Raw genomic sequence first — 72,089 nt, forward strand, 5'->3', positions numbered from 1 at the left:
CTAAAAGCACGCCTAGCAGTTCATCAGTTGAGAGGGGATGCCTCCAACTGGTGGCATTAGGAGGAGATTATTGGTGGAGTGAGAATGGACACCCTCACATGGGAATCTTTCCTAGAAAGATTCTGAGAGAGATACTTGTCAGAGCATTTTCGGCAGAAGCAGATAGAGGAGTTCCATTCTCTTTATCAGAGAGGCCTTACAGTGGCTCAGTATGAGAGTAGGTTTCTCGAGCTCCTTCCCTATGTGGAATACATGAAGGACGAGAAACTACGGGTGCATCGCTTTATCATGGGTCTGAATTTCTCTCTTCAGGGCCCAGTTAGGATGGCCTTCCCTACCACTTTCAGACAGGCAGTGGAGATAACACTAGTTGCTGAGGATACTCGAGGGAGGTAGGAGTCACGGGATCGGCCTCAGAACCGAAACTCCTTCCAGCAGAAACCCCCTTGGAAAGGGAATCAGAATTATACAACAGGGTCCTCTAGGGGCCAACAGTCTCAGCAGCCAAAACCCTAGCAGCAACAACAACAGAAACCTTCTCATGGTTATTAGGGCTCTAAGCCCAAGCAGTGGTAGTCATAGGGTCCTAGGCAGGAGCAGAAAGTATAGGTTCCACAGTCTTAGTCAGTGAAGACTCAGCAGTCTTCTAAGGGAGGATTCAACAGATCTAGCAGATCAGGAGGCCCACAGCAGTCTGGGTCACAGGGTGCACGATCTTATACTCGCGGACCATGCTACACTTGTGGTGGCATGGGTCATATAGCTAGGGAGTGTCCGCAGGGACAGGCATCCAGTGGTCAGAGCAGGGCTTTTTTAGAGCCGACAGTTGGTGACATGGGCAGATCCCATAGAGTTTTTGCAGTGGTTGACAACCGCCAGGCTGAGCATCAGGCCACAGTTATCGAGGCTACAGGTATTATACAGGGCCATATGGTTGCAGTTTTATTTGATTCCGGGGCTACTGACTCTTTTATATCTCCATTTGTAGTGGAGCATTGCGGGCTAGTGGCAGTTAGACAGGATGTTAGTTGGGAGGTAGAGTTAGCCTCAAGAGCCAGAGTGTCAGTTAGTTCCATGGTGCGGAGTTGTTAGATGCAGATTGGAGACATGTCCACTAGGATTGACCTACGCATTACCCCTCTAGGTTCTTATGATGTCGTCCTTGGCATGGATTAGCTTTGTGCCCACAGCGCCAAGGTGGATTGTCAACAGAAGAGGGTGGAATGTGTGGATGATGATGGTATCTCTAGGGAGATCTTCGGAGTGAAGAGGCCAGTGTCCCTTCGGATGATTTCCGCTATGTAGCTTAGGTGGTGCATGCAAAAGGGTTGTCAGTTGTTTGCTATCACTATCAGTGACTGAGAGGAAGATTCAGAAAGGGAGCCATCCCTTGATGATTTTCCAATCCTTCAGGAGTTCGCAGATGTGTTTCCTTCAGAGCTTCCTGGTATGCCTCCACCGCGAGCAGTGGATTTCCACATAGACCTAGTACCAGGAGCTGAGCCAGTTTCGAGAGCACCATATAGGATGACTACTCATGAGCTTAGTGAGCTAAAGGCTCAGTTGGAAGAACTCTTGGAGAAGGGGCATATACGACCTAGTGTGTCACCTTGGGGTGCACCGGTGATTTTTGTCAAGAAGAAGGATGGATCACTTAGGTTGTGTATCGATTATCGACAATTGAAAAAGGTGACCATCAAGAACCGATATCCTCTTCCCAAGATCGATGATCTCTTTGACCAGTTGCAGGGTGCCCAAGTATTTTCAAAGATTGACCTAAAGTCGGGTTACCATCAGTTGAGAATTGTGGATAGTGACATCCCCAAAACAACTTTTCGTACTAGGTATGGCTACTACGAGTTCACCGTGGTACCTTTTGGTCTTACAAATGCTCCAACTGTGTTCATGAGCCTCATGAATGGAGTATTTCGTACCTTTTTGGATAAGTTTGTGGTTGTGTTTCTTGATGACATTCTTATTTATTCTCATGATGAGAGAGAGCATGAAGAGCACCTGAGACAGGTATTGCAGAGGCTGAGAGAGAATCAGTTGTTTGGCAGCTTGTCGAAGTGTGCATTCTTCAGACCCGAGATACATTATTTGGGTCATGTCATATCAGGTGATGGTGTCTTAGTAGACCCATCAAAGATCAGGGCTATCATGGATTGGCCAGCACCCACCAGTGTTACCGAAGTGAGGAGCTTTATGGGGCTAGCAGGTTATTACCGACACTTCATTTCAGGATTCTCTAGATTGGCACACCCCATCACTTCTCTTCAGAGGAAGGGGAAGAAGTATGAATGGACGGAGAAGTGTGGTAGAGCTTTTGAAGAGCTCAAGAGAGCCCTCACGAGTGCACCGATTCTCGCAGTACCAGATCCTGTTGCAGATTTTGTAGTGTGCACTAATGCATCTTTAGATGGTTTAGGAGCAGTCCTTATGCAGGAAGGATGACCTATTTCCTTTGAGTCTAGGAAGTTGAAGACTCATGAACTCAATTATCCTACTCATGACCTAGAACTAGCGGCAGTGGTTCATGCCTTGGTGAGATGGCGACATTTCCTTCTGGGTCATAGATTCGAGCTTCATTCCGATCATCAGAGCTTGTAGTACATATTTTCCCAGCCAAACCTTAATGCTAGGCAAAGAAGGTGGATGGAATTCCTGTGTGAGTATGATTTTGATGTTCATTACATCAAGGGAAAGGAGAATGTGGTTGCAGATGCCTTAAGCCGAAGGCGCCATGAACTTTCATCTATGACTACTTGCACTGACTTGAGAGAGCGGATCTTGCAGCACTTACCAGCTGATGAACTTTATGCAGAAGTAAGTCAGTTAGTACATTCTCAGAGACCCTTGGAAGGGAAGTTTGTAGAATATTCTTTGGAGTCCGATGGACTTTTGTGTCATAGGGGACGTATGTATGTACCTTCCATTGGGGGTTTGCGCGAGCTCATTGTACTTGAGGCTCACAGGGCACCTTATGCAACGCACCCCGGTGTTAAGAAGTTACATGCAGATTTGAGGCAGTTGTCTCATTGGCCAGGCATGATAGTGCAAATTGATAGCATAGTTGCGAGATGCCTCGAGTGCCAGAGGGTGAAGGCAGAGCACCGTCATCCTGGCGGGCTTCTCCAGCCGCATGAGATTGTAGTATGGAAATGGGACACTATATCTATGGATTTTATTGTTGGTCTTCCTATGTCATCTCGTCGCCATGATGCCATTTTGGTGATAGTCGACACATTGACCAAAGTTTCCCATTTCTCACTTGTGTGTACTACATTTACAGCACGAGACATAGCTCAGGTGTTCTTGCGGGACATTGTCAGACTTCATGGTGTTCCCCGTAAGATCATATCTGACAGGGACTCTTTGTTCACTTCTTCATTTTGGAGAGAGTTACAGTCAGCTTTGGGCACTAGGCTCAATTTTAGTACAACATACCATCCTCAGACCGATGGCCAGACCGAGCGAGTGAATCAGGTTTTGGAGGACATGCTGCGTATGTACGTGATGGACCATCAGGTCAAATGGGAGGAATACCTTCATCTTGTCGAGTTTGCCTATAACAATGGGCATCATTCTTCCATAGGCATGCCGCCATATGAGGCTTTGTACGGGAGACCATGCAGGACACCCTTGAGTTGGGATAGGATCGAGGATCGAGTATCTATTGGTCCCCAGTTAGTAAAGGAGATGGAGCAACAAGTGACCCTGATTAGACAACGCCTGAAAGAGGCACAAGATAGGCAGAAGAAGTATGCAGATGCGAAGAGGGCAGATCGAGAGTACCAGGTTGGTGATAGAGTGTTCTTGAGGGTACGACCACACAAGAGTCTGATTCATTTCGGAAAGGGCTCTAAGTTGGCACCCCGGTTTGTTGGGCCGTTCGAGATCCTTGAGAGGATAGGACCTGTTGCTTACCGTTTAGCTTTGCCACCTAGCCTGTCATGTATCCACGATGTGTTTCATATTTCTGTACTTAGAGGATAGATTTATGATGAGTCTCATATTATAGATTGGGATGCTTTACAGGTGGAGTCAGACGGACAGCTAGCACTGGAGCCTATCCGCATTATTGCCCGACAGACCCTAGCACTTCGAGGCCGAGAGCTGGACCAGGTTAGGGTCCAATGGGATTGTTACGATGAGGTCACAGCTTCATGGGAGGAGGCAACACATATGCAATCTCAGTACCCGTACCTTTTTGATGAACTCTAGGAGGAATTTCATGCCTAGTGGGGGAGGATATGAGGCCTCGCCCCGACCCATCATAGCATAGTGATACATTACTCTTATTTTGTTATCCGCGACTCGAGATGTCGAGACATTATCTGATGCTTAGAACATATTTTATTATTTCATGTTGTGTGATGTTATTTCCAGATATATTTGATGATTGTCATTTAATGTTCATGTATATGTATGTTGATGAAATCAGTAAAATTGAGATTTGATTTAAGATATTTCAAATGGTTAAGAATTATGTAGGATGAAGAAACTCTTATTGATGTATGTTTTAATTTATGAGAATTTCTGATACATATACGTTTATATACATGTGATTTTTCGAGACTACTGATGTGTGCAATGAGTGTGCAGATATTTAGCCGAGAAACCCTACGGAGGAACAAAACTGATCTCCATGTGCTAAAATTTGAAAACCCTATTGTTCGTAATTATGCTTTTTCAGTGTCACTTGACACTCGTAAAATGTTTATGTGCTTAATTTGCTAGTTAGAGTTGTTAGAGGGACCTATTTTATTCCTAGATTTTATTTTGTCTCTAAACCTCTTTCCTAAGGCTTTTAACATGTTATTTTTCTAACCAATGGGTATGGGTATGGGTTAGGGGTCTTTTCCAACCCCTAAGCCCCTTTATTTGACTTTTGAGGTCACTCAAAAGTCCCCTTTTTGCCTTTGTGCGAAAATTGCAAGTGGTTGTCATGAGTTGTCTTACCCCACCTTCTTTTAGGGTTTAACCTTGGTGTAGGTAGAGTTAGGAGTTTCTAGTGTGGCTAGTGAGTGGAGATAGTTATTGCTCCTTTTTGGGTGGTTGAGTTGGAGGCTTATTTAGAGGCCTTCCTTGGTCTTGTGGGGGGGTTTCCCAATCTCTACATTTAGAGAAGTTTTCTTGAAGCTTGAAGGAAGGAGGGATACTCTACTCAAACTGGTTCATTGCCATTACCTCTTGTGAAGGTAGGAGACTCCCATCTCCCTTATTTCAGTTTTTATGTTTTGTTTCATGTTCTTGTTACCTTGTTGTTGTTTTACTGTTGTATGGTTGTGGGTATGTGGGGAAGATTTGTAAACCATGTCTTTTTGGTTGTTTCCTTTCTTGTTTATGTTTGAAATTTTGAGTTTTCCTTGCATGGGTGTTTTGGTATTACTCACCCTAGGAGAGGGCAGAAGTGACCAATTTTGGGAGAGGTCTGTTTAGTTGGACTCCAACCTGTGTAGAGTCTCTTCTCAGGATGAGAAGAGGGATAGAGGGTAGGGTGTTATGGGCCCCTACCCATCAGCACAAACCTGGTATGAGTATGGCAAGTTTAAATGGAAGAACGGAAGTTCTTGGTTATTGGCCCCGATTGGGCATTTGATTTGGTGTTGTGTTTGACTTCTCCAGTTGGAAGAATCCACCTCTCCCTAGTCTTGATTCATTGTGAATCTTATTGTGTAAACCATGTGTGATTATGCATGCTTGATGTTCTTTGATGTTGCTTGGTTGTCACCCGATCAGTCACTGGTATCCTCCATGGTTTATGAAATGAGATTTAGAAAATATTACAAACTCCTTGTTTTGATCATGAAGAAAATTTGATAAAATTGTTGAAAATAGGGATTGAGATCCTATTGTAAATTGTATTTTTAAACCTTATTGTATATGGCAACGAAGCCGAGTTTTCTTCCTGATTCTTTCCCGGCTGAGCCTTGAATCATGTTTGCCAATAAAATTGGTGTTTTGAGCATAATTGTTGGGTATGTGATTAAATTTTGTAACACATTATTTTGGATGGATGCACATCAAAAAGATTAGGAGGAAATGGTGATAGTTTAGTAAGCAAAATTTTTTTTCAGTTCTTTGATGGTCAAAATGAGAATAATGATTGAGGAAAGAAAACAATGGCTATGGTTGATTTATTGCAATTCAAGTTATTTAGGAGATCAAATTTACCATGCATTATTGTGACCACCACCTTTGTGTAGTATAAGAACATCAAGGAAGAGAAGTCCTTTGCCAAAAAAAAAAAAATTTGGTTGTCTCATTGTCTTGGATAGAAACATCTCTCAAGAAATTAGAATGCTTGATATTTGAGTGATAAACAAAGTATTTCTCCAAACTAAGTTTGATAGCATATCAGAGACAGTATTCATAGAAATGATTATCCTTGTTGATTATTTCTAGCATTTTGGTTCTAGTGTATAGTAGCTGTAAATGTTCATTAAAATTTAATTTGCATGAGAATACAATGTCAATATTTGAGAAAGTGGTGTTTAAACTTCATAATGCATAGACAGGAAAAGAAAATTCAGATAGTTTCATATCAAGCCTTATCATGGAATGTATGTCCATTGTATTAAGTTTAATGTTGAATGTTAAGTGAATCACCATTTTAAAGACTATACTTAATTTATAAATACCTCAAAAATATACTTGCACTAACTTATCTTGAATATCCTAGATTATAAAAGAAGAAATCAAGTGAATAACATAAAATGAATAAGAGCAAGAAATAACTTGCTGTAGGTGTTCATTTATCTCTCTGGAAAATGTATGGAAGTTAAGACTTAATGTTTTTGGAGCAACAGAGAATATTCCAAAAATGATTCCTGTTATTTAAAACTTAGAATTAAATAAAATGGAATATATATATATTGCATTTGAATAAATTAATGAGGGAAATATAACTAATACCCTAAAGAAATCTATAACCTTACCTATAAAACTTTCCATGATTAATGCTTTTTTTCCCCCCTTGCACGTCAATGTTGGAAGTGCAATTTAAAAAGGTTTTATTTTGTTTATAGTCAATGTCACCACATTGGATGACGTCATCCCTGACCTCGTGCATGAGTAGTGTCTTAGGAAGCGATGGTTTGGGGAGGGAGTAGATTGCATTGAGTTTGTTTAAAAAAAAAAAAAAACACAAAACTTTTAAACCTTACTTGCCGTCCTTGCCGTCCTCCCCCTGCGCACGTTTCCCCTCACTCGGGCTACGCGCCGTCCCAAGGGTAGCGCTTGGGAGGCGCAGCCTGGGACGTGACAGTTTGAGAGGGTATAGGGAGTAGGGTAGGGAGTAGGGTGAAAGGGGGGGGGTTAGGTTAGTAATTAGGTTAGAAATTAGGTTAGTATTAATATTATGTTATGTTAGTTAGTTTAAATTTTTTTTAGATTAATTTTTTTTTTATATTGTTAATAGTTTTAGTATTTATGATTAGTTAGTTACTAATTAATTTGAGTTGTGTTTTAGTGAAATGATTAAATAAGTTAGTAGTTAACGAAAATACTTGTAGTTAGATTTTATTAATTTAGTTAGTTTTTAGATTTGGCATTGAATTAGTATGTTAGTTAATTTTGTTGTTTAATTGTTAACAAAATTAGTAGAAGATCATGATAGAATAGTGGTAACATTTTAAAGTATTTGGTTTAAAGTTAGTTTAATAGTAAATGTAATATAGTTAATATCTTAAATTAAGTTAGCATTTTATGTATATTTATATCAATATAATTTAATTGCAACTTTAGTTTGAAATTACTATAAATTGAATGAGGTACTCGATTTGTGATTAGTCTAGAACTTAAAAATGATATGTTTAGTTTCGTTATGAATTAAGTATGATGTTAAAATTAATATTAAATTATAAGTTCTATCGTCAATTAAATTAGTATAACTTTAGCTCTATGCTATAATGAATTTTAACTAGTCTAAATGTATCATTAATTTATATCTAGTTAGTTTTATTTCATTAAATTTAAATTTAGTAAGATTTTGATGGTTTATTAATATGTTAGAATAGTTGATTTTGGATTATATATTTCCAATAAATCTAACTTGTATACATTTCGTTGCCTTATAAATAATTTTCATATATTGTTGTAAGTTAATGAAATGACGTAATTTTTGTCAGTATTAATCTTGGAACTAAAGTTTTTTTTCTTTTTTTAATATCTTAACGATATAATCGTCTTCATGTTATAATCTTAAGACATCATGTAGAGAACCTTTACTTAAACTCTTATCACAATCATTTCAAACTTAGAACTTTCTTATTAATAGTTATTATTATAAAAACAAAAAAAAAATATTTGTGTGTGTATTTTGCCCTCGTAGTTTGGGCATGACAGTAGGTTTTATCACAAACATCTACACTCAAGTAGTTTCCACACATCATAATCATTCTTCTTTTCTATTGAGGAGAGAGAAGCTTGTGGGTTAGAGAGAGGCTTTGATTTTCTTTATGAACTCCAGGATCTTGGGCTCGCCCTTGGATACATGTTCAGATCTCACTTTTTTGCTTCATCATTGGCAAGGAGCTATAGATAAGCATGGCCATTGATTTAATGACCTTATCATACTTTGACATACATAAGAATTTTTTTTAGGCCAAAGTTAAAAGCATAAGAATTAACCCACAGACCATGGGCACCATCTTAGAAAAATGTGACAAATCGACTAGGAAAATAAAAGGGGGAACCCATCAATGATAACATAACCTTTAGGTAAGTGACAAATAAAAGCTTTATTTCATGAGATCAAGAAATTAGGTGAAGTGTTTAGGAAAAAAGGGGGGAATCGACTCAATGACGTAATATCCCTCAAATTAAGTCATTAAAAATTTAATGATAAAACATGATGCCTTAAGGACTTCTTCCATGTTACTAGGGTTTTGTCCACATTTTTTTTGACAAACTTCACCTATTATACAAACCCTGGTTAGAATATAACCTAGAGGACTAGGTACAACACTTTGTTTATAGCTACTAGAAAAAGGTGCCAACAAATGCAAAAGTGAAGAACTATTTTGCTTCAAAAGTAATTTTCCAAGCTACTTTTATTCCACCTTTTAGTTGCACTATTTTAGATTGGGATGTCCATAATAGATTGTACGCATGAAGTTTGCATGCCACTTCTTGCTTTCTTGATTATTTTCTTGAATTTCTCTTGTTCCAAGTGAAGTAATCAAGTGTTCTTATAAAGGAATTCATAATAAAAAATTTCCTAATAGCAAATTGAGAAAAGAAATGATGCCTCAAATCAATCCTAACATAAGGGCCAAGATAGGACCCAAAATAGGTCCTGAGATAGGGATGCACTACATCCCAATAATAGGATAGGGATACATTACATCCCAGTCATGAGATAGGTATGCACTACATCCCAATCCCAGGGCCCAAAAAACTTTGGGACTCCCCTAAGGTCCCAAAATAGTAATTGATTTTGAGAGATTTGGTGCAGATTTTGAGGAAAGCCCTATTTTATCATGGACAAAATATTTTTATGATTGGAGATGAAAAACAAGGACACCATGTAAATAGGTCCTACCTCCAATTTTATGCCATAGAATAGTTTATTCCAAGGAGAATCCATTGGATCTTACCCTAATTCAATCTAGGAGAGATAAAAATAGATATCTAAATGCATCTTAAATGCAAATTTATCATGAAAATATATTAAATAGGTGCTAAACCATCACTAAAATTAAGTGCTTCTAACTTAGGATGATACAAATGGAAAAGGTGACAATATGCCAAACATTATACTTTTGAATTGCTCCCCCTTTAATGAAGATCATCAAAATACTTTTATTGGATTATGCCAATCTAGTACTTAAAATACGTATCAACTGCCAACAAGCACTATTATGCCAAAATCAAATCATGAGAGCTCTATGAATATCTCAGCTCATTGTGAATACTCCCCCTTAGGAGCAATACCAAGCATTACATCCAAATGAATGAATAATGCTTTGAATACACTATATTGATGAAATATTTCATCAATTACTCTTTACAAGGTGGGTACATTACCCTAATAATACCTCTATGATACATGATACTCAAAGGTTTATTTGATCAATGGTTTAGTCAATATAGATATGTTATCTTATCTTTTGTACTTACATACTCTAATCTAGTTTCCTTCTCTACAACCTTATCTCATTGAAAGTGATATTTTATTGCAATGTTTTTGGGTTTTCAATGTAAAAAAAGATTCTTGGACATATTTATTGTACTTGTATTATCACAATGTATTATACTAGGTTCTAAAAATGTAATACCAATATCCTTTAGCATATATTTCATCCATATAATATGATTACAACAATTTTTTTCTTCTATATAGTTTCCCTTTGTTGTGACTATTAAATACAATCTTGTTTCTTACTTAACCAATATACTAATGTCACTCTAACAAAAAAGGCTCCTACACTTGTGCTCTTTTTGTCACCGACATTACCTGCCCAATCAAAATTAGTATATGCATATAATGTGAACCATTAGGTTTTTCATACCATAAGCCAAATTCTATTTTTCCCTTCAACTATCTAAAAATTCTTTTTACTACTACAAAGTGTGCCTCTTTAGGATCTACTTGATACCTTGATACAATCTCACATTATCAATATTTGGTCTTATATGAGTCAAGTATTATAAGCCATCAATCATTGATAGCCTATTCTCACATGTTTAAGGGTATCCCAACATGAAACCTCATACTCCTTGCATACTCAATTATTGTTCTATTACTGTGTTCAACCACTTCATTTTATTAAAGAGTCCTTGGAATAGTCTTACACCTAGGAATAACATTAGAGGAAAAATATATTTCAAACTCTTTGTTGCAATAGTCACTACTACATTTTAGTCTTTTACTAGTCTCATTCTTAATAGGTAGGCCCTAGGATTTTATTTTTCTTAGATATTTACATAGAATAATCATTAGTGGAAGGGATGCTACAATCCAATTTGGACTCCTCTTATGAGATTCCCATGCTCTACAATGTCTTCTTCTTGAGCTTTGAAACAAAATCAACCAAAACCATCTTCTTAGCCAAGGTTTTCTCCTTGCATTTGATCAACACCTTCACAATTGTAGACATGAATCAATCATGAATGGATTTACTTCAAATAACTCATTTCACACTTGGTTCAAATCTAACAAAAAAATTCTCGAAATCAAAGTTCATTGAATACAAAGTTAAGAAAAACAAACTTAGTAGGAATGAGCCCCAATTAGGTCTTTGTTTTCAATTTTTAAATATTTAATAAAAACTTTATAATTATCCTTAAAAAAAACAACCATCTTAGATACCCATTTAGAAATTAGGTCATAGGGTTACAACCTTCCTACAATCCCCTAGTCTAGTTTTGGGCTTATTTTACTTGTACAAGGTAAATAACATAAAATTCTTGTGCTAAGATGGAAACTAAGATTTATTAGAATGGTTCAACCATACACATAGCTTCTCTTGACCCAAACCAATATTCTTCAAGCACTACTTAGGTCAAACCAATCTACTCCTGAAAGCTATTTTTTTCTTCTATTCCAAGAACCTAGTTAGACATGTTGTCTACTCACCTAGGGCTTGAGTGGAAAAGTCACAAACAAGAAATTTTGGAAAAATTATAACTAGAATATAGAATAAAATATCTCTACTAAAATTCCTTCAAGGTTTGTTAATTCTCCATGTTGGAGTTGAATGATAGAGGCCATTCATAAGTCTTCAAACCCTGAGTATGCTAGAGAAGGGTAGATTACAGTTTGAATTGTATATAACACACCAAACCACTAAAAATTTGATATTTTTTAAACAAAAGTTAAGGAATAATGAAAATTTAGCTATTTACTTTGAAAATAAACTCCATCAAATGCAAACAATAGTATTTTCTTGTGTTGCAATCCCACTATACAAGAAAATGACAAAACCAACAACTTTGTTCAGTATTGTAAATGATGAAAAGGGACTTCCAAACTTTCAATAATCAATCTAGGATCCTTATATATGGTTTCTAATACATTTACAAATGAAAGGAACTTCCTATAACTGATTTTTCTCTAAGATTTAAAAATGTGCAAATAGTTACCTGAGCAACATTTGAACTGTGCAAAGTTACAATGCAACTCTTACAATTACATGCAACTTTTACAATTGCATGCAACTTTTTCTCAAACTTTCAAATCTCCCTTTCATTTGATGAAAAATGGTGTAGTTAGGATCCATTAAAATTATCATACTCTAACATTGACTTTACACCACCTTTACACAAAATTACACAATTGGCCCCTTGATGATAAACTTGACAACATTTTGCAAATATTTACCCAAGTAGGACCAATTGATATCAAAATTGACCTAAACAACCTAATGGGATTCTCACTTTCCCTCACTACATCCAAGGACCCATGCAAGGACCTTCAAGCCAAAATTTGAGGAGTTAATTTTCCAAACCCTAGGTTTTCCTTCACCATTCTCCCAAGGGAAAAAGAACTCAAGTTAGAGGAGGTGATAAGAGTATCTGATCAATGCCTAACATAATGAAATTAGACTCCTAGATCCATGTAGCCTATGCACCTGGTAAATCATTCCATTTTATCAAATGTCCCATGTATACTTGGTGTCCAGTCTTCTTAGAAACTTTAGAACTTAATATACTTTCAACATGTGGTGAAATTTTACTAGGCATTTTTTATAGCTCAGAAAGAATATGGTCAATAATAGGTACCACTATGTTGTCCACTAGAATGGGACCCTTGTCAGGTGTCAAATTTTCTACATTCAAAATGGGAGAGAAAGACATGTTTGTAGGTAGATTCACCATATAGGCATTTTAATCATTTTTGTCCAAAATTTGCAAGGTCCAATCCACCTCATCTGCAACTTGTTATGTAGACCCATGGGTAGTCTCTCTTTAGTCTAAATCTATGATAACTCTAAGATCCATCACTCCCTTAGAATGAAATCCATATACTGCTTCAAATGGTCTCTTTCTTATACTCCTACTCATTTTATCATTATAGGCAAGCTCTTCTTGATGAATTCCTTGATCTCATGATTGATCATGTACTTTTCTTAGGCATCTTAGGAGGTTTCCTAGTATCTTATTAACAACCTCATTCTAGCCATCTATTTGAGGTTGGTATGAAAAGACAAAGGACATATTAGTTGCTAACATTTTCCATTAGTTTAAAAAAAAATTTCCAACAAATTTGGAGTCTTTGTTTTACACTATGCTAAGGGTTAAACCATGAATCCTTATGACCTCCTTGAAGAACATATTGGCAATATGAAAATCCTAATTTTCTACCATGCATGGAATGAAGTGAGCCATTTTATTGAACCTATCAACTACAACATACACATCTTCACATCCATTCTTAGTTTTAGGCAAGCCGACTACAAAAATAAAGATAACACATTCCCATGGCCTATTAGGAATGGGGTAGGGTTGATAAAGCCCTAAATTTGTGGATGTCTCTTTTTCTCTTTCAAAAATTGTATAATTTTCAACATGTCTCCTAATTTCACTTTTCATTCTAGGCTACTAGTAGATATATGTACTAATTCCAAGGTCTTGTTGAGATCAAAATGTCCCCCTAAACTTCCATTATGTTTTTCTTGGATCAAATTCTCTCTCATAGACCCTCTATGAACACATAGTCATCTACCCCTAAATAGTAAGTCATTCTATAGTGTATAATCAGATTAATCACTATGAGAATGATTCTCAAAAGCTTCACATACCTTGTATGCTTCAGAGAAATCTTCATCCTCCTTATAAAATTCCTTGGATCTATTAACCACAATTCTTTTCAACTAAATTTCATGGAAAATTAATACCCTTCTACTTAGGGAATCTACAACCTTATTGGTTTAATAATTTTTATTCTTAATGGTAAAAGTGCAGGCCTACTGACATTCCACCCATTTCATGTTCCCATGATTAAGCTTGTCTTGTGGATTAAGTAAGCTAATAGTTTGGTTAGTAGTGTAGACCATAAACTCTTTGGGTAATAGGTAGTGCCTATATTTCCTTAATGATTGAGAGAGAATATAATTCTAAATAATATGTGGAATACCTCCTTTTTCTTCATTGAGATTTTAACTAAACAAAGCTATTGGTCTACCTTCCTGGCTTAGGACTACTCCTACTACAACATTACTAGCATCATACTCAATGGTCAACAACATATAAAAAATTGGGAAAACCAATACTGATTGGGTAGCTACCTAATGCTTCAATGTTTCAACAGATTTGTTAGTATCTTGTGTCCACTGAAATATAGTCTTCATACCTCCTTCAATGGTGACCAAAATAGGTGAACATATCTCACTAAAGTTCCTTATGAACTTTCTATAGAATGAGCCAAGCCATAAATTTTTTTTACCTCATTTGCAAACTTAGGAGGGGCAAGTTCAAGGTTTCCTCTACCTTAGAGGGATCCATTTTCAAGTTTCCTTTTGAGACCACAAAACTAGTGTATACTAATTCCTTCTTCATAAATTCACACTTGCCCATATTTATGGTTAATTTTTCATCATGCAACTTCCTTAACACAATTTCTAGGTATTTAAGATGATCTTCCTTAGTCTTACTAAAAATCAATATATCATCTAAATACACTACCACAAATTTACTAATATAATCATTTAAGACTTCATCGTAATTCTCATAAATGTACGAGGAGAATTGGTCATCCCAAATGACATAACACGCCCACTCATAAAGTCCCTTTGTGGTTTTGAATGTTATCTTCCACTTAACTCCCTCCTTGATACTAATTTGATTAATATACAACATCTCTCTCTCTTCAATGAAAGGTTCTATTAGTTTATATTCAAAACCAAAAAGAATAATTTTTATCTTTTTATTTGAGTTTTCAATTTTGAAAAGTTATTAATTTGTTCTATTAAGCCTTGATTGATAAAATGAAAAAATCCTTGTAACCACTTTTAAGATCTATCTTGGTAAATTATTATGCACCTCCTTAGTAGTCTATAAGGTATTCAATCCTTTGCATATGGAACATATATCTAATAGTTATATTAATGATTGTTATTGAATCAGTACACAATCTCCATGTACCCCCTTTCTTAGGTGCTAAAATTATGAGCACTGTACAAGGGCTTATTTTTTCTTAATTAGACCATTGTCCAACAATTCCTGATTTTGCCTACCCACTTCATTTTCATGTGGTATCATCCTATAAGCTACTTTTTTTTGGAAAGGAAATCCCCTAGTTTGAAGTCAATTTGATTACTAATAGATCTCTATGGTGGAAAAGTAGCTGGTGTTTGCTAACTTACTATGTCATGAAATTTATCTAACAAAGTACTTTTGTAAGAATCTTTGTTTTCTTCTCCTTGTCCTTCTCTTTATTGGGATTCAAAACTAGATCAAATCCTACCTCATATCCCTCTTTGAAGGTGCTCAAAAACTCATTTTCACCTACTAGGAGCACACAATGACCAATGGGTTTCACTTCTTCCCCATTTGTTAAAGATTGAATTTTATAGGTGACCCCATTCTTTTGAAAGGAGTACACATTCTTTTTTCCATAATGGAGGGTCTTTTCTCCATCATGGAGGGAATTTATATCAAACTACATGGGTCTACCTAATTAGATGATAATCATCCATGGTTAAACATCATAAAGAACCTTGTCTTTATAACCCCCTATTATAAACTCAACCAATGCTTGTTTATTAACTAACACATGTTGATCTTTATTAAAAATGTCACCTTGTATAGGTTACTACGAGGGACTCTACTTAATTTCAAAATTCAAACTTTGTCCTTAGAGATAATATTATTAGTATAACTTGAATTGATAACTACCTTACATACCTTACCTACTATTTTAAAGTTGATTCTAAATAAGGATCTTCTTTGACTTTCTTCCACTTTAAGTGTCTCTTTGAGAAATATCCTCCTTACCATGAGGTTCTCTCCAACCTCTAAATCTAATTGAATTTTAGGATACTTGACTCTAGCAACATCTTGTTGCACATAATTGACTCTCCTGTCCCCTGCTTAGGATGTAAAACCTTTATTAGGGTATTTTCTTGTTCTTTCCCTACACCTTAAGTGCTAATTGATAAAACCTTTGGACTGTAGTAGGAATTAGTAGAATTATTTCTTCTTGAATGTTCCATCTCAACCCATTCAAATACCTAGCTACCTTTACATTTTATTCCTTAGCCACACTTGGGCTTGAACATATTTTTTGAAACTCTTCATTATTGGCACTGACATCAAGGTCTTTCTGTCTTAAATTTTGTCTCTTCTTGTGCAATTGGATTTCATAATCATGTAGCACATAGGTTTATCTAACCTTGGAAACCATTCCTTTCCATGTGCTACTTAGATTCTTTCCTTATTTATATCTCTCTTCTTGGAAAAACTTCCACCAATTTAGGGTAGACCCCCTTAATCTGGATTAGCCACCTTCACCTTTTGGACTTCACTAATTCCTTCAAACTTAAAGTGATTTTCTAATACTTCAATCCATTCCATTACCAAATAAGGTTCCATATTCCAATTAAAGAGATATTTTCCTTATAAGGATTTTCCACCCATAACTTTAATGGATTTTAGGGGTGGTTCTTTAGGTAAAACTGGATTAGGCTCATGAATCTCATCCTCTTCTGTAACTTACTTCTCTTTTTCTTCTTTTTTAGCTACCTTGTTAGTAACCTTCTTATTTTTTGTCTCCACTTCTCTAATTTTTCTTTCTAGTGAATCCAGATTAGAAACTTATTCTCTTATTCTTACTCCACTTTCTTGTAAAGCTCTAAATTAGTCACCACATAGGTCTCACCAACTTAATCTGCAACTAACATATACATTATCTTATGCCCAAATATTTAGGCTCTAATACAACTATCACAGGGAGGCCACAAGAGTTTTATTCCTTTGATATTTACCCAATAATACTACTCATTAGAGGGAGGATTCTACTATCAAATTTGGAATCCTCTTGTGAGATTCTCCATGCTCTACAAACTCTTATTCTAGAGCTTCCCAAGAAAACCAACCAAAAACACCTTCTTACCCAAGGTTTAATCCTTGTATTTTCTCAACACCTCCACAATGGAGGACATGAATCAATTGGAGTGGATCAAATTCAAACCATTCATTTCGCACTTTGTTCAACTCTAATTAGAAACTTCTTGAACTCAAAGTTCACTGAATACAAAGTCAACTATAACAAACCTAGTAGGATTGAGCACCAATTAGGTCCCTATTTTTAGTTTTTGAAGCTTTACTAAAAACTTTACCAAATTACCTTTAAACCAAACTACCATCTCTAATACCCCTTTGAAATATCTAAAGAATTTTCTAGTTCTTTGGGCTACAGCCTCCGTACAATGCCCTAGTCTAGTTATGGGCCTATTTTTCTTGTACAAGGTAAAGAGCTGAAAGTTATTGCAATAAGATGGAAAATGGATTAGTTATAAGGTTTTATATAGAAAAATATATTTTCTTGACCCCAACCAAAATATTCAAGAATTACTAAGTTCAAATAGATCCATTCGTATAATTTGTTTCCTGCTATTCCAAGAACCTAGTCGAACATGTTGTCTGCTTGCTTAAGGCTTGAGTGCAAAATTCACAAACAAGAATTTTTGGAAACTTATAATTAGAACATATAATTTAAATTGAAAAAAAAAATACAAAAGTGGATGAATAATTTAAATATATCTATTATCATTTAAAATAAACTTTTTCTAATCCAAACAATAGTACTTTCTCATGTTGTAATCCCATTGTGCAAGAAAATGCCAAAAATAGTTACTTTGTTCAATATTGCAAATGATAAAAAAATGAATTCAAAACTTTAAAAAATCAATATAGGAGCCTTATATATGCTTCCCGATTTGTTTCCAACTGAAATGAACTCACTATAGCTTATTTTTCATTGAGATGTAAATATTTGCATGATCAAGATTTACAAAGTTGCAAAGTTGCAATGCAACTTTTGCAAGTGCATGCAAGTTTTGCTCAAACTTTAAAATATCCCTTCCATTTGATGCATAATAATTTATTTTGGATCCATAACCACTATCATTATCTAAAATTGACTTTTCACCCCTATTACACCAAGTTGCACAATTGGTCCCTTAATGACAAACTTGACAACATTTTGCCAATATTTACCCAAGTAGGACCAAATGACATCAAACTTGACCTAGAAAACCTAATTGGATTCTCACTTGACCTTATTACATCCAAGGATTCATGCAAGGACCTTCAATAAAAAACTTGAGGGTTTAATTTTGAAAATCCTAGGTGCTTCTACACCAATTCTCAATCAAGCTTTTCCATTTTTTAAGAGTTTCAAATACATAAGATTTATGTTTAAGAAAATAAACTCATAATTTCCTAGTTGCATCATCAGTTAGTGTAACATAATATAAATATTTGCCAAGGGAGGATACTTGAGCTTCCCCCTATACATCTATATGCACAAGCTCTAATTTTTTATTTTTCTTTTCCTTCCAACTCTTCCAGATTTTTTTTTCTCTTTTGTTATCCATACACAGAAATTTCATAGAAACCCATTTTGATACATTTAGACCTAGTAAAACTTTCTTTGAATGAAATAATGTCACACCTTTTTCACTCATGTGCCCAAGTCTTATGTGTCATTGTGTTGCTTTAGAATCTACAACAATTGTCTGATGTTCTTCCCGCTCAATTGCAACAACTATTTTTAAACATTGAATTTTCTGTATAATAGTTAAAGTAGAAGAAACAATATGACTTCTACAAAGATATAAGGTGCCTATTTTCACACCTTTTTCTACTACTAATAATCCTTTTGAAATCTTCAATTTTTATCATGAAAAGTAATTGTGCAACACTCATCACCCGATTACCATGCTGAAATTAAATTTATACTCAGCCTTAGAATATGTCTTACCTCTTTTAGTATACAATTATTCCCATTATGCAACTTAAACTTAATTATCCCCTTTCCAATAATTTGATAGGGTTCATTATCTCCCAAATAAATTGGCCCAAAATTCCCTTGGACATAATCAAGAAAATAAATTAAATGGGATGTAGCATGAAATGAAGCCCTTAAATCTAAAACCCATGATTCTGTTGATAAAAATTATTCAAGTATGTATTTTCATTGATGTTACACTCTAACCAAGCATTGCCAGTAGTATCAGCCAAGCAGAAGTTCAAAAGAAGCCAAGTTCAGTGATCAAGTGTAAACTGAGCTAGGTTGGTCATTGAAGGATTCCTGTATAAACCGAGTTAGGTTAGTTATCAAAGGGGTTCAATGTAAACTAAGTCAGATAAGTTGCCAAGGAAATCAGTGGTAACCGAGTGACCCAGTATCAGTATCAACCAACCTGTAGTAGAATAGTTTTGTTTATACAAGCTGACTTAGTGGATGTTAATTGTTTATTTGCAAAGGTATTCAAGCTGATTTGACATTGGGTTTCATATATATGAAAGGTCAAGTTGTGGATTGAAATATGGAAGTTGTAGAAGAAGATACGATGCAAATAATGAAGGATATCTGATTAAGGACAGAACATCCAAGGAGTTACAAAGAATATTCTGATCAGGAAGGATCTAGAGGAAAAACTAGAACAATGATATGAATCTAAAAATTAGTTGCTTCATCAATTAGGTCAATCATTGTTACTTTCTAACAATTATAGCAGTGAAGAAATATCTTAACAAAGTTGACTTAATAGTCATTTTGTAAATCCTTTAATAAGGTGGCATTTCTAGATTGAAGTATCTTAAGACCTCTCACAAGGCCACTCCTAACAAGGTGATTCAAATGTTGATCTTAGATTAGTTTTGACAATTGAGTGTCGACACACTTAAGAAATTTTCTTAGTAGATAATGAGTCACGGTATGTCCTGAGCCAGAAATTCAACAAGTGCCAAGTTATTTAGATGCTGAGCAAATAAACAGTGCCGAGCAAGTTTTAGATGCTGAGTGACTAATAAATGTTGAGCTAGTTTATGTGCTGAGTAAACTATAGGTTCTGAGCAAGACCAAATTTCTATAGGTGTCGAGCAAGACAAAATTTCTATAGGTGCCGAGAAAGATAAATTTCTATATGTGCCAAGCATCAGTAATCTATAAGTGTTGAGTAACATAGAATCAACATAAGAGTTTGTGCCCTCACAAATTAAGATGTAAACCATTTTTGAGCCGACATATGATGAATATTGAAGGATTAAAAGATAAGATTGAATCTATTTGATTCCCTATGCAATCAACATGCAACCAATGAAAGATTTGAGTGGGAAAGATGGATGAATCTCAATCATAGATTAATACCTAACCCTAAGTCATGAAACCTTTTTAAGGAGGTCAAAACCCCATAATTCAAAAATGCATGAGAGAGTATGCGAGAAGTGAATGCATGCAAGGAGTGAATACTAGCAAAGTTTGAAGGAGGTAAAAGGGGTGAAAAGACTTAGAAGAAGGACAACATTGTAGTATTAGTTAACAGAATAGAGTATCAGCACTTCAAACAAAGTTATATCAGATCAAAGAGGATTTGATGTCGGGCCACACCACCCGTACCGACTCACAACCAAAAATGTAACAATATGGAGATAGAGAGATGACAAAAATGCTTCATAAAGCATCCATTAATACTTGAAATCCATTAGAAGAGATTACATTTGAAGAGCTTACAATGAAAGAACTTCTATTTCTCAAACTTCCTTACAAGAGATTACATACAAAGAGCTTCTACTTGAAGAGCTTTTATTTCTCCTACTTGATTACAAATGATAACAAGCCTTGCTTAAATAGGCACTTCTAACCCAAGACATTACAAACACAACCAATGTGGGATAAAAGGTAAATACAACTACTTTTAAATAAATATTAAATTCCCACCCAAATACAACTAAGCACCCAACAAATATTAAATACATGATTTAAGGATCTTTCCACAAACTTCTAAGATGCCACCTACACACCTCGATTAATGGAATGACAACTATTTTTATTATTTTCTATTTATGCCACCCATGCACCTTGAAAATATAAATTCCTCTTTTCTCTTTTTTTCCTATTTTATTTTTAAATTATTTTTCCTTCTATTTTCGTCACTTCCTCTCTCCTCCACAATTTTTTTTTTTTTTTTTTAAAATTTAATTTTCCCATGCAAGATGCTCCTGCATCAGACTCCCTTGGTAGATAGAAAAGTGTGTCCCACACTTTGATGTCAAAAGAGACATATAGAACCATCTTCATCTTCACCACAAGCTTCCACCTCAATAGGGACAAGAATGTAGCAATTGCAAACCTAATGGAGAAGAATAGAGCTCAAGCAAAAGAGATCATAACTCTCAAGATTGAACAATAATCACAAGCCATGATGCTTTGTGAAGTGATTGAGTAGAAGAAGAGAGTCATTGAAGATAAAGCTATGATAGAAGATGACAAGAGAAACCTTGCCAATAGATTGGAGGAAAAGTCAAGTGAGCTTGCAAGAGTTTCCAACATGCAGCTAGACACTCTAAGCCAAATGATGAATGCCCATCATGAGCTGAATGTCAAGGATATTGAGATCTCCACATTGAAGATGCATAATGAACAACTGTAAAATGACCTAAGAAGAGAGAAAGAAATTGTAGAAAACTTCAACAAACCTAATGAATCCATCAAGTACTTTGAACAACTTCTAAAATCACCAAGATCTAGTAATGACACTTTAGGACTAGGATACACCAGCATTGAAAAAGGAGAGTCATCTAAGACTGCAGAAGAAAGAAGTAGCAAAGGTAAGAACACAAAACCCACTTGTCATTTTTGTGGTAAAAAGGGACATACCTCTAATGTATGCATGAGAAAGAATGCCAATCAGCATGACAAACCTAAAAATATGGGTCACTATCACAAGTGCAACAAGAAATGTCATCAGGCACATGACTGCAGTACTAGAACTATCAGGACACCAAGATTTGAAGGTCACTGTTACAATTTCAAGAAGTATGGACACACAACTTTTGAATGTAGATCCAAACACACATGGTCATCAAACAAGGGAAGAAGCCATGAAAATTCCTATAATTGGGACTACAACACTAGGCATAGTTGTCACTACAGTCAAGAGTATGGACACATCCCTGAATGCATAAGAACACATTTTAGTGGAAATTACAACAGATGGTTGAGCCAAACTACATGCTTTAGTTGTTTGAAAACTAGTCACATCAGCAAGCACTGCCCAATAAGGACAAAGGCACCTAACTCTAAGTTTAACAAGGGAAAAGGTAAGGTAGATGTTGAGCATGTTAGAGGAGAGATGAATAAAAATTTGAAGAGGAAAGATGGAAGTAGCACATCCAATGGAGGGATCACTTCACCTAAAAGGTCAAGTGGTTGCACTTCATCCAACTAAGTAGAAGAAGGTGTATGAGACTGATATTTAATGCTTTATCATACATCAGTTCCCAGAGTAAATCAGCAATGAAAAGGAAAGATCAGCATGAATGAAGATGCAAGGATAAATCTTCAAAATTTTCACATTGTTGCCGAGTAAGGAAAGTTGCCTTCAGATACTGAATTGTCTGCCAAAGTTAGTAGAAGCTGAGTTAGCAGTGGATGCAGAGTGAAGGGAAATTCTTACTGAAGCTGAGTAGGGGAAAACTCCAGTGAATGTCAAGTTATTAAAAAATCAATGGAAGCCGAGTAAAACAAAAATGTATACAAGCTGAATGGATAGTTGTATAAGCACTGAGCATTTAATGTTAGGTACTCAAGGGTATTTGTTTGATTTTTTGACCATTATTCATCATTGTGAACATAGAGCAAGAGCAAAAGAGTGCAGAAATGGTTTCCAAGCAGAGATTGAAGCTTTTTTGAAGATTCTAGTTGAGATTCAACATTGTTTCATTGATTCAAGGTATTTACAATAGTGCCAAGCTACATAGATAAGCAATTTCTACATATTGAAACCCTACTTTTCAAATATAGCATCTAGCTCTAGGAAACCCTAGGACAAGGAGTCGTTTGAGGTCCAATTGGTCAATAATGAAGTGAAACAACTAGACTTTAGACCAATTCTCAAAGTTTCTTATAAAAATGACCCTATTGGAGCTTTATCCATAATTTCGCCCAAATTTGTGATGGTATAAGATGTAAGAAGATGCTACAATTGTAAGATAGGTGCTATTGGTGATATGGAAATTAGGGAAGCATATGATAAACTTTGTGAGAATAGGGTATTGAAGGAAGAATTTCAAATTATCGAAAGGAAGGGCTTAACGTGTGCCCTAGATTTCCCTACTATTTTCAAGATTGAATGGATCAGACTTGTTTTAAGAAGAATTCATGATGGCTACTTATGGTTAGAAGGAGGACCAATAAAGATAACCAAGAGAATCATTAATCGAGTCATAGGGTATCCAACCCTAGATTGGCTTAAAATATTAAGAAGTGATTCTAAAGAATCCATAGAGAAGAACATTGGGGCAAAGTGGAACAAAAGAGGGATGAAAATTGACACAATCAAAGATCCTCTTGTAGAATTTATTGTTAGGATAATATTCCATAAATTCTACCAGTCAAGTCGACTGAACAACGTACCTTGTATTGCAATTGACATTGGATACATAATTGTCAAGAAGGATCATACATATGATCTAGCTGAATTGTAATTACAACAGATTATGGAAATTTTGGGAGCAAGAAGGAGGTCAAAGGGTGGTCAATGAAAATTTGGAGCAATTTTGATATATTTATTTTTCTATGTTCAGAATGAATTCCCCTCTTTTGGAAAGGTAAGCTGGAAAACAAACAGGTCAATAGCAGTATAGGTCAATGAATACATAGAGCAGATAGGGGCAAATTTTGAAACTATAATGACCAGTTACTTTGAAGACTTTAAGAAGTTAATGAAATAGAGACTCAGGATACTCGTCTCTCTTGTTGAGTAGCACAAAAATGACATTTGTTTCTTAGTGGACATTGATTTCACATACATCCAAGTAGCAATACCAAGGGTGAGATGGCTGAGGCCACTTGGATATGAAATCAATATTGATGAAGCTTCTACAACAATAACAACTTTACTTGTAGAAGATATTGATAAAAGTGTCGAACCCTTTGGCATTTATGATGTTGTCAGATCCAAGGTGGACATGGAATTGAAAATTGCTTCTACCCTAAAGAAAAAGGACAGACTGGTGAAAAAGCTTAAGGCTAGATTTGGAGAATGGACAATAGAAGAAGAAGAAGATGAAGATGAAGAAGAAGAAGGATAGGGCTAGAAGCCACTTGAATTAACTCAAGGCATGGGAGAAGATGAAAAAGAGGTAGAAGGTGCCAAGGAGGAAGAGCAAGCCAAGGAAGCACCTACCAAGCCTAAGCCAAAGAAGAGTAAAGCTTAGAGACAACTTGTAGCTTAGTCCAAAGGCAAGAAGATAGCTAAGCCAAGCCCAAAAAATCCTACTACAAGGGAAAATACAAGAGGTACAACAAAGGAGGCTAAGGAGTAGGAAAAGAAGAAGGCTACTGAATAGGAAGGTCTAGCCAAGAAGAAGTTGAGAAGAAAGTATGTTGCACCTCCTGAATCAGATGAGGAAAAAATTGAATTTGATGACATTGGCCAATTTAGAGTGGTAAGTCACACCACCAAGTTTGACTTAGAAAATATATGTGATAACATTAGAGACAATGCAGACTTATCTGGCTTAAAAGGCATTGATTTTAATAAATTGACTAGAGAAGAACAAAACATAGTAGAAGAGTCAGTCTATACTATGATGGCCAATTTCAAGAACACTCCACTTGAACTAGACAATTCAATGCCTAAGAAGCTATATTCCATTGTAGAAAATAAATGGCATTATTGCCTTAATATGGAAAAAGAAATAAGAGAGTCAACATTGGCTCCAGTAATGCCTAAACTCACTAAAGGGAAAATTAGCAAGGCAAATAAGAAGCATGGAAGCAAATTTGCACCCAAGTATAGAGCATTTAGTATTCTACAGAATAAAATTGAAGATGTTGTGAAGAAGTCCACTCAAATGTGGAAGTTAATCTATGGCCTCACAAATGTGAAAGAAGGAGAGGTAGATCCCTTTGAAGGGAGAAATACTAAAAAAGAAGAGGACAATGATAAGGAAGAAGAAGGTGAAAAAGAAAAGGAAGATGATATAGTGGAGAAGGCAACACAAAAAGATGATATGGCAACTGCTAAACAACAACAATTAGAACAGAGTGTGCAAGACACACAATTGCCACCACCAAGTCCTCCACATGTAACCCCCACACCTATAGATACAGTAATTGTATGAGATGTTCCTGACACTTCTAGTCAAAACATAAATCCACTGACTACAGAGGACCTTAAAAAGATCCTTCTCCAGACTACACTACAAGCACAACTGTGTACAAACCCAATCTTGGTGAGTGTGGAAGAATTGCAAAAGGCTATACCTGAAATCATAATGGATAAGGTAAATCCACAGGAACCACCTTCTCAAATCCCAATAGCTACAAGTGGACAACCACAAGAGCAAGCTACACAAGATACATCAGCTAAGGTTGACTCCATAGTAATAGTCACTACAACTGTCGAGGAGCCAATAAAGGATCAAACAAGACAGATGGATACCTTTGTCTCTACCGCACAAGAATAAGGTGCACCCCCACATATCACAGTGATTGACAAGGAAAGATCTGAAGAGGACAAGAAAAGTCCTAAGGAGAAGGAGCAATAGGCAATACAAACATTGATAAATTTGCCTACAATATGGACTCCAACTGGAACATCTCAACAATCGAGCACTGAAGCAATACCACTCCAAATTTCAGCACCAAGCTTGAGCTCTACAAGGGTTGCAAGGGTACTTCACTATGGAGACCCTACTCTAGATGAAGAGGTAGTCATTCCTAAGTATGACTATGCAACCATGAACATAGATCAGATAAATGAAGTGCAAGAGGCACTAGAAAAGAAAAAGAAACAAGAGATACTCAGAAATGAGTATAAATAGAGGCAAGCTTTGATTGAGATAAAAGACATATTTTTAGATGCATTGAGCTTGCAGGTACCTGATGAAACCAAGCCAATCATGGAGCAACTATCCAGTATAGTGGACTAGGTATAGAATGAAGACCTTGATACTAATGCCAAATTGTTAGAATGGTCAGAAAAGAAGTTCCAAATGAAGGTGAATGAAATAATATCAAGTGAAATAGCACTATCATAGGTGGAGCTAGCAAAAAAAATTGAAAAGGTAAAGGCAGTGCTTGAGAACATATTTTCATTGTACTCAAAATTGTGTGACCCATCAATTTTCACACAAGAAACTAGCTAGCAAATAATGAGCTTGGAGAGGAATTTAAAGATATCAAGCATGAAACTACCAAATGATCCAGCTTAGAGTGAGAAGCATTTTAACACTACGCTTCACATTTAGAAGGAACTAGCTATGTTAATAGTAGATGAGGAAAATACAAAGGCCAAATTGATACAGATTCAATCTACCATAACCCCACACATGGAAATTTTGCAAAAAGAACTGGCCTATGTTGAGAATATTTTGAAGCAAGACCCCAATCTTTCTACATTGGAAGGCCTTGTTCACCTTGCAGAAGAGACAACCATGCAACTTAAATAATTGGAAATTGCACTTGAAAATTGGGATGTTGCTCTTAGGATAGTTATGGAGGTAAATAAATCCTTTTTGGCTAAGTATTCAGTTCATGTATAGAACCCTTTGACATAAGTGTCAAAAAGGGGGAGATAAAACTAAAGGGAGAGATAAGGAGATAAATTTTGAAGGAAAGAAATAGAAATGCTAAAAGGAAATTATAACTACAAGAGAAGATGTGTAAAAGGGGGAGTTAGAACAAAGCAGATAAAATAGAGTAGATAAAACATGGCATATAAGGGAAAGAATGATAAGGCAAGGTATATCAGAATCAACATGAGACAAATCCAGCATGAGAAGTTGTGGATAGTGGATAAAACAAAGGCACATCAACTCAAGGGGAGTTAACAATTTTGAGCTATAAAGTCCTTCAAAAAAATATGAACAATTTTTGAAGTTTTTATATATGTATTATACTCGAAGAGATTAGATTCATCATGTATAGTTAAGTGTTTTTGACACTCATGTCAAAGGGGGAGATTATTGATCTTAGATTAGTTTTGAAAATTGAGTGTCAACACACTTAAGAAATTTTTTTAGTAGATGCCAAGTCACAAAATGTGCCAAGCCAGAAATTCAACAAGTGCCAAGTTATTCAGATGCTGAGCAAATAGATAGTGCTGAGAAACTTTTAGATGTTGAGTGACGAATAGATGCTGAGCCAGTATATGTGCCGAGTAAACTATAGGTGCCAAGAAAGACAAAATTTCTATAGGTGCCGAGCAACACAAATTTTTTATAGGTGCCGAGCAAGACAAAATTTCTATAGAAGCTGAGCATGAAAAAATTTCTATATGTGCCAAGCATCAGTAATCTATAAGTGCTGAGTAACATAGAATCAACATAAGAGTTTGTGCCCTCACAAACTAAGATGTAAACCATTTTTGAGCTAACATATGATGAATCTTGAAGGATTAAAAGGTAAGATCGAATCTATTTGATTCCCTATGCAATCAACATGCAACCAATTAGAAAAATGGAAAGATTTGAGTGGGAAAGATGGATGAATCTCAATCATAGATTCATACCTAACCCTAAGTCATGAAACCTTTTTAAGGAGGTCAAAACCCCATAATTCAAAAATGCATGAGATAGTATGTGAGAAGTGAATGCATGCAAAGAGTGAATACTATTGAAGTTTGAAGGAAGTAAAAGGGGTGAAAAGACTTAGAAAAAGGAAAACATTGTAGTATCAGTTAACAGAACAGAGTATCAACACTTTGAACAGAGTTATATCAGATCAAAGAGGATAAGATCAAAATGGACAGAGCATTGATCTGGAATTAGCAATTCAAGATAGTAAGTGATTATATCAAAACATTCTACTATACATTCTAGCCATTGTATTAAGATAGGTTGGTTTAACAACCATATTGTAAATCCTTTAACAGGGTGACATTCCAAGTGAATGTTTTGTAAATCCTTTAAATAGGTACACTTTTAATAGGGTGTAGAAGCCTTTAATAGGGCAAGCCTCTCATAGGGTAGACCATTGCTGATGGTTAAACTTTGTAACCTTGACAAGTTACATATTGTTGTAGTGATAAGTTGTGGATGTCATCCCCACCCAAGTTTTACCTTCTCATTTTGAAGGGTTTTTGGGTGATCAAATATTGTGTTGTCTATTTTCATGCATGTCTTTATGTTCATGTTGATTAGAAATGTTACATGCATGTATTGATTTCAGTTAAAAGTTTTATAGCTTAAAATTTGATACTTCTGATTCAACTCCCCCCCCTCCTTAGAAATATTCTTCCCACTTGTGAATTCCAACATCAAATCCTTTAATAAGGTCACACCTAACAATATGTTTTGTAACCTTTAATAGGGTTAGCTCCTAACATGGCTCACTTTAGAAGAGTGAAAAGTTATAACTAGTTGCATTGGTAGTTTTTCTAAATTGGGTTTCCACATTAAATATTGGTGTCTCTTTGTTCATGTTATTTTCTTACTGCTTTATCTTTCTACAACTAAGTTACTAAAGGTTAATACACATTAATATCTTAAGATTGCTTTGTTAATCGAGTTACAGTTAATATCTAGTTCTAACTGAGTTGTGCAAGGATTTGAGTTAATAAGAAGTTTGTATTGAAATCTGTAAGAATTTGCCTAAGGGAAAAATTCACCCAAGAACTAAGAACTTAAACACAAGCACAACTGTAGACCAGAAATGGAGAGAGTATGATCAAAATAACAATGTATTCAATACTTGATGCTTTAGAGTAGACTAGGAGTGCCTGCATATAAAGGCTACAGGAGAGCTTCTAGAATGAATAGAAGTTAGCATCATGATGTGTCATACAACCAAGCACATGTCCACCAAATATGGATTATCCTCCATGGAAGTAAGTGCGATGATGAGATGATAAGCCTACAAGGGCGGGACAAGCAAAACAGTGTTGTAGACACCATGGGCTAAAATAAAGGTGCGTACTCCTGTGTTGTCAACATGACAAATCACAAGGTTGCACAAACTCCTAAGTGTCTCACAAATAAAAATAATAAAATAATGCAATATAATTAAATAATGCATTAACCTAAGTAAACTTAAGTAAGTGTAAATAGTAAAGTACTAATTTACACCAACACCCCCCCTTAAGTGCAACTTAGGGGAACGCCCTTAAGCTTACAAACTAGGATGAAGATGCATAATGGGTCCCGACTATTAGGCCATGTTAGGTACCCAAGTACATAATGAAATGCAATCTCCCATAAAGAAGGGAAAGAGGGAAAACCTCATGGAAAAACCCTCCCCCAAAAAGAGAGATAGAAGAGGATGCATCGATGGATGGAGTAATCAGGACCCCCCCATTACGACATACATCCTGTATATACATAAGAGAATGAGAGAAGGAAGAGAGACAGAATAGGCTGCCCCCCAAAAGAAGAATGCCAACAGGTGAAAGCTCCTCTGATGAAGAAGACGGTCCAAGAATGCAAAATGGTGTTCATCCCCTTAGGAAGAAACAATGCACAAGGTATAGTCCTGAAGATGTGTGCTGGCCTTAAAACCTGCTCAAGTATCCCTGTACTGATGCTAAAGTTCACCCTATCCAACTGTGCTAAAAAGAATGAATGCAAATCTGTCAAGGATGTCTATTGAACCTATTCCACTGAACCATCTTTCTCCTCGACTGACAAAGAGACCTCCACTAATTATTGTTCATAAGGATCCACAATCACGCCAACCTGTTCAGATTGATCATGTAGAGAATGGACATGAGGGTCAAAGTGAGCCCTCACAACAACTGTAGAAGTATCATCATCAATGAGAAGATGTGCGTCCTCAAGTCTGTCTCCCAAGTCAAATGAAGCTGGAGCTAGAAGACGAGATGTACCATGCTGTGATGGACCTTTCACTGTGGCAATATAAGCACATGGACTAGACTGATGTGACCTCTCACTGCAATTGTCGACAGAACCCCACATATCTGAACCTGTTGAAGCACTATCACTGGTGTTACTATCAGTTTCCACTGTGTATGAAGTGCATAGAGCAGTAGAGGATAAGTTTGGAGAACTTTCCTCAAAGTGAACATCCTTCTCCACAAAAATCTCATGAGTCTCTGGATCCATAAGTCTGTAAGCCTACACACTGTCTTCATAACCAATAAAGGTACAAGGCCTAGGTGTCGGTGCCTTGCAACTCCTGGAAGAAAGGTTTGCCCATGCTGGACAACCGAAGACTCTAAGGTGACTCACAACTGGTTTTCTGCTGCACCGTGCCTCAAAAGGAGTCTTGCCATCTAAGGCTGGATGAGGAGACCTGTTAAGTATGTGAGTAGCACTGCTAATGGCTTCAACTTCTAATGATGGATCGAGAGAGTTGGCATGAATCATGCTACTTTCCATAGACTTAAGAGTTCTAATCCTTAATGCTGCAACATCTATCTTGTGCGGATTGAATGCTGGAGAGTTCTAAAGATCAATCCCCTCAATTTTACAAAAGTTCTTAAGTCTTCTATCTACATATCTATTCTCATTGTCCACTCTAAGTACCTTGATGGCTTTTCTTGACTTGTGTTCAGCATGAGCCTTGAATTCTTGAAGTTTATGAACTACTTCATTCTTGTGATGAAGGAAGAAGACCCAAGTGAATCTTGAAAAGTCATCAACAAATGCGAGTATGTAGCGACCTTGGCTGACTGAAGTCACTACAAACGGTCCTGCTAATACCATGTGAACTAGCTGAAGAAAAACTGGAGCTCGAGAAGACTTCCCTTTATCATACTTCTCCTTGAGATGCATATCCATTGAACAAGACGAACACTCCCCCTTAGAAAAGTTGATGTTGGGTAGACCTTTGACCATGTGTTTTGAGCAAAGTTGCTGAAGAGAGCAGAAGTCAAGGTGACCAAACTACTCATGCCATAAGTTGATGTTTGAACTAGAGCGAGTTAACAAGGCTTGAGAAGAACTCTTAGGCACAAAGTGGGAGAAGGAATAAAGCCTCCTGTCATCATTGACTTTCCCAACTGCTACCAATGAATCATCTTTGAGACTTTGCACCATCACTGAATCGAGAAGGAACTCAACCTTATGACCATCTCCAAGGTGAGTGATTTGGTAAACTGATAGTAGATTGGAACTTAGATTTGGAACATATAGAACATCTTTGAATTCACCATCTTCCATTTCTACATGTCCTTTCCCTTCAACTTCCATTTTTGCATCATCTCCCACGAAGATGTGTGGTACCTTTGACTGCTTCAATGAAGAAAAGTCTTGTTTTGAAGAACCCATGTGGTAAGAGGCACCTGAGTCAAGTATCCATTTCAAAGAAGAACTCAAGTTTTCCATAAGTGCTTGACCTTTACCCTTTGAAGAGTTAGGAGTAGAATCCTTGGAAGTACCTGGCACTTGTATCTTATTCTTCTTGAGTAGATTTTCTAACTCATCGATTCTTTTTGTCTTGCAATGATGCTCGTCATGATTTGGCTTTTTGCAATATGCACAAAAGAGTTTGTCCTGCTTGTCATTACTTCCTTTCTTGTTTGAAGAAGAACCGCCTTGTTGAGAGGAGTCATGTTGTGTCTCAGATTGTGTTTTCTGCTTCCACTGCTTTTTCTTGTTGTTGCTTTTTCCCCCTTGACTTGATTTGGAATCATCACTAGCCACCAAGGCTTTGGTCTTAGATGACTTGAGAAGTCCAAAATCCACCAAGTGAGATTGTTCAACAATCAACATGTCTGCAAATCCATCAAAGGAAGCCTTCTGGTAAGTAGATCCCATGGTCAACTTGTGAGTATTAAAACTTGAAACAAAGTTAGCGTACTCAGAAGGTAGCTTCTTTAGGATGTGATGTATCAACCTATCATCCTTCATGAGATTTCCACAATCATTAAGAAGTGCCCTATACTCATTGACCTTGATGATATAATGCTAAATTGTGTCATAATTTTTAGGATCTAAGAGAAGTAGATCATCTTCAATCTGAAATCCCTTTTCTTCATCCACTTTACCATACAACTGTTCAAGTTTATCCCAAGCTTCCTTAGATTCTGAATAATTTTTAATGTGAAAGAGAAGATCCCCATGTACACAACTCCTAATTAAACCTAAAGCTTTTCGGTCATGAATTTTCCAATTAATGAGTTCTTTAGCATCAGTAGGTTTGGTAATAGTACCATCAACATACAAACTATATCCTTTTTCCATTAATCTACTCCATGCAATATCTTTCCAAGTAGAATAGTTGCGTGAAGTTAGAGGAGGACATTTAAAAACCATGATGCAAAAATGAAAGAGCACAATAGGGAGACACAAAAAACATAGTACACACCCCTCCTTTTCACTCAATCAAAAGACCCCCCCAAAAAAAATGCTTTGGCACTTTATAAGTAGTGCATTTACAATGAGCCACTTGTCAAAATGAACAAAGTGGACTTTCTGATTTGGCTTTTACAACTGCCTTATGAGGCTGAAATCTATCACTTAAGCACTGTACGTTACTTTTACAACAATTCTGAAAAGAATCAAAGCATTACAATGCCAAAGAAGGCCTAATTCTGAAAGTGAAAAATTTGTCCACGCAACCCTAGAATCTGACTTCAGATCTGGAAAGTAGATAAAAAAATACACACTTTCAAAAAAAATGGAACCTGAAAAGGTGACTAGATGTGCTCGTACTGAGCTTCTAAAGTTGCAAAATGTAGGATTATACAGGTACTGTCACCAAAAAACACAATTTTTGCAAAATCTGTGCACCAAAACCAGAAAACAACACCACCACTTGAAAATTCAGGAAATTCTACTTGATTTCAAAAAAATTGCACCTGAATTGGAGTTCGGATGACCAAGATATCGGCTCGCAAAGTCAAGCTGCCAAACTAAAAAGCAATCTGAAGAGGGGTCTGGAGGAGAAACTGTGAGTATAAATTTGATAGTCAAACAACCGTCACAGTAGTTCAAAAATGGCCAAGAATGATGTCTAGAAGGGCATCAATTTTAACCAACTGAAATGATGATGTCAGCAAAAAATTCGGCCACCTGAATGACATGACAGGTGTACGGCTGTCTGTACCGTATGAAATGTACGAAAAATGATAGCGCAGATTCGTGCGCTAACTGTATGCTGACTCAGCAGATACAGTGGACGCTGACTGTTGTCTGACGTGGTCGAGCGGGTATAGTCAATACTGCAGCTCTCCATGTGTCTGCGTACAGAATGGCCGCGTGTCAGATGTGGATTGGTACACATGGGTAGGGTCTGTTGTCTACAGGCAGAATGTGTCTGGGCGTTGCAGATCGTATGGGCAAGAAAAATTGTTGATAATGATGAGGAACCTCAAAAAACATGAGAATCTCTGCGTGTGGGAAGACCAAAGAACAGTGGTCGCTGATTGCTGCCGGGAACATGGGTATTAATCCCACATGCGGGGAGGAAGTGCATTAAGTGCTGTTTAAAACAAACGCCTGCCAAATGCAAAGAAAAGTGGAGTCACCGGTCGGTATTGGGCTAGTGGCCGATGGGAAGAGTTGCCCGTCGGTTGGAAATGCTTGGCATACCAAAATGTTGAAGGGTTCAACAGTGTTGTAAAGGCGGGTTCGCAGATTTAAATGTTGATGCCCTGAAACAAATAAAATATCCTTCGAAAATGTGTAGTACGGGATCTGACAGCCCATACTGCATATTTTTTTTTCCTCTGACAGAATATAATATATTTCAAAAATTTTGAAAATAAAATTGACGAAAAATACAGAGAAAAATGACAGATCCGAAAATGAATTAACAAGATCCGAAAATGACCATACCCATACCTCAAATCGGGGCCTCTGGGTTTTGATTTGCAAATTTTTTTTTGCCTCACAGTCGACTATGGGCCAAGGTAGGCATGCTTATAGTCGATTTTCACCAGTTCAACATTTCAGACGCAATGGAGAGTTCAGATCTGATGCTGGATGCTCCCAATTTTTGCAGCACTCCAGATTCAAGCTGAGGTGATGAAGCAAGCAAGAGGTCTCGAACGGCTTGTGATGAGAAAGTCTCCAAGATCTGATACCATGTAAGAATTTGCCCAAGGAAAAAATTCACCCAAGAACTAAGAACTTAAACACAAGCACAACTGTAGACTAGAAATGGAGAGAGTATGATCAGAATAACAATGTATTCAATATTTGATGCTTTAGAGTACACTAGGAGTGCTTGAATATAAAGGCTACAGGAGAGCTTCTAGAATGCGTAGAAGTTAGCATCATGATGTGTCATACAACCAAGCACATGTCCACCAAATATGGATTATCCTCCATTAAGCACGGAAGTAAGTGCGATGATGAGAGGATAAGCCTACAAGGGTGGGACACGCAAAACAGTGTTGTAGACACCATGTGCTAAAATAAAGGTGCGTACTCATGTGTTGTCAACATGCCAAATCACAAGGTTGCACAAACTCCTAAGTGTCTCACAAATAAAAATAATAAAATAATGCAATATAATTAAATAATGCATTAACCTAAGTAAACTTAAGTAAGTGTAAATAGTAAAGTACTAATTTACACCAACAAAATCTAAGGGATTTGGAATTGTTTTAGTAATAAATAATTCACCCCTCCCCCCTTACTTACTCATCTTATATTTATAACAAATGATATTAGAGCTATTGGTGCTTGCATAAAAGGTTTCAAGGACCTAAGCTAAATATCAAGATGTCTTACAGAAGAGAGATTCTGAAGTTGAACAAAGAAAAATTCAAAGTATGACATGAACTCGTGATGTTGCATTTGGGAACCATTAGAGATACAAGCCTACACTTCTTGGAGAACCAATATGCGGCACCTCCTAATCCTTGACTATGGATCAGATGGTGGATAAATAGAATCACAACATAATGATGATTGACATTGCTTCCTCTCTCAACTATTCTAAATTTGATAAGTCAAATATTTCCCTACTACCTTTGATATGTGGAACAAGTTGGAAAAGATCCATGGAGGAGATGACAATGTGAAAAGAGCCAAAGCATAAAGTCTAAGAGGAAAATTTGACCAGACGAAGATGAGAGAAGATGAAAACATTACAAAATCTAGTAAAAGAATCAAAGCAAGTGCTAGTGCAATTAGAGCTGTAGGAGGAAAAATAGATGATACTACAATATTCAACAAGGTATTAAGAACTCTTCTTCCTATTTATGCAATTAGAGTTTTAGCTATTTGAGATATGAGATGTGATCCAAAAAATGATATAACTTTAGATGCACTAGTGGGAAGGTTAACAACTTTTGAGTTGGATAATTTTGATAATTGTCTTCCTAGCTCTATGAACATAGAATCATCATTCAAATCAAAACTAACTCTTGGTAGAAAGGGAGGAAACTCAAAAGGAAAATAATCTAACATTGAAGAAGAAGAAGAATCTAATGATGATCTTGAAGCTATTTGATGAGCCTATAAAATGTCATATCTATATCCATTTGTTATAAAACTTTAACCCATAGTTTCAATATATATCCAAGCCATTTCCACATATTAACTTGGTTTATGAAGCATTAACTATGATAAATGATGTATTGATTAACAATTGCATGTATAGCTAGTTGATGCTAGAAATGATGATTTATTGTGAAAAATGGTTAACATTGAATAATAATATTCTTGAGGTGGCTAACATGTTGTATGTGAGTTATTTGGGTCATTAATGCAGCTGTAAAGAAGGAAAAGAAAGTTAACACTTGTCAATATTCAGCAAGTACAGGAAATGAAGAAAAAGTTAAAAGCCAATTCTAGAAAAATAGGCATATCTTGCTCAATTCTTAATGAAATTAAGAATGTCTTACAGTTTTGGAAAGTTGAGAAGGAGCATAAACCCTTTTGAGTGTTTGAGTTGGTTCGAAGCAGTTAATGAGCAACACAGATCAGAAGTTGGTTGAGGAAAAAGTGGCACGTTTTCAAGCAGCATAAAACCACTTTCAACAAAACAATCATAACTTCCACATTACTTAATGAAATTCAGATTTTCAAAATGATATAGAAAGATGAAAATGAGGAGCATAACATGGTAAAGGGGTTTGAACTAATTCACAATAATGAAAGAGAACCATGCATTTGAAGTGGACTGCTGAAAATGTGGAATTGAAATTCAGCACTTTGTCATTACTTTTGTAAAAAGATTTTTCCTTATTTAAAAGGATGATGAGGGAAACTTGTTAAGTGGTCAGAGGATTTTTAGAGGTAGATGTAGAGAGGTTGAGGTAGAGGTAGAGATGTAAACAGTTTAGATAATATATAGTTCCTGCAACAACTACTGTGCAGTTTCATGCAGCCATTACTGTGTATTTAGATTTATTTCTAGCATTGTTATTTTGCAATGATAGAATAACTTAGAGAGTTTCATGGTGCATATAATTTGCAGACTTGTCTCAAGTATACGTCCTCGAGTTCATAATTTAAATGAACCTCATAATGGGAGAAATAGTCCTTAGTTTGAATATATTATTCCTAAGCAAGGCCTAGTGCATGACTATGATACACCTATTGTGAGGCAGTCAACATAGTACTTTGGTAGTGAAGGATGTCCAATCCTGTAGCTAAAAAGGTATTATATTGGCCAGTAATTTTTGGTGCCGTTGCCGGGGACAAGTCAAGCTGTGAGAGTCTCTGAGTTTTTAGCAGCTCTTTGTCATTTTCTAGAATCTTAGTTTCTTTTCAAAACACTTAGGATCATAGCAGTTTTCATGTAACACAATATGGTTTTTGGATCCATGGAGGATGAGAATGAAGATCTAATATCATTTTTAGCAAGTTTGGAAATCAATGAAGACATGTTCTCTAGCATAGTAGAGGAATTTTGTTCACATATTGATAAAAAATTGTTGATTGGTGAGGAGGAAAAGGAATATAGCCTTGCTTTGAAAAATGAGGAAATCACCATGCACAAGGTTGTTGCTTAAGATGAATGTGATGTCAAATCAAAACTCCTAATTCAAGAAGAGAGTTGCAATAAAGTGAAAATCAGTCTTCTCATGCATAAAAGTAAAGAAGATATTGAAGAAGATCAGTTTTGGGATGATTTAGAGAAGTTTTGCTTAACATTAGATGTTAAACCAACATCTTTTGTAGAGAAAAACTATGAGCCCTATGAAGATGGTGCAGAAATTCCTGTACTTTTATCAAATCAACCATAGAAATTGGTTTTTAAAAGTCAAGAAGAGGAGGGAGAAGCAACTCATCTATGCCAAGCCAGCAAGGAGAGTTCAAGATTTGTGCTTTCACGAGGGTGTCCTATTAGACATCTCATTCATATGGAGGAAAAGATATTATCACAAGCTAAGGTTGCAGCAAAAGAAGAACTTACAGTTGAAGACAAAGATACACATGCATCTGCACCTAAAGAAGACACATTTCAGCTTACTTATATACTTCAGTATAGCAATATTTATTATCAACATGAAGTAATAAGTGAGTCTGCTAATGTCTTTTCAAAATTTTTGTTTCATATTAAGTTTCTATTGAAAATATTTAGGACAAGGTAGGTTACTGAGAGGGGAGGGGTGAATCAGTAACCTATAAAACTTTTAAACAATTCAACATTTTTCCCATTCATCATTCATTCATCTAATCTACTACATAACTAAAGGAACAAACATTTATTGCACATGTACACAGAGATTTGGTGACCCATAAACCTTCTAAATAGAAAGTAAAACTTGGGTGGGGATGATACCCACAAAAATTCAATACTGCAGTATAAAGTTGGCCTGTTAAGGCTTACAATGATCACTTCTGGTAATCTGCCTTGTTAGGAGCAAGTAGGACTGCTAGATCCACCTTGTTAGAGGATTTACAAACATACAGTGAAGTATGCAATCTGTTAGGAGATTTACAAAAAGACTGCTAGGTCCACCCGGTTAAAGGATTTATAAATTGATTCACCTGTTAGGATGAAGCAGTGGATCTACTTACAACTATTTGCTAATAAGATCCTTGTTGCATTGATCACCTGATGTGATAGGTATAAATTTTTTGCTCTTATGTTGACCTTGCTGTATTCCCTTTTATTTTGTTGCTGATTCGCTTTTACTTTTCTCAAAATACCTTCTTCATATGCAAAAATTACCTTTTTTTTTTTTCCCCTTTTCCATACCATGTTACAAATGATATCATGCATTACATATATACCATTTCAATATTTACAACTACAAGGTTAGCCAAAACACAAGTGAACAGAACATTAATGAGTTGGCCAGATAGTAGAAAACTCGGATTCCTCAAGCTGACTCGATGACCTTCTGATACTCGACATCCACTATATTACTCAGCATCATCATGCACTCGGTAGAAGTAGAGGCTCAGTTCATACTAGCCACACAATACTACTTGGAACTCGGTAACCATTGGTGACTCGGTAGATATAGTGTCACTCGGTAAAAGCTAACTTCTTCGTTTACCTTGCTGTGCTCGGTGAACACTAAGTCCTTTGTTTACCTTCCTTTGCTCGATGAACATTGAGTTCTTCATTTACCTTGCTTTGCTCAGCAAACACTGAGTTCTTCATTTACCTTCCTTTGCTCGGTGAACACTGAGTTCTTCATTTACCTTCCTTTGCTCAGTGAACACTGCATTCTTCATTTATCTTCCTTTGCTTGGTGAACACTGCATTCTTCATTTACCTTCCTTTGCTCGATGAACATTGCTGAACTACCCATTCACTCAGTATCCTTTGGAATTCTTGGTAAGAACTGTTTACGTGCTGAACTTATAAGGTAGCCACTGAATTCTTGGTATATACTGTAGACTAATTGATGAGCTTAGTAAGCATTCAGAATCAAATAAGTATTTGCACTAATGAAAAATATATCATAATTCCAACAGTTTCAACTGCTACTGCAACTCTTTCTCATTGTGCATAAGCATGTAAAGTATTGGAAGACTCTGAGAAGAGGAAGATATTTCAAAGAACCAGTAAATGGTTTTGTTTGAGCAAGTTATGTAATCTAGTTAGTGTAGGGTAGGATAGGTTAGGGTAGGTTTTTCATTCAATAAGTGTGCTTACATAGTGTCTTAGAGTTAGTAGTTGTCTAGTTTAGTTTGTTTCCTGGTTGTTCTTTTCTCAATGACTATTTTGGAGGAGTTCATAGTTGGTTGGTTGCTCATATTTCAAATCATTTTTCCAAGGGTGTGAGTGAGTCAAGTTTCTACTTGTGGAAGAAAGTCTTTGCATATGTTTCCAAACACTCCATTGAGTAGTTGAGTCTTCATGATGTCAGGAATGTTCTATTCAATGATGGTGTCTAGTTGGTCTTATCTGTAAGTTTCATGTTGTAAGAGTCAATCCTACAACAACTACTATTTGGTTTTAACAATTAGTCCTGTAGCTACTACTCTTTGATTCAATAGACACTCTTGCAACAACTACTATTTGGTTGTAACAATCAGTCCTATAGCCACTGCTCTTTGATTCAATAGACACTCCCATAGCAACTACGATATGATCCAAAAGACAACTTTCAGAAAGTATGAAGACAATAATCATATTATATATGCAACACTCTTGGAGGGACCTGAATATTCATCAATAAAGGGACTTGTACTTTTAGCTATTTGTATACCAATGGTACTATGATTTCTATTTATTCATAATAATTATCATTTTTAGTAATTGATTATCTATGCCTTGCATTTTGTTTTTCAATTATCATTATTATAATTATATGCTTCATAAGTGCTTTTTCTTCTACCCTCATCCATACATTCTCATTTAAGGACAAACAACCTTTTAGCTGGGGGAAGCACATGTATACCTAGTTTTATTGACATAGACCATAGGAGGATGAACTTTCATGTATACCTTTTAGACCACCTTTGAAATTCTTGATGATTGATTAAAGTTGTCACAAGATTTCATGCTTGGAGTTTTAATGACTAACTAATGCCTATCCCTTGCTTGAGGACAAGCAAGATTTCAGCTGGGGGGAAATGATGAGCCTATAAAATGTCATATCTATATCCATTTGTTATAAAAATTTAACCCATAGTTTCAATATATATCCAAGCCATTTCCACATATTAACTTTGTTTATGAAGCATTAACTATGATAAATGATGTATTGATTAACAATTGCATGTATAGCTAGTTGATGCTAGAAATGATGATTTATTGTGATAAATGGTTAACATTGAATAATAATATTATTGAGGTGGTTAACATGTTGTATGTGAGTTATTTGGGTCGTTCATGCAGCTAGAAAGAAGGCAAAGAAAGTTGACACTTGTCAATATTCAGCAAGTACAGGAAATGAAGAAAAAGTTAAAAGCCAATTCCAAAAAAAAGGCATATCTTGCTCAATTATTAATGAAATTAAGAATGGCTTATGGTTTTGAAAAGTTAAGAAGAAGGAGCATAAACCCTTTTGAGTGTTTGAGTTGGTTCGAAGCAGTTAATGAGCAACACGGATAAGAAGTTGGTTGAGAAAAAAGTGGCACGTTTTCAGGCAGCATAAAACCACTTTCAGCAAAATGACTATAACTTCCATATTACTTAATGAAATTCATATTTTCAAAATGATATAGAAAGATGAAAATGAGGAGCATAACATGGTAAAGGGGTTTGAACTAATTCACAATAATGAAAGAGAACCATGCATTTGAAGTGGACTGCTGAAAATGTGGAATTGAAATTCAGCACTTTGTCATTACTTTTGTAAAAAGATTCTTCCTTATTTAAAAGGATGATAGGGGAAACTTGTTAAGTGGTCAGAGGATTGTTAGAGGTAGATGTAGAGAGGTTGAGGTAGAGGTAGAGATGTAAACAGTTTAGATAATATACAGTTCCTGCAACAACTACTGTGTAATTTCATGCAGCCATTACTGTGTATTTAGATTTATTTTTAGTATTGTTATTTTGCAACGATAGAATAACTTAGAGAGTTTCATGGTGGATATGCTTTGCAGACTTGTTTCAAGTATACGTCCTTGGGTTGATAATTTAAATGAGCCTCATAATGGGATAAATAGTCCTTAGTTTGAATATATTATTCCTAAGCAAGGCCTAGTGCATGACTATGATACACCTATTGTGAGGTAGTCAACATAGTACTTTGGTAGTGAAGGATGTCCAATCCTGCAGCTAAAAAGGTATTATATTGGCCAGTCACTATTGAAGTCCTACTTTGCATAAGGTTACCAAAAGGCAAAGGTAAATATAAAGGAAAGATTCCTTTGATTTGTTTTTCTTGTGAAGAAGTTGGTCACATTGCTGCAAGGTGTCAAAACAAGGAAAGTAAATATGACAAAAAATTCAGCAAGTTCAAAGGAAACAAAGATTTCAAGAGCTACAAATACTACAAAGAAAAAGGTAAGAAATATTATTATATTGCTAAAGATTCTGACAGTGATGATGAAGATGAAATGGTATATATTGCTATTAAAGATGAATCAGATGAAATGGTATATATTGCTATTAAAGATGAATCAGATGATGAGGATACTGAAACGCACTTGTTTCGTATGTTAGCAATAATAACAGATGGATAATAGATAGTGGTTGTTCTCATCACATGATTGATGATAAATCTAAGTTTGAACACTTGGAGCACTATGATGGTGGAAGTGTTAAATTTGGAAAAAATGAACCATGTTATGTGAAGGGTAAAGGATGCATTGCATTAACTAATGAACTAAAATGTGACAATGCTTACTAGGTTGAAGGATAAAGATACAATCTTCTAAGTGTGGCATAACTGAACAACATTGGATACAAGGTGGAATTCATGAATGGGAAGGCCAGGCTTCTAGATTGTAAAGGAAACCTAGTTGGATCTGGCATTTAGACAAAATGTAACCTATTCTATCTAGATCTCACTAAAAGTTCATGATTCTTGGCACAAATAAAGGAAAGTTGGCTATGGCATAAAACAATGTGTCATGTAAACTTTGATAATTTGGTTACTATAAGTAAGACCAAAAGAGTAAGAGGTATTCCAAATCTGAAGAAACTTGAAATGGCCATATGCAACTAATGTTAGATTGGAAACATGGGTAAAACTAGCATCAAAAGTAAGAATTACAATACTGAAGAAGTCTTGGAACTAGTTCATACAAATCTTTTTGGACCAATAGGTATAGAAAGCTACAGTGGATGATTATTCCAAGATGATGATAGTAATATACTTAAGAGATAAATTTGAAGCTTTTCAAAAGTTCAAGTGGTATTTGGCTAGAGTTGAAAAAGAAACATGAAAGAATTAAAAATGTCTAAGGTTGGACAGAGGAGGAGAATTCATCTCTAATGAATTCAATGAATTCTGCAATGAAAGAGGAATCAAAGACAAGTATCTGCACCAGGTACACCTCAACAAAATGACATAGTAGAAATAAGAAATAGATACGTCATGGATTGTGCAAGAACACTGATGAAAGAGAAAAATGTTATAACTAAATACTGGAAGGTAGCAATCAACACATCAATTCATACCTTGAACTAAGTTCAACTAAAGAAAGGTACAAATCAAACATCTTATGAACTATGATATGGCTACAAACTTAATTTCTATTATTTCAAAGTATTTGGAAGCAAATGTTATACCTTAAAAGAGACAAGGAAAGGAAAATTTGATGTAAAAATTAATGAAGGGATATTCCTAGGATACTCCAACAAGAGAAAATCATATAAATGTTTGAATCTTGCTACTCATAAGGTTATAGAAAGTGTAAATGTAAAAATTGATGAGTTTCTAGAAAATAGTGAAGAACAAAGCAATAAGGAACCTGAAGACTACAAAAATTTTGTTTACTTTGAGTTTGATACTTTACCAAAGGTACAAGAAAATGTGATTGGGCAACAATAGGTTACACCACCTCATCATATTGTACTACCTAAGTTACCTAAGTATGTAGTTCAACCCAAGTTGTAGCCAGTGTAACTTGAGTTGTAGCTAGAACAACCCAAGTTGGAGACAGTTTGAACCCAGTCCTAGATAGAGGAACCCGAGTCAGAGACTGTGGGAACTAAGTCTCAGGTAGTGGGAATAGAGCAGAGTTCAAAATTTCATAGAACCTTTGAGCATGGTGAATCATGTCCAAAATCTAGAAGGAAGGTACTTGTACTTGCTAGATATGTCAGAAGGCATCACACACTTGAGAAAATAATTGGAGATCAGATAGGAGGCATAATGACAATGTACAAACTAAAAGCTACATGTTTTCTTACTGGATTTGAACCTAGAACTATTAAAGATGCATTGAATAATGAAATTTGGATTGAGTCAATGAATGAAGAGATTGAACAAATTGAAAGGAACAATACCTGGACTCTTGTTCCTAGACCCAAGGACACAAATGTAATTGGTACAAAGTGGGTATTCGAAAAAAATTTGAATGGAAATGGTGAAGTATCAAGAAATAAGGAAAGGCTAGTGTACAAAGGATATGCTCAAAAAGAAGGTATATACTATGGAGAAACATTTTCTCATGTTACTAGACGTAAAGAAGTTAGAACACCTCTTGGATATGTTGCATTTAAAGGATTCAAAGTGTATCAAATGGATGCAAAATTAGCTTTCCTAAATGAAATTCTAGAGGAAGAAGTTTACACTGATCAACCTGAAGGTTTCATTGATCCAAATAAAAGAGACATGTTTTTTAAGTTACACAAAGCTTTATATGGTCTGAAGCAAGCTCTTACAGAATGGTATGAGAGGCTACATGGATATCTAATAAAGATTGGTTTTAAGATAACCAATGATAATAGTAGTCTGTATATTAAAGAAGGACCACAAAATAAGATATTATTGGCAGAAATATTTGTAGATAATATACTATTCACAGGTCATGATGACTTATGCAAATTATTCTCTCAAGAAATGAGGAAAGAATTTGAAATGTCAATGTTTGGAGAAATAAAATTCTTTTTTAGTTTACAAGTTCATCAAATGAAGGATGACATTTACCTTAATTAGTCAAAATATATCAAGGAGATATTAAAGACCTTTAGAATGAAAGATTTCAAACCAATTGGAACATCTAAGTCTACTAGACATGAACTATCCAAGAATGATGATCCAAAAGAGGTAAATTAGAGCACCTACAAATCCATGATTGGGAAACTTTAGTATGTTGTTCACATAAGACCTGATATTGCATTAGTAGTTGCTATAGTTGCAAAATTTTCTACAAATCTCAGAGAAAATCATATGATGACAATCAAAAGGATCATGAGATATCTAAAAGGCACTCAAGACTATGGTCTATGGTACAAGAAAGGAGGAAACTTTGAGTTGAAATCCTTTATTGATGCTAATTGAGTTGGAAGAATTGATGATAGGAAGAGCACTGATGGACGAGAATTATTTATAGGAAATAGGTTAGTATCATGGACAAGCAAAAAGTAGAATTGCATATCTTAGTCTACAGTAGAAGCATAATATGTTTTTGTAGTAGTTAATAGTTCCAACATAATCTGGATCAAGCAACTATTGTCAGGAATGAAGGAAGAAATCAAGGATCCAATGGTTATCTATTGTGATAAAATAAGTGCAATCAACATATCCAAAAATCTAGTGATACACACCAAGACAAAACATATTAAAATTCAATATCATTTTCTAAGAGAATTAGTTCAAGATAAAGAGGTAAGACTGGAATATGTGAACACAAGGGAGCAGGCTGTTGATATATTTACCAAACCATTACCTAAGGATGCATTCTTGTATCTTAGAGGAAAGCTAGGGGTCATTCCCCTATCTGATGCTCACTAGAGTACAGATTAGTGATGCGTCAACCAAACTACATTAAAGATCTATCAAGTTGATGCAAAGAATTCAGAGATCATTGCATATGAATCAATACATTAGGTACATTATAAAATCATTTTATCAAGTCTTTGACATTTTATGTCAAATAGGGAGAGATTAAATATGTCATATCAAAAGAATTGAGGGAGAGTTTGATTGATTTCATGAATCAGAGAAAGAAATTTGTATATCAGCAAGAGGGAGAACTTGATCTGATGGAGTCTGAAGATAAGATGGTAGAGGGAGAATCTCAGAGGGAGTTCTCATGGCTGAAGAATCAAAATCAAACTAAGGATATTTTCTCCAAATCTTTCTTTGCAAAATGACATGTTGTGTTGCCATCATTACCAAAGAGGGAAATTGTTGATAATAATTATTCAATTGTATATTGTCATTGGTGTTACACAAGTGTTACACTCTAAACGAGCACTGCTAGTAGTATCTGAGCTCAGAAGCGCTCAGAAGACTCCAGTATCAACTGAGTAGAAGTTTAGAAGAAGCCAAGTTCAGTGATCAAGTGTAAATTGAGCTAGATTGGTCATTGAAGGATTCCTATGTAAATTGAGTTAGGTTGATCACCAAAGGGGTTTAGTGTAAACCAAGTCAGGTCAGTTACCAAGGAACTTAGTGGTAATGGAGTGACCCAGTTTCAGTGTTAGCCGACTTGCAATAGAATAGTTTTGTTTATTATTTGGTTTATACAAGCTTACTTAGTGGATGTTAATTATTTATTTGTAAAGGTGTTTGAGCTGACTTGATATTGGGTTTCATATATATGAAAGACCAAGTTGTGGATTGAAATATGAAATTTGTGGAAGAAGATAAGATGCGAATAAAGAAGGATATCTAATTAAGGACGAAACATCCAAGGAGCTGCAAAGAATATTTTGATCAGGAAGGATCTAGAGGAAAAACTAGAAAATATAATCCAAATCTGCAAATTAGTTGCTTCATCAATCAGGTCAATCATCGTTACTCACTAACAACTATAATAGTGAATAAATCTCTTAATATAGTTGACTTAATAGTCATTTTGTAAATCCTCTAACAAGGTGCTATTTCAAGATTGAAGTGTCTCAAGACCTCTAACAAGGCCACTCCTAATAGGGTGATTCAAATCCTTTGACAAGGTCACACCTAACTGTTTGTTTTGTAACCTTTAATAGAGTTGGCTCCTAATAGGGCTCACTTCAGAAGAGTGAAAAGTTGTAACTAGTTGCATTGGTGGTTTTCCTAAATTGGATTTCCACATTAAATCTTGGTGTCTCTTGTGTTCATGTTATTTGTTTACTACTTTATCTTTCTGCAACTAAGTTACTAAATGTTAATACACATTAATATCTCTAGATTGCTTTGTTAATAGAGTTACAATGAATATCTAGTTCTAACTAAGTTTTGAAAGGATTCGAGTTAATAAGAAGTATGTATTGATTTAGTGGTAACTGATTCTCCCCTCCCATCTTAGTTATTCCTCTTATATTTCCAACAGAATCTTCAACACTTTCTAAAGAAATAAGGAAACCATTCTCTTTAAATTTATTACTTACCACATTTTCCTTCTTTTTTCCTTCATGTTTGTCTCCTTCATTACTCTTTCAAGACCAAAAATATTTCTTCTTATGGCCTAATTTCTCATAGTACCAACAATCTCTTAGTCCTATGGATTGAGACTTCTGACCCTTTCATTTTCCTTGTGATTTCCCACGATTTCTATAATTGATATCTCTCTCTCTCACACATTTGACCTTCCTCTTCTTTGTGCATTCAAGACACTTCCTAGTGTAGATCCGCCTAAGATTTTCTTCTAAATTTTCTCACTTAGAATAACACCAAAATGATCATCAAAATTTAGGGCATTTGAACCAAAAATAGAGTTACTAACAACCATTTCAAAGCCATTCCAACTTTCAAGAAAATAACATAAAATCAAGAGAGCCCAAATTTCTTCACCAAAATTGAAATTTATAGAAGATAATCAAATTGTAACCATATTAAACTTATTTAAATGATCAATAATAGACCCACCTTTGACCATCTTCATATTAAATAAACGCTTCATGATAAATACCTTATTCAAAGAGGAAAACTTTTCATACAAATTTGCTAGGATTTCCATCAACTCTTTAGTTGTCTTTTCTTTCATAATATTAAATACCACTCACTATGGGCCAAGCATAAAAATACTTCCAAGGGCCTTTCTATTCAAAATATCCTAGTCCTCATCTAACATATTTGGGTCGTTCTTAGGTTTTCCTCCTAGTGGCCTCCATAAATCCTTTTGATAAAGATAGTCCTCCATTTACATTTTCCATCATTGCAAGTTCCTACCATTAAAATTCTCAACCTTCATCTTACCTTCAACTTACCCTCATTTTTCATTACTCCCTTTCAATTCTAAGACTTTCTTGTAGAGGATAACTAAAACAAATTTCCTATAATAACCAATATAACCGATATGAAAAAGGAATAAAATACAAATAAATGAACAAAAGATATAGAGATATAATGTGGTTCACCCAATCCATGGGCTACATCCACCAAACGAGTCTAATTTATTATCCAATAACTTCAACCTTATTACAATCTACAATCCCTTACAACTTAATATTGTTGCAAGAAGTTACTAAATAATCATAAATAATAAAAACCCTAACCCTAAGCCATTTTATACAAGAATTATGTCAATTACTATGAGGCCTCGCCCCGATCTATCCTAGCACCGATGATACATTATTATTTTGATACTCATGCCTTGTTATGTCAGAACATTATTGGATACACTAAACATTTTTATGCTATTTTACGATGTGTGATGCTTTACTTCAGTTATCTGATTTTTTCATTTAATGCTTATAAATATGTATAATGATGAAGAAAATGTATGCAACACTAACACTTTTGGTTATGCAAGTCGAAGGGTTAGAAATATGAGTAGAATTAGATAAACAACTATTTATTAAGAAATGGATGCTTTAATTTATATAATTCCTCTAATATGTAATTCACATTATGCATGTGGTTTTTGGACCTACTGATGTGTGCAATGAGTGTGCAGGAAAATTAGCCGAGACAACTCAATGGAGAGGCAGAGCTAAATTTCTTGTTGATTTTGTGCTAACTTTGTATTGTAATTCTTAAAGGTTGTAAATTGGTCTTACTATTATCCTAGCTTTTAATTATTCCTAATAAGTCTTTAAAGGCCTAAAAATATTAAATTTAAGTACCCTATGGGTAAGGGTATGGGTGGGGAGTACTTTCCAACCCTTTAGCTTCCTTGGTTGACTTTTAGGGTCACTCAAAAACCCTATTCTAGGATGATTTCGAAAATGGGTTGTTCTTTACTTGGGTTAGTGAAACCAAACCTCCATCTTGAGTTACTTGAAGCCTAGTGGAGTTAAGGACCATACTTAGAGGCATTTTGGGAGAAGTTTTGGTTTTTGTCACCCAATCCTCTAGTTTTGGAGGAAGTTTGAAGATTGAAGGAAGAAAAGGAAGCTCTTCTCAAACCACCATTGCCATAACTCTTCTATGAAGGTAGGAGTTCTTTACTCCTTGAATGGTTCTTTATGTGTGTTAATGTTTTAAATCTTGCTTGAATCATGTTGGAGACATTGTGTAGTTATGCATTTCTTGCTTGTGTGTTGGGGGTGGATTTGGGAGGGATTTTACCTTGTTTTTCTTTTAATGTTATTCATATGCTTTCTTGATGTTTTGATTGTTTTTGAGAGGTTTTCATGGGGATGTTTTTGGCAACACTCACCCTTGGATAGGGAAGAAGTGACCATGTTTGGGGAAAGGGCCTTAGTTGGACCTCAATAGTGTAGAGTCTCCTCTCATGGTGAGAGGAGGGAAAAAGGGTAGGGTGTATGGGCCCCTACTTGTCATCCCATACCTTGTTGTTATTGAGAATTCTTGAATGTTGAAAAGAATGAAAATCCTTATGGATATAGCCTCAAAAGGGCCTTGTAAAAGAATAGAAGTTCTTGAAGTTTTAGCCCCGAAAGGGCTATGTGATGGTATGGTGATTGACTTCTCCTATTGAGAAAATCCACCTTTCCCCTATATTGGTTCATTGTTGGACCTATTGTGCAACCGGGTTGGGAATGCATGCTTAAATTGCTTATCTCCTTGTGTTTTTTACCTCCATGTTGGTTCTTGTCTTTTCCATGTTTTTCCTTGAAGCAATGAAGACATTTGATAAAATTTCTCTTGTGAAAGCCTTGAAGAAAACTCATTGAATTGTAATATTATGTAAGTTGTAATTGAATTTGATGTAGTGGCAAAGACATTGGGTTTTCTTACTGGTTCTTTCCCGATGGAGCCTTGAACCAGGATGAATAATAAAGAAAAGAAAAGATTATAAAATTCTCCTTGCAATGCTCTCATGTGGTTCCAAATATTGGCATATGTATGTGAGAAATTAGAATGATAGTTAATGTCTTAAATTGGGAAATTCTGAGTTTCAATTATGAAAATGAAAGACAATAGATGTGTTGAAGTTTTCAATTCAATGTTTTGAATATTAACATGTAACAATAATCCTAGCTAGCACATTCATTGTTAAGTTTCATTAGTAATACAATTAAATTTGATAAGAATTATTCATCACCTTTTTGAATTCTGAATATAGGATCATAATCCCTTGTTAAGTTTCATAGAGAACAAGCTCAATTTGATTAAGAGGTTTTGAATTTTCTTGAATTTAAATAAATAAGAGAGAACACATACCATGTTATATATAAAACATACATCCTTGTCTTTAGATGATTGAATTAACATAAGCTATAGTAGAAAGAGAATTATAATCCTTTGCATCCTTTTGTATTAGGGTGCTTGTTCATAGGAACTCCATATTACCTCTAGAAATGTGTAAACTCATCTTGCATAACAATGAACTTAGCAAGAAAACATGCTAGCACTTGGCAAAAAGAAAAAAAATTGGTCTCCAAATTGTGCATCTCCAAGTCTAAAAACCCTCTCTGGAAAATGTATGGAGAGGTCTTAAATTTCCCCATGTCACAAAGAATATTCCATGAGATATTCTTCTTTGAATTACAATAAAAAATCATTGTTAATTCGTTAAATAATATAACTTAAATTAGATTGAATATAATATATATATATATATATATATATATATATATATATATATATATATATATATATATATATATATGTTAATGCTTTTAAATTCCTTATCCCAACTATAAAACTTTTGGCATTTAACTCCCTATTGCTTAGAGATATGGGCATGGTACAAGTCGAATCATATAATAAAATTTAAAAATCCAAGCTTCCAACCACCTGCCAGCAAGTACAGGGGTCGAATCATCTTGGGGGAGGGCAGGAGAATGTTTAAAACACATTAATATAAGCTAAAACTGTTATGTCATTCTCCCCACTTAATATTATGACCCTGCGATGATGTGGAGGGCAAGTGGAAGTTTAAAAAAAAAAAAAAAAACTAGCATGGGCTAGTAAAGCCTTCGCAGGCCCTTGCGTACCATTCCCACCCATGCAAGCAGGTGGGGACAGGCCTGCCTACGCAGGCCTTGGGCCGCGCATGTCAGGTCTAGGGAAGGGGTAGGTGGGTCTAGGGTTAAGGGTTAGTAATAGGATGGGGGGGGGGGGGGGAAGACTTAAGGTTAGTATGTATTGTTTTTTGGATAAGAGTTAGAATTGTTAGTTAGTAGGTAGTTATTGAGTAGTTAGTTTATGTCATTGTATTTTGTTAGTAAGTTAGTTAGTAATTAGTTTAGTTGTGTAGTTTAGATTATTAGATTTTAGTTAATTTAAGTTGTTTTAAATTTGAAGTTTAGTTAGAATAGTTTTAAATTTTATTTGAATTAATTTAGTTGTTATATCCTTAGTATAGATTATATTTTCATTTATATAATTGTTTGAATAGTGTGTGAGTGTAGTTAGGTTAGTACTATTAGTTAGTATGTGCTTAATGATAGTTAGTTGTTAATTTAATTAATACATATATAATGTTTTAAAGTAAGTAAGTTTAATGCTTGGTTAGAGATTGATAGTTAGATTAGTATTAAGATGATTTTAATTTAGGATAGTTTAGACTTAGTTGTTATTTACGCTAGTAATAGATTTGTTTAATTTTGAGAAATAGTGTAGCTTTTTATTTGAAATGTTATTTGTTAGGATTAATTAGAAGATATTCCATGATGTAATATTAGCTATTTAAGGTTATAATATATCTAATATGGAATAGGAATTTTGAAGTAAATTATTATAACTTCTAATTTTAAAGTTAACAATTTGATATTAGGTCTTTTAAAATGAAATAGGTTTGATGTTTCATAACTTGTTGATATTATTCTGTATTAGATAGATTCATTGCAATGTTGACATTTCAATATTCGATTTAAATTATATTAATTTGAATGAAGGTTGGTAACATATAGACGTAATTGAAATTGTTTTAGTCATCTTCAAGGTTGTAGTATTTGACCATAATCAGATTGGAGCTATACAAGTTGTGTATCTAGGGGATAGAAAGACATTCTAGTTGGTAGGTCATTGGGGCGTAACGGATTAGTTATTTAATTATTTGGGTTTCTAGAACCCCTTAGTTACCCTTATAATCTCTTCAACAAGATGTTCAAACTATATTGCACTTCTTTTTAAATCAATGGTGAACTTGCATCTAGTCTTATAGTACCCTGGTTATCTGAATTCTAAAACTCCTTGTACTAATTAATTCCACTATTGTGAACTTTTAAAACCTCTTGCGACCATTTTTATCTTAGTTAATTATAGTTTTATAAAAAAAAAAAAATTGTGTGTTTTTTTTTCTACCCGTTATATTTTGGGCATGACAATTACAATATTAGGGCTAGAATATGTCATCTTCAAGGCAATTTTGTGTGTGACCCCATCATGGGGGTGTTTCTCCCAAACCACCATAGAAAAATCTTGGGGGAAACTAAGCCGAAGGAAGTGGGGAAAAATTAACCTCCAAGTCTGACTAGGCTCCATATAACAATTTTTTTACAAAGGACTCACTATTGGTTTTCTTACTACTATTTGGCTCACTAAAAGTTGAGCTAGTAACTCCCAACACAAAGGGATCATTGCTAGTACAAATAGAATCACTATCAGAGTATAGGTAATGAGAATTGAAACCACTACTAAAGTCACTATCATTGACACACTACAATACAAAAATGATACAATAGTTTGCTACTGATTGCATCAACTCACATAATCATCAACACATAGATTTACACTTGTCACATTCACATTCAGTTCACATATTATTTACATTCAAGCATTAAACACCCACAAACAACTAAGATCATCACTCTTCTTATATACGTTTGTGCCAACACCAAGTCAACCTGAACCAATATGAAATATGTCATAATGAAGCATTCCAATGATGGTAAGGAATGAAATGTGGACCACCATTCAAAAAAAAATTCCTCTCATATATCAATATGCTATTAAATCTATGAGACTTTTAGTGGAAATAAATATAATCAATGCATTATATGATATCTACTAGGATTGAAACATAATGATCACACTCCAAATATAATCAAACCCTGAAAAATATTCCACCATATATTGCACACTAAGTAAAACTAGCACTGACACAAATAAGAAACAATGTTTTAAAATCAAATCCTTCAACAAATGCTTCTATCGATACCCCAAGGATAATTGTACATACATTTACTGATACAACAAATTGATTTTATATATATAAATGAACCATATCTATGCATCAAGTATGTTGACATTAACAATAAAAATTAATGAAAATAACATGAGTAACATCAACCTCATATTCTAATAGTTCTTGGACTCTATGAGGAGAATTAAAAGATTAAATCATCATAAAGGTACCGTTATTTTTGCTTGTTGGTTGCAACCCCTTTTAGGGTAAGATTTCTAGAAGAATATGAAGCCATAGAAATTTTCTTGTACAAGAGAAACCTAGTTCTGTTGATTCAATTACCCTACAAATTATTATAAGAATTTACACTTCTCCAAGAAATTTACAGGGAAGCAAGGTGAAAAATTAAGAGTTAGCTCATCCTTTATCAAATTTCTAGGTTAGATTGCTACATTGGATGCTAAAAATGGTTGCTCAAACTCACATAGTAATTTCTTTGTTTTATTAAGTACAGTGATGACACAATTGTTGATCTATAAACCTTGTTGCCTATTAGTGTCCAACGCTCAGTCATTTTATAGGTAGTGTTGGTCAGTCATCACTATGACTGAGCTATCTAATGAAGGCTGAGCTACATGGACTTGTGTATATTTTCACTGCATGATGATCAAGTCTAAGGTTGTCGAGCACCCCAGTATAGACCAAGTCACAATACATGCTAAGTCAAAGATAAGGAAGCCGATAAATTTGAAGCTAGTTTATGTCATTGAGTTAGTATATTCTAAGCATATAGAAGCCAAGGGACAACATGAATGTTAATTATGACTGAGCATTAGGATATTCAATAATTGAGTAAACTAGCTTTGGCATATGTGTTTGTAATGGCACAAACACTTATGTAAATCATTTTGGCTGACTTATATACAATATTTATGGATTTTTGAGACAACTAAGGAGATAATTATGGGGTTTTTCAAAGGAAATCAATCCCTAAGAAGGCAAAGTAACCAATCAAAAAATCAAAAGGACTAAGCAACAAAAGGGTGAATTTTGGATCATTGATTATGATCTAGAACCTTCCATGATTGTCTATTTATGAAGGGACTAAAGCGTGAATTTGTGTGTGTGAAAAGAAAGATCATGAATGTGCAAATGGAAGGTCAAAGTGAGGAAGGCTAAGTTTGATAAAGTGATTAGATAGAGAGACCTAGTAGTAAAGGGAAGAATAGAGAAAATTAGATAAGGAGATCAGATTCAGACAAGGCAAAGAGAAGATCTGTAATCAACTTCAAAAGAGAAAAATGAAGGATTAGGTACTAAGAAATTATAACCAATGTATTAGGGAAAATCTCTTGACAAAGTGGTTTTAACAAACCTAGTTAAATCTCCTAACAAAGTTCTTACTTCATTGTAAGTTTAAATCCTTTACTCAAGGTAGACTTAAAAATCTTGTAAAAGACTTTAACCAAGAAGACCTAGGCTCACAAAGTAGATCATCAGAAGCGATCAATATTGTAGTTCTAACAGGTGAACTTTATTACTGCAGTAGTGGAGATTTGTGGGTGTCATCCTCACCCTAGTTTTACTTTCACCTTACAGGGTTTATGGGTAACCAAAATATTTGTCTTATGTGTTTACATTTATTTACATGTTGATGAATGTGATGCATGGTTAGATTTATTTCAATTTTATAGTTCATGATTATATAGTGTGTGATTCAAGATATGAGATGGATTAGGAGTGAATGTAGTTAATCTGTTATTTTTTTCAAGGAGTGAAAGTTTTGTAGATCCTAATTCACCCTCCTTCTCAATATCTTGCTTCCCTATAAGACTTCTAACAATTGGTATAAGAGCCTAGTTCTCTTAGAAGAAGTCTAACAAATTGAGAGTTTAGATCTTGGAGATGGAGGCTTACAAATTGGGAAAGGCTATTGAGAATAAGATGATTGACATCTAGATCATACTGCAACAACTTGAAGCAGCAAGAGAGGAGTTAAGGAAATCCTTAAAGAAAAGGAAAGATATGGTCATTTGACAAAATGATACACTTTACCAAGGAGTAAACACCAAAGGACTATTTGAAAATGGGAATTCCAATGAAAGTGACACAACAATAATAGACCTATTGGAGAAGAACAACATTTTGAATGAAGAAGTCATAGGATTAAAGAGAGAGCATGAAATCCAATTAGTAAGATTATGTGAAGTAACTGAAAAAAAAAGAAAAAGTTGAAGAAGACAAAGCCATGATTGAAGAAGAAAAGAGACAAATGGCTACAAAACTTGAAGAAAGGTCATTTGATGTGCATAAACTTACAAAAAATCAGCTGGGCATGATGAATCAATTGTTAATTACAAATCAGGAGATGAATAGAAAGGACATTGAGATTGCAAATTTGAAATCACAAAGTGACCAACTAAGAAATGAGTTAAGATCTAAGAAGGAACTACTAGAAAGGATGAATAAACCTAGTGAAGCTATAAGACATTTTGAAGAATTGATAAGATCACCAAGGTCATCTAGTGACACCTTTGGATTAGGACATATCAAGCACTACTCATCTACTAAAGAAGGAGAATCATCAAAGAGTGGAGAGAAAAGAAATGTAAAATCTAAAGACAACCCTATATGTCATCATTGTGGCAAAATGGAACACACAAAAAACATTTACAGAAGCAAGAATGGTAAAAAAAATCCTAAATCTAATTTTATTGGCAATTTTTATAACTACAAGAAACAAGGACACCAAGCACATGAATATAGGTCAAAGGAAAGTGATGCACCTATTGCACCTAGATTTGAAGGACATTGCTACATCTATCCAAAATATGGACATAGATCTAAAGAATGTAGCCCCAAGAGAAAATCCAACTAGACATCTAAGAAGAAAGCTAGGTAAATATTATAATTGGAATTATAACGCATGGTATAATTGTCATTTTTATGGAGAGTATGGTCACATTCTAGAGAATTGCATTAGGAAACATTTTAGAGCCAATTACAAGAAATGGCTAAATGGAAGTTTAGTTTTCTTTAGTTGTCACAAGGTTGGACATGTCAACAAAAACTGTAGGACTCAAGCACTAACACCAAGCAATGGACACATCAAAGGAAAAGGAAAAGTTGAGATGAGTCAAACCTAGAAAAATAAAGTAGAAGTTGAAAGTAGTGGATCAAGCAAACTTGAGATCACCCAATCCAATGGATCAAGTGATCTTACCACATCCAACTAAGCAAAGAAGGTACGTGAGGAACTGTGCACTTGAATAAAAAATTACATACCAGTTGCTAACAAGAGATATGACACTAATACATTAAGGGTCAATTTGCGACAGCAAGAAAATGTAATGTGTTTTTGGCTTTTTTTTTTCAATTTCAGCCCGATGTCGTCGCAATTGTGACGAAAAACATCGCAATTGCGACGCCACTGAGATATAAGAGAAAAAAAACTAAAAAATGTTGTTCATTTGAAAGAAATTGACACAGGGTTCTTCAGAAAGGGAAGGCAAGAGACTTCAGCAGCATTGAGAGGGGCAGAGACGACCTGCATCTGGCACTAACTCGAGGCATTGAGAGGGGTAGAGAAACACATTGGCTAACTCGATGCATTGAGAGGGGCTAACCTACTATATTCTATGGGGATCTTTGCGGCAAAAGGGCCAAGGGCAACATTCAGAGGAGGATGATGGCAAGGTGCAAAACAAACAAACCCATTACTCTTAGAATCATTTTTTCTCCAATCATTATTATTATTATATATATGAAGTAGAAAATGGGAGGAGACACAACCATACCAGATGTAAATTATCTCCTGGCCGCCAAAAATGTGGTGGGCTCAAGCTATTTGCAATTTATCTTCCCATGTCCCGCAGATGGTCATGCATTCTCATTATAACTGTAAATGTTTTGCATGAATGCCCTTTCATTTCTTGAACAAGACACTTGTTTTTAAGTGTTTCCATTGCATGTTGAGAGCTCCATGCTGATGCCTCCCGTACTTCCATGGTAGTGTGCTTGGATTTGTCAACAAAAAAACATGTGAAATCCATGAAAATTTGTTGTTCCTCATAGTCCAATGCATCAGAGCTTATTTTAAGGCTTTGGTGTATGTCTCGAGGCAATGTCTTGGTAACTTTATTCAATTCTAACCTCCAATAATTCTAATCTCTGCCACAAACATGACTGCCAAGAACTTGAAGTGACAAAGGTAATCCTCTGCATACATTCAAGAAGGAGTTAACCAGATATATGGGACATGAATTATCATGGTAATATATATATATATTATCTATGTATGGAAATTATATTTAGTCACCATGATATTATTGCATCTGCAGTGTATCTACAGTAATAATCCAGATTTATTGAAGGAACAATTCAGGGTATCATTAAATCACAACAGTGAGGAAGTATCTATATTGGGTATGGTCTAAGATGAATATTTATTGGAAAGTATTGCCTTTGATAGAGTCAAAGTGTCTAATCAAATATTATGATAATATCTACAATGAAAATCAGACAATCATTTTACATTTAAACCATAACCATATTAATGCAAACAACTGCAGTTCATATGTTTCAACATATTCAACCTGGTAAATAAGGGAAATAAATAACAACAGTTTCACCAAAATCTCAATGCACCAAATATTGGAGATAAATAGACATGACTTTGAGTAGCCAAAAATGGACACTGAGTTGTTATGTTGTCAGATGGAGCAATGAGGTCCCAAGTTGAAGGCGGGCATGAAGGTGCTTCCATGAAAATTAGGCATCCATATGGCTTACCCCTACAAACTGAGCTTGCCACATTGTTCACATGTACAAATCCACTGATCACATGTATTTCCATTCTTATTATTTTTAAGCTTGGTCATGCTACCCTCCAGTAAACACAAACCTCCATACCTATTTTTGAGCAAATTTCTTTTACTAAGCATCTCTATTTTATTCATAAATAAATGAATGTTGTAATTTGGTATACTAGTTAATAAGAGGAAATAGTTAGTTCAATTCAATCCCCCATTAAATTTGAAACTAAAGGCATAATTATTTAAATCTAGATTGACTTTTACAAAATAAAACTAAAACTAAAATAAACAAGATTTGAACTATAATAATATACTAATTTGTGACATTCTAGAGTTACTCCTACACATGACATGTAAGCTTTGTGATGAATGACTATACTAGAGCTAAAAAAAACATGGGTCATCCACTGCTCTCTTCCAAATCCACTGGTACCACTGCACACTCTTGATTCACTCTCTAGAAGAAATTGATATTAAATTTTTTTTTTGCAAATAATTCCAATCCATAACTTGCAAACGGATAGAATATAAATTCACATAATCATAATATAGCTTAATGGGTCAAGACTACTATCTCCAACATAAGCAACAACAACAAAATGCATGATTACATCAAATGCATTATTTTTAAATATGTTATCAACTTGACTTTTCTATTAAAGGCTCTCATGCTGAATTATAACAAATGGTGAGCTCAATAAACAATAATCTCTTAAATTCAAATGAATTAACATCATTTCTCAATTTAAATACAACCATTTTCTCACCCAAGTCAACATTTATGAAATGCAGCAAGTTAGAGTTCAAAAATCATTGTCGTAACACACGTACAACTCCTATATTTCCCAAGATAAATTGTGCTACAATTTACTAAATATTAAATTAACTCCTCCACCATCCTTGACTTCATTGAAAGGTAGAAGAGGATTTGTTACATAAATTTCAAATTATGTAGGGGAACATAATTCAGTTTAGGAACTTCAAATTACCAAAAAAAATTGTTGCTTGCCTTGTTTGACGAGGGGCACTAACTATAGTATTTCTTCGTATCATCATGCTTAAAGAAGACACGTACATTGTTTTCCATTTGAGGCTATATCTAAATTATAGGAGGCAAAATATTAGTATCTGAATGGGGAGATTAGAAAGCTGACCAAAATTTGTCAATCTATTTGTAATTTATCTTAATTTTTCGACTGTGTTCAAGAATTATTTTGTTTTCTTGCAATTTTAGGTATGGATTTTATGATGAATGTCTGAGATAATATGTAAATGCAAATGTATGGAAGTATTTTATAGATCTCTTTGATTACTTGCCATTGACAGCCCTCATTGAAAGCCAGGTAAAGAAAAAGATATTATACACTATTTTGTTGGTACCCTATACAACACAACAAACTTGTTCTTACTATAAGAAATTTTTTTTTTCTTTTGTTTCATTGCAGATCTTCTGCTTGCAAGAAGGTCTCTCCCCATCATTGGAAACACTTGATAATATACGAGCTTTGGATTGCATACAGGAAGTGCATCTATACACATAAGTATAATGTTCTGTGCTGCATAGATTTGAAAAGAAGATCACAACCATAACATTCAGTTCTATGCATGATAGTGTCTTAGATCTGGTTCTATGCAGTGTTCTCTATTAGAAGAATTTTCTATCCTGGTTACTAAATAGTTTCTATTTGAAAGTATTTTGGTTGTACTGGCTATGTAGTGCCCCACCAAGGGAATTTTGTTAAAGAAATTGCATCATTACACACTTAAATTAGGACAACAATGCTAACAACATGAACAAAAATGAACAAAAAATCACTATCACTTTGTGCTTGTGCACAAACAGTTGTAAACACCAGCATCTACATGTGAAAATTTGCGATCTCACTTGTTGCCTGTTAGAAGAGCCTCCTATACATTCACCATACCCTTGATAGTGTGTTAAATTTTGTGCAATGATGATAAAATCACTGGAAAAAGAAGCTGAAACAGTGGGCTAGAGATGATATGTAAATCTTTGGTTCATGCAATAATAAATGTGGCATGGATTAGCATCGATTTTTCTTCGACTTCATGCCAACCACATAAAGGACAATTTTCTTGGAGCCTTCAAATTGAATCTAGTAGTTGTAGGGTCAAATCAAACTATCAATGAAGCTCTAAGTTGTTTAAGAGGATAGGTGGGACCTATGGTGAAAAATGTCACAATTCTGGGTACATTGGTGCATTTGGGAACTTTCTGCATGCTGAAATGAAGACTTGAGGGATTTTGGAGTGCATTTAGACCTTTGTGGGTGAACATAATACAAAGATCAACACCAATCAATATAATCAAATGAAACTCAAATGCAATCGATGAATAATGCAAATGCTGAAGTTCTAAACCATCCAAATAGCCCTAATAATTGTTGGACCTAATTTATTGCCAACCACTATAGTGTTCAGCATTGGAAGTATGGGGACAATATAACAGATCACACCTTAATTCCTTGCCCCATGCAGAAAAATCTAATAATGGACCCTTCTACCGTCTCTTGTCTCTTGTATTCTGAGTTCCATGCCAAGGGGAGAATCTTCATGTGTGACTATGTAAATCCTCATTTTTTCGCCATTCTAAATCCTAAAAACCAATTTGATGCATGCACTCAATGATCAATTTTTAGATCTTACCCACTACTTATGTTCAAACAATATACTGATTAAGAGAATGTTAGAGATTCATGATTAAATATTGCTATTAATGTCAAAAGTGTGAGCCAGATCACAAGTGTCAGCATCAATGTCAAAATGAGGACTAGAAGAGATGCAATTCCTATATTACAACTAAGCATAATTAGCGATGGAGGATTCATGTTAAGTTTTTCAAGGGGTGGTCTATTGAAACATATGTACCAGCATAGTATGGCAACATATTATGCAATTCTTCATAAAGATCAAATTCACCAAAGGAACTATTAACACACAATTAGATATTGGAAAGAGAGAAACTTAAGGAAGAAGATTGTGAACTTCCATTTTGGTATGGAAAAACTGGCAACATGAGATTACATGCTCAACATCTCTTACACTACAGTCAGCGAATATGGGAGTTCAGTTTGTTATTTGACTTTAATTCAATCAATTCTAAAAATTCAAGTGGACTTTTCCACAAATACACAAAAATATGAATCTCTACCTATGACAAATATTGACAAGACCAAAACAAGTATAAGATATCCATAACAATTGCTCAAATATGCAGATGGACGTGAAGTGGTGAGCAAAAGGTAGTAGTTCCCACATCATCATTGGAAATAACTGCACTTGGAGAGTATGACAAAAAAGACTTAAAACACTCTAGTTTTTAGAGATTAAAATATATACATGTCGTGTGTAGCTGTACATACCTTTACGCAATGATTGGAGAAGGAATAGTGACTATCAAACATAGTGGGATAAATTTGAAGATTATTATGAGAACCCTCGAATTACTACAACAAAAATACCCAGGCATCTGACTGAATACACACAGGGACATAGTTGTTATTGATCAGTGCTAATGATTAGAATATTGCTCTTCAAAAATATCGTATGAATCTATGCATCGCTTCATATTGATAATAGAAGGTCATCGTCTATAATGAATGTATATATAAACTTTGAGGAAGAATCCGTTGGAAGGCTACAATATAATAACATGAATCCATTGGCCAACATGCCAAGAGGGTGGATCTCAATAAGATCTCACATTACCAAGAAATATCCCAATATATTAATATACCAAATCACAATATCCACAACATTGCATAGATCCCCTTTTACAAGCAAAGGCAATGTGCAACAAGCATACCATTATTAACAGAAAATGGTCTTTGACATTAGTGCTTGGACCCCTTAGACAAAACAGTAAATTGATGATCATTATATGGTGAATATCCTTCAAATAAAAGCTGTGAATGTATCCAAGGATAGTGAATTGCCTTGCAAACACTCTAAATACCTTTAAAAAAAAGGTGAAATTATCTCTCTTTCTGCCCCTCATCATATGAGTCATGATATCTAATATTTATCATAGTTTTGATCTTCTTCTTCACTGAAATTAATTGCGATCATGCTATTTTAATGTCATTAAATCTACTCATATCATTGTTGATAGCTCTTCTGTAACCTCTGATGATGATGCTCCTCTAGACAATGGTAAATGTACATCTTGTCACGTCCTATCATCTTTGAGTTTCTATAACAGTCCATCTCACTGTCTCGTCGTCACTGTTATGGATTCCATTTGATGACATATCTATTTTGTTATTTTCAACATTTACCATTGTTCTTGATCTGTGCTCACTGAACATACATATAAAAGTGTGTAAAAGTCTTAGATGATACTCATCAATGGCAAGTTAAAGCAATGTAAAGTTCTTCTTTTCCTGCAACACATATAACAACAATGTAAACTTATCTTGAAACTTCTTCTTTTCCTGCAACACATATAACAACAATTTTAAGTGCTTGCAAGGTATATACTTATGAATAAATATTACATCCTAATTTAAATGTATGAAAACAATTTTCATTCCTTTTAAGCTTCATTCATCTCGAGGTACAATTCACAAACTCAAGAATAGTGGCTTTTGTTCTTCAGAATAGCTTTAGGGGAAGAGTATGTGAATGCCCCCTCGTGTCTGGAGTGCAGTTTATAGGAGATGGTTATTTACACTGCTAAGGTTTGTTGAATCTAATTCTGAATAACATTTCTTGCTATTGTTGAATCTAATATAATGTATATTTTAACTAGACTTGTAGCTTATATGTTTTGAAATTGTTGTTAGGCCTTGTAGTTTGTATAATTTGATTGCTAGAGAGCTTCTATAGCTAAGCAAGAAGGCCGTTGCACGAGTTATAGCCGCATGCTTGGGTATGAAAATTGTATATTTTTTATTCTAATGCATATTTTAACTAGACTTTTAGCTTATATGTTTTGAAATTGCTTTTAGTGGCTTAATGTTGTAAGGTCTCTTGAAATAAGACCTTCAGGCGGTTGGTCAAAGTTTTACAAATAATCTTAGGAATAAATTCAAAGAAATTATTTTTAAAATATTAAAGTATTTAGCTAGGTCTAAGAAGATTTGTGTTCTTTTGATAGTTTTTCTTAGTTTGTGAAAGTTGTAGACTGAAGTTTTTATAGCCCGATTTTTGCTTCCTGCAAAGAACGATCATGTCAGATAATATAAGTGAAGAACAAAACAGGGAGACAATTGCTAGATTGTGGTCTAACTTGAAAAGAAAAGGTGATGGAAAATGTTATTGTCCTTGCAATATTTGTAAGGGCTTAAACAGTAGAAGACTGCTAATCAAAACAGTTAAGAGACATTGTAGGGAGAATGGTCACATTGAAGGGGGGCATGACTATCATCCACTGGTAAGTCGTTCATTATATCATTTTAACAATTTATATACATATGAAATCACTTGATGATGAGTTGATGATCATGGTTTATTTATGTTAATCAATTTTATATAGGTTGATCTTCCCAGGGAAGTACATGATATGAACCACAACAATCCGAAGAATATGGTTTTCAAAGTGGAGGAACATGGAGGTGTAAATATTCAAGGTGAAGATAATGATCCCACGGAAGATGACGATCATGTGCTAGAAAATACAATTGAAGAGGATGGTATAAATACATTGATCCATGACACATCTAGTCCAAGCGTATCTGATCATGATGATGATGATAGCCTCGATGTACCTCTACTTCAGAAGGCATACGAGCCCCTCTATAAAGACTCCCAAACAACTCTTCTCTCTGCTATATTGTTGTTGTTGAACTTGAAGGTTATGAATGGTTTATCCAACATAACAATGTCACATATGTTAAGGTATGTCATATATGTCTTTATAGTTAACAAAGGGTGAATAATGTACCACTAATATTGTTTATATTAACAACTTATATTTTTTGCTGTAGATTGATAGGCGAGTTTTTGTTACCATCATCAAATATTGTACTTTGCTCATATTGAGAATTAACTGCTGTTATGAAAGATATTGGAATGGAGTATGAAGCAATACATGCTTTTCCCAATGATCATATTATATATTATAAAGAACATGAATTTGCAACACAATGCCCTGTATGTCATACGAGTAGATATCAAATAGATCGACTAACAAGAAAGGTGGCTCAAAAGGTTCTTCATTACATCCCCATTATTCCACGGATGCAACAATTATTCAGGTGTAGTAGCTTGGCTCAATTTATGGATTATCATACACGCAATAGAAGTTAAGATGACATTATTCGAATCCCTGCGGATGGTTCGGCATTTATGCACATAGAGGAAAAGTGGCAACACTTCAAAGAAGAACCTCGTAATCTCAGGCTTTCATTGGTAGAGTGTCAATCCATTTGGAGAGATGAGATCTGTTTACTCGGTGTGGCTTGTTTTTGTTATCAACAATAATATTCCTCCATGGATGTCAATAAAGAGGGAGCACATTATGTTGGCAATGATTGTTCTAGGTATCTTATCATTTGATAGTTATTAATTTACATGTACTTACAAATCTTGCAGTAAAACGGTCACAATAATTATGTAATGTTACTGTTCATTCAAGTATGTAAATATCAAGTAAAAGATATGAATGTATATATTAAGCCTCTTATCGACGAGTTGGTGGAGTTATGGGATGGTGTCACTATGTATGACGTGTCTAGACCAATAGGACAAAGACAATTTCAATTCCATGCAATACTTGCATGGACAATACATGATGCCTTAGGGCTAACACATTTTTGTGTTATGTTATAGTGAATTCAAGTTGCGCACAATAATTCTAATTATAAAAATCAACATATTTAATAATCCAATTATATCATTATCTTGTAGGTCTTCAAACAAAGGGAAAATTTGAATGTCCACTTTGTGGTCCAAAGATGAAATCTCGTCATTCAAAAAGTTTACGAAAGCAGGTGTTTGATGAGTGTAGACACTTCCTCCATAGGAATCATATGTATCAAAGTACGAAAAAACATCTTTTCAATGGGAAAGAAGAGACTACATCAAAGCCATGAAGAATGACACCTCGCCTATGGAAGTTGGAATATAATAGAATTAATCGTCGAGGTAATGCCGTTCCACCTAATGGTTTATGTTTGTAATTTATATATTTCTATTGTGATTTTTGTTTACTAATTGTGTAATTGATGATCGTGAAGGTCGTCAAGGCAATACTGACAACCTTCCAAAGGGACTAAAAGGCTATCCCAAAAAATTTAGTAGGTTGCCCTACTAAGAGCACTTACAAATTGTGCATTAGTTTGATACTATGCATATTGGAAAGAATATAATAGAGACATTGTGGAAAATATTGGATGGAAGGCGTGACAAAGAAAAAATTGTCAAAATTTGTAATGACATACATGAATCCAATCATGCATTGAAGAATTTCATTCACTCAAATAGCAATAGAGATTAGATTAATATAAGTGCCCTTCCATGGTTATTAACGAAGCAGCAAAGTGATGCCATAAAAGAAGTCATACGAAAAATTTGATTTCCCATAGGATTTGCTGCGAACATAAACAATCTCATATAAAAAAAAAAGTGAATTTGGGCCAGGGCTCAAAACACATGATTGACATACTTTCATCAAGGTAAGTTATGTTCTTCTATATTTACAATATATTCATAAACTACCTGTACTGTTCGTTATGTTATGTTAGAAAACAATGAAATGATTGGTTTATAATTACTGCAGTACGTGCTTCCTCTATCTCTCCTAGAGCACTTCAACAATAACATCAAACAAGTGATATACGATCTTGGAAAATATATGGGGTAAGCAGTAATATCTGTTCAATTTGTTGTATATATTTATTATATTCACGATTTGTTTTTCTTGCTATGTAATCTATTGTATATTATTTTGTAAAGTCTCATATCTATATATTTTTTGTGACTTGAATCTCTTAATGTAGGTGGTTGTCATCTAAAGAAATCCATAAAGAAGATATAAACTATTGGAAGAGAAGAATTCCTCATTTACTGTGTGAAATGCAAAAGTGTCTACCTCCAACTTTTTTCAATGCACAGGAACACTACCTCATACACCTAGTTGAGGAGATTGAATTGTGTGGACCTGTACACACTAGGTCAATGTGGATGGTTGAGAGGCATTTGAAATCTTTGAAGGCTTTGGTTGGACAAAGGGCACATCCTGAGGGTTCTATGGCAGAGGGATAAATGGTATACCAGACTGTGGTGTACATTACTGAATATCTTCCTAAGTTTTCATGAAATATCCATGTAGATCGCATTTGGGATCTCGAGCCTTTTAAAAAATTAGAAGGGGAGTACTTGATGGGGAACGGTACATTGAGGAAAGTGAGAGGTAATAAATTATAAGATGTTATTGTAATAAATTATTTCTTAATCTTCAAAATAAATCGGTTGTAAGTTGTCTATTTTTTTTTTGTACAGGTGCTCGAGAGTGGGATGCACTACATTTGTATATTGCAAACAATCTTGATTGGATGACGGTATGGATTGAACGATGTCAACATTCTACTCACACATTAACATGGGAAGGTGTATCTTCATTGGTTAAAGAAGCTCATCGTAATGGAGATTCCAATGTTATGTAAAGGGAAATAGATTTAGCACGTGGTTCAAGAGATTTTTAGGTGCGTACAAATTTATTAATCACTCGTATGTTTATCAACTCATGATACAATAATTTTGACATGTTTCATATATTATTGCAAGTTAAAAACCACAAGGCTATGTTCTGTAATGGTCAAAAAATTTGCGTCAAAGTGTTGGATGACACGAAGAAAACTTGTGATTCAAGAATAACTGCAGTCTTTCAAGTGACTAATATTTCATCTAGAAACGATTTACATCCTTAAGAGTCTGAAAATCGATACTATGGCATTTTGGATGAGATACTTGAGTGTGACTTTAGTTCCTTCAAATTAGTACTCTTTGTTGTCAAATGGTACAGGCTACGACTTAATCCAAATGATCCTGATAGAACTATTATTGAACATGATAATGGATTTACAATGGTTAATACAAGGTCATTTGAGCCAGTTGGGGATGAGCCTTATGTTCTTCCAAGCCAATGTGAGCAGGTATTTTACTCAGAGGTTCCACATAAACCGGGTTGGTCATTTGTTGTTAGACATGAACCGAGAGGAAGGCCAATAAAGTATAATGCGATGGAAGAAGAAGATACTGAAGAAGTAGAAGATGATGTAGATGGTGATCACGATCAATAGTTATTGGATGATGTTCCTGACACAAATTTTCATGAAGAAGAAGAAGAAGATGATGACGATGATGCTGCTACTGATGATGATGATGATGAAGATGATGTTGATGTTGATGATGATGTTGATGATGACGATGATGACAACGACGACGACGATGATGGCAAGGATGATGATGATGATGACGAGGACGACGACGACGATGATGATGATGATGACAATGAGGATGATGATGATGGAATTTAGAGGTATGCCATCAATCCTTAATCTATTTAATATTCATTTCTTGATAGAAATATATTTGTCTTATATATATGGTTACATAGTTTATTTATTATCTATTTAAAAGCTACAAGTTTCAACTACAAATAGAATACTGCTAATCTGAATTAACTATTAATCTAAATTAATCAAATAAAACTATCTAAAACACATATTGATGCGTGAATGTATTGAGCCTTATTTGCTTTCGGGTCAAAAGCATTTGTAAGTGTTTAGTTTAGAAAAGGGTATTCATTAAATATCTATAAAAGGGAGTTGTACCTAGAATAAAATTCATAGGGAAAACATAATATAAGTGCTTACCCAATTTTTTGGTTAATAATTTTGCCTCTGTAGGTGATGCAAAGACCCTAGGTGGACTTGCAATCATTCATAACAAGAGGGACTTCCATAGTGTTCTCACAACACGAACCAAGCATCTTCATAAGATCCCTCTCCTCGATCCAAGCCAACTCCATAACCTATCAGAGTGCACACCAAATCCTTATACCACCTTAGGTTCTACATCTTTGGAATAATCCCATGAATGTCCCTCAATCCATCCAATGGATTCATCTAAGCAATCTAATCAACAAACTATCAAATGCTCACAATGCCTCAATAGGCACCAAAATTGACTTCACCTTAACTGGGTGTTTCCTCCACCTCCACACACATCAAAAAACTTCAAATAGCATGTCCCCAAGGTGACTAAGCCCTCAACTCATCAGCTGATACAAAAAGCCAGTTTTACCCCTTCACTAGGCCTACTTCCCTAGTAGGCTTATAATGTGAGCCTGATTTAAGTGTTTTATTGTGTAACTTTTAATGTTTAAATTTTTATGTGATGCTAATGATGGATGTGATTATGATTATGATGTGATTATGCTCACGATAATTGAATTACATTTGCAGCAAACTGAACCCCTTTCAGGAGCATCCTGCACAGTCTCATGGATCGACAGGTATAAGTCAATACTCCTTATAGATAGTCTATTTAATAAACTTATCAATAGTAAGATTGATGTCTTCTAAGATCTCTCCCATTTGTAGGTACCAGTGAATAGGTATTTGTCAGAAGTGTCTTCCTCGAGTGAGGGAAATATAGGAATAGAAGAGGAAAGTGAGACATGCATTTTATCTAGAACAGGGAGATTAACTAGAGGTCAAAGGACTAGAAAGAAATTCAATAAACACATGAAATTTTTCCTTGCTCAAGGGGGGTCATGTTCTTATGATTATGAGATGGAAGGCAACATCGAGGTGCCCTTGAGGTACCAACATCTACAGAAACATTGGGTACCCAAGGAACTTCCTCCAATAAACACTGATTTTGTGTTAACGAGAGGATATATCGCATAGCACCATCATCACTGCATCGTTTGGGCCTATTTTCTATGGAAGACATAAAGGTGTCTTACAACAAATTTTATAAATTGATGGAGTATGTTGGACCATGTTACGATTACAAAAGTTGGATGCATATTGTTCAATATAAAAAAAGTATGCGTAGGTATGCCCTCTCGACAAATTATATACAACAGCAAGACAATAATCAAAGTAAAAGTGTGGCTATATACATTGATGGAAGGCCAAAAGCAATAGGGAATATTGTAGGTTTTATAAATAGTACACGACCTGGGTCAACTATAAAGCAACCCAATTGCATATTTGAGGCGCGTGAGGGAAATCGTGTATTCATCTGTGCGATAAAATCAATACGTGCAGGGGAAGAGCTTCTTATTGATGCAATTTCAACTGCATAGATACAAACGAGGCTACTATCATGGGGGTGGTACATACTATTAAACGAACTTCTAATTAATGACTCTAACATACCATTTAGTCAATAAATTTTTGGCTAACATTTTTATACTTGATCTTTGACATAGGGGCAATATATGGAGCAACCGCCCAGAGGGGATGCTGGCGATGTTCCCGGCTCATCTACACACGAGTAGGTAAAACTCATTGCAATTGTGCAAACTAGATAGAAGCAAAATATTATTTTTTTAATGTTGTTTTCTTCATTGTTTTGGAGTAATTTTGTTAATACTAATACTATTGTTGTCACAGAGGGCCAGTGGTTGGAGGGAGGGAAAGGAACCTGCAGTCCTTGATCAGCAGCCCCCCCCTGAGGAGGACCCTTTTTATATTGATTTAGCAGACACCGATGACCCAATCTGTTTGACTAAAAAGTTGCTAAAGAAAATTGGCAAAGAAATTTTTCATTTGGCAACCATAAAGCCTACTACTCAGGAAATAAGAGAAAGGGGATCTGAATTGATGCACACCTCTGAAACCTTAAAAGTAAGTATTAATGAATTTTTTAATTATAATAAGAGTTCAATAATGGTTTTTATGTTATGCTCTTTTATGGCATTAATTAAAATATGGATGCACTGTCTTTACAGAGTTTTTTGCTTGATTTTGAGCCCCGTTCCCATGATGAGGGTGCTACAGGTGGTTCAGGTAGATCACATGTTCCATTCCCCACTTCTGTTTTCAACTGAATATATATAGGAATGATCATAATCATTGACAATACATGCTCAAACAATCCTTTTTTTAATGCTCTAACAATCTTTTCCATGCTAGTCCACATGTTCTATATTTATGCATGCTCTAACAATTTTATTCTTTAGCTTCACATCAATTGAATCCTATGATGACGCCGCCTCCATCCAGGACAACCACAAATCTCTTTTCGACTGCTGAGTCAGCAGCACTCAGCTTACAGGCATCGACTATTGCACCATCTGCTGGTACACAAATCCCTCTTTTTCTCTCTTATGACAACAACAAATAGTTTTTTTTTTTACAACCTTTTAACATCAATTATCATTTGTTCTTTTATACTTCATTACAAAGACTTATGAAACTTATGAAACTTTTCACAATAGGAGCTATAGCATCATTTCATGGATGTTCCTATGTTCCTAGTACAGGAACGGTGAAGGATGTCATATTGATCGTTAGCGACGATGAAGGCATTCCATTAAAAGTAGCCAAAGTTCCAGGTACTTTAAAGTTATTATTATTCTATAGTGATATAATAGTAATTTAGTTTTTGATCACTCTTCATCGACTAATGATCCCATGATTGTTTTGTAGGGAATGATGTTTTTTGGAGAAAACTTGGTGATGAGTGTTTGCAAATATTCGGGCCCACCCTACGTACCTGGTGGAACATCATATCCTAACTAAAACCCCTAACCACTATTTTGATTTTATATCATTGCTATAATAGTTTTCCTTTTCATCCATTTCTTGAACTATATTAAAGGTAGCTTCACTTCATTTATGAGTCTAACATATTTTTTAAAACTTAAAAGGTGGAATAACCAACACAAACTGTTGAAGGATGATCTTATAGAGAGCATGACCCAACTCTTTGGACCTCGTGCATTCGAGAGAAACAAGCTCCTTGAAAAAGTTGGTTTATGTTTGAAGTATATTAGGGACCAGTACAGAAAAAAATTACGAGATAACCCCAAGTGCGAGCGTCCGCCCTATGTTCCTAAGGCTGAGTGGAAGACTCTAATTTTGGATGGAAAGTATAAAGCTGACAAGAAAAATAATATTACACTAGTGGAAAGTATATCAAGGTATGTGATACTGTTGAGAATCTAATTATGTACTAATTAACCTCTATATTTATACTATCTAACATATTTCAAACTTTTCATAGATTGCCTGACACATCAAAGGCAACAAAGGCAAGACTAGAAAAGCACGGGACACACAAGCTCGGCTCTGGTGGTTTTTCAAAACTTCAAGCAAGAGTTGTAAGTATTAGTAAATGAAAAATTGTATCAAATTTTTTATATAATGTGATGGGAAATGCTAGGATAGACTAGCTTTTCTATGCTCATGATCCTCAACTTGGATCTCAGTGTTCCTCCACACCAATATATGATGCAGAGTAACACACTTTGGAAGCACTGGTGTAAGATAAAACTCCTAGGCTTAGTTTTCCACTTCCACCAAGAGATTTCTCTTATCTCCTAGTATCTTATGCTTCTATAGGATCTCCTAATAGGATTAGATCATTAACTAAATCCTATTCACTCTTTACTACAAGAGTCACACCTTGAAAAATCCACCTTGGATGATCCACACCTTAATTTTGGTTCTCTTTCTCACTTTCACTTAGATGGATCTAAGTGCCAAATCCACTAAAACTTAGATGGGAAGGTTCTTGGCTCTTAGGTTTATCATATTCAAGATTTCATCCAAACCCTTAACACATAACATGAAAAAGTCTTCAAACTGACTATAGAACATGTCTCAACCACTGTATCAACATGTTTTAGGCTTCAAGTATGACTGTTCCTTCAAAAAACGAAATATCACTTCAAAAATAGAGTTTTCCAACCACTTCATTAACTCAAACTTTTTATAATATGCAACCAATGCTTGGAGATTCAAGACATCACTCCATTAGGTGTCTTCTCCACCATTCTAGGGCCTATTTGGTCAAAAATAACCTCCCACAATAAAAGGAATCCAAGGCTATCCATGTTGCATGGAATATTTGCAATAAGTGCAAAATGTTGTTATGACAACATTCTTACAACACTTGGAAACTTTGATAGATGCCTTAATCCTATATTATAGGCTTCTTATCCTCACATATTTTGAGGATCCAAGATCATTCATGATCATCATATTAATTTAATAACCATTAACCATTCTTAGGCCTAAGAACTAATCTACTGTTACAATGTCTACTCCTTTAATTCATGGACTCAACTCATCACATAAGGCTGCATACTAGTTACTTCTGCCTTGTACCATTCAAGGCCTCATACACCCAACCTTGACACCAAGTGTTTTGGAAAACTCCAACCCTGTAACATAAATGGAAACCAAAACAAACATCAAAACAACCCAAAACAAATCAGGCCTAAGGAAAACTTGTTGTTACCAGTGACAGGGTAGATTGCAACACTTGACCTTTATTCTACACACCCAACCAAGAGTGAAATTAGATCCTCTAGGACTCCCAAAGACCAAAGAAAGTTTAGAACAACTCCAACATGACCAAAATAAGGTGTAACAAGGGTTGGAAACCCTGCTAACTATTTACCATTTCCTTTTGATATTTTAACTACCCTCCATTGGTTGATGAAACAATGCAAGTAAAATTCACCATACCACGCAAAAATGTAGGGCTCAGAGTTCAAGAGATGCCTCATAGAAGAGGATAAGAGAATTGGCTTCCAACAAG

This window comes from Cupressus sempervirens, chromosome 1 (genome assembly GCF_028749045.1).
Source record: "Cupressus sempervirens isolate cs-2001-9-10 chromosome 1, ASM2874904v1, whole genome shotgun sequence".
Lineage (NCBI taxonomy): Eukaryota > Viridiplantae > Streptophyta > Pinopsida > Cupressales > Cupressaceae > Cupressus > Cupressus sempervirens.